Source organism: Triticum aestivum, chromosome 7A (genome assembly GCF_018294505.1).
Source record: "Triticum aestivum cultivar Chinese Spring chromosome 7A, IWGSC CS RefSeq v2.1, whole genome shotgun sequence".
NCBI classification, from domain to species: domain Eukaryota; kingdom Viridiplantae; phylum Streptophyta; class Magnoliopsida; order Poales; family Poaceae; genus Triticum; species Triticum aestivum.
The window spans coordinates 705632228-705703047 of NC_057812.1; the positions used below are offsets into that span (position 1 = coordinate 705632228).

The following is a 70820-nucleotide window of genomic DNA, read 5'->3' on the forward strand; positions in this document are numbered from 1 at the left end:
ATTCACTTGGTTGCTGCAGACTAGCCGCCAGAGACTCTTGTGGTCTTGGGGGGATCCAAGTGCTTGTTCTCTGCTTTGAAGGGAAGGCCGATGGGATCCCCGGCGGCGGGGCGGACTTAGGCGCCGGCGAGACCAGCAGATGCGCCGGCGGCGGGACCAGGAGATGCGCTGGCGGCGGGGTGAGCAGAGGCGCTGGTGGAGGGGCTTCACGAGGTGCCGGCGCGCGCGTCCGTTTGGACTGCTGACCCATCTCCTTGATGTGCGCCGGCGACAGTTCTAGGGTTCGGGAGAGGTGGCGATTTGGGGAAATTTGGAAGGCTTGATTTGGCGCGAGGAAGCTATTTGGGGCGACGGCACGGGCTGATTTTTGCGCGCGAAGGAGGAAGGAGAAGCGCGGGAGGCGGGAGAGGCGCAGGGGATCGAGAGCGCCGGCTCTAGCGCTCGCCACGGGCTGCAAGCGGGCGCAAAGCTCTCGTATCTTGTGCCGCAGCCCGGCGCTTGACGAAGCGCCCGTTCGCTTCTCTCTCCCTCTTTCTCTCCCGTCCAGATGTGATTTGGCTGACGTGGAAGGGCTTATAGCCAGCTGAGTCAGCCTTATTATACTTGCTCTCAAGCGAGGGGTGGGTATTTTCTTGAGGGGCGGGGCCGCGGGGGAACGCGAGAGCGGCGCCAGCGCTAATTAAGAGTGGGTAAAACATGATTGGTGCTAAACATCCAAGGCATGTGAAACGTAGGATTCAATTTTCTGGATGGATGAGATTGTGTGGTTCTCCGCCTTTCGTGTTTTTATAGAGGCAGGCCCGCAACGCCCACGCGCAAAAGAATTTCAGGCGAACAGCCCAATCCCCTTTCCTCACCCCTCGCTAGGTTTCCTCCACGCCGCCGCCGGTCCCTTGTGCGCAGCTCCCTCCGCCGGTGCCTCCTCCTCCGCTGCTCCTCCCGTTGCCGTGACCCGCCCCCGCCCCCGCCCCGGTCTCCAGCAGCAGCAACAGGCCCGCCCGGCACTCTACTCCGGCGGACGCCGCCAAACTCTCTTCTCCAAAATTTCATCTCCCCCCTCCCGATCTAGCCAGACGGTCACGCGCACCGGCACGCCAGGGATGATGGAGCCCGCCTCCCGCAAGCGCCGCGCCTCGTCGCCTCCGCCGTCGGGCCCCGTCACGCTGCCGCCGCCCGGCTTCGTGGCGGACAGGGAGGAGGCGGCGGCCCGCGTGGAGCGGCTTCTCCGGTACCAGTTCAACAACCGCTCCCTGCTCGAGGAGGCGCTCACCCACCAGTCCTTCGCCGGTGGCGCCGCGGCCTCCTACCAGAGGCTCGAGTTCGTCGGGGACGCGGCGCTCGGCCTCGCCTTCTCCACCTTCCTCTACCTCACCAACCCCACCGTCGGCCCCGGCGCGCTCTCCACGCTCCGGGCCGCCAACATCTCCACCGAGAAGCTGGCCCGCGTCGCCGTGCGCCACGACCTCTACCCGCTGCTCCGACGCAACTGCCCTCGCCTCGATCTCTTGGTATGTGCCGCGTAAGCGTCCTGAGTTAGAAGCCATAGATCTGCGGGCTCTGTTTTTATATATAGATGTTGTATTAAATCATCCACTTTTTACTGTCCGCTCGAGCGGTTCGATGGGCTTAATTTGAGTGTAAAACATAGAGCTAAACATCTACCTATAGCAGCTCACGCCACATCTTAGCTTTGATTTAGTGATGCAAGAATAAGTTTAGTACTGTATTTATCAATGCTGAAACTGGAATTGGTAAGTACTCCCGCCGCTCCATTCGGGTTCATAAGGCATAATGCATTTCAATTGTTAAGTGATTGATGTTATCTCTTGGAGATGTGGATATTAGATGAACTGTTTTTGGCTACCATTGTGATGTTACTGGGTACACCTTTCTGCAGGTAGGACAGTTTATCCAGTCAGTGAAACAAGAGTTAGAGGATGACCTTGGCACTACGCCCTATGGTGGCACTGTATTTAAGGCTCCCAAGGTGCTTGCTGATATAGTTGAGGCCATTGCCGCTGCTGTCTATGTGGATTGCAACTTTGATCTTGAGAAGCTCTGGAAGGTGTGTAATCCATCTTTCATGTTATTTCCCATTCATTAATATGTTGATCTGAGGTTTCCAGAAAATAACTTAACTACTAATTCTAGTCATAATACGCTGATAAAAATCTATGTAATTTTCCATGAAGAATCGAATGATTTCATTTTGGTATGACCAATCCAAGATAGCTTTACCAATAATATTTGTGAAAGTTAAAAAAATGGACCTCTGCTCTCTAAAACGACATATTTGTTTACGGAGAGAGTAGTTCACTAGAATAATGGGTGGTGAATAATGATATCACTGTTAATTATGTAGGTAACAAGGTTCCTCTTTGAGCCCATTGTCACGGCAGAAACAATAGACGAGCAACCCGTGTCTACGTTGCATGAACTGTGCCAGAAACATGGGAAAGATATAAAATTCAAGACTTGGCAGAAGGGTGGAACTGCGGTTGTAAATGTATTTGTTGGTGGGGCACTTGTTGGGATGGGCTCCTCAGAGCAGATGGTAATCGCTAAGCTCAATGCCACAAGGGATGCATTAAGCAAGCTTCTTGGTGGAGGCAATCAGCAAGTGTTGACAACCGGAGTTGGCCATGGATTGGGGGTTGAGGTTGGAGAGCTTAGGGAATGCAAGCAGAAGCTTATTGAGCAGTGCAGCAGGAAGCATTGGCCAAAACCCATCTTTAAGTAAGATTCTTGACTACTCTGTTAGTTTTTAGTTTTATATATCCTGTTCACTAGTTAAACTTTTCCTGCAATGCTCCTCAGATGAGGCATCTCTTTCCCACACCTACACTACAATTGTTTGTTGATCATATATTTGTTCTGGGCATCTTTAGAACCGTTTCACTGCTGCACATTTTATTTCGTTTCTTTATTGTAATTTCACCTTTGTTCCCATTTATCTTAGGGTAGTAACTTTTGGTCATTTCTGCTAAACAACCTTACTAGGTAAATAGAACTTTGACCTCAGTAGGTGTGGAACAGACTTGTCAGACCATCACTCAGATGCAGTATGGAAACCACTAGTTTGGTTTGATTGCCAAACACTATAGCATTACCCCCCCCCCCCCCCCCCCACACACACACACACATAGTTCTTAATTCAAAATTTATTTAGTTATATCTTCTCTGTTACCAAAAAAAGGAATTTCTGAATAACAAATTTAAAGAAGTATAAAAGTGGAAAACAAAAGTAACTATTCAGATTAAACTTGTTTTGTTTCTCGTAAGTCCCGATTTGCTGGGAATTCAAGCTTCAGATTGCAAAGAGTAATGCCATACTCCATAAACTAAAAAAACTATCTGCTAATGCCGTTGGGGAAGCTTTCATGTTGATTTAATGCTCAAAGTTACTTTATTGTTTTTTTTTTCAGGTTAGAGAAGACAGATGGGCCGGCACATGATAGGACATTTGTTTACTCGGTTCAGGTAGAAACCCAAGGTGGTATTTGGTTAACTTTAGGTGAACCGATGTCAAGAGTAAAGGATGCGGAGAATTCTGGCGCGCAGAAGATGTTGGAACATCTATTGAAATTGTGAGATCCCTATATTGTCCTTTGCAAAGAACATATTTCTATTTCTATCCCTTTGTGAACCTTAGGCTGAGGTTGTGTCTAGCAAAAATAAAAAGAATACAAAATATATTACATCCCTTGACAAAAATGATGATTCAAATTTTTATATGAATGTTCCTTTGCCGGAGTTAGGGATCCATGCACTTGAATACTGATGCTACATCCTGGTGGCGACTACTAGGAAGGAGATCCTAGAAGCCCGCATTGTGGTGGTGACTATTAGCTTGTAGGTGGGATATGAGCTCAAGAGAATATAAGGAAACAGTGATGAAGGGAGAGCCAAAGAGGTGAATGAGGATGAAGAAGATGCACCGGGATTTTCTGATGCGGGTTCATCCTGCCCACGCCGATGAAATCATATAGTTTGAAAAAGCGCTACCATGAGATTTTCGTCGCAAAAAAAGCAGTGGGACAGAAGTTAGCTTTCCTATTTATCTATTCACTCCGATGGTCGAGATGCAGATGTATACTCATGGTTAATTCGCCATACTTTTTAAAGCCATGCACATCGGCGTAGAATTCAGTGTGAACTGAAAATTTGTTTATAAACTTGAAATAGCATGTCCATCTCGATAGTAACGACACGGGCTTCTTTTACATAAATATCATGTAGAAAATTGTAAGGATGAGACATAAATTTCCACGTACATAAAATAAAAACAGAAAGTAACTATGAATAAATAAGTTGAACTAACAAACTATACATATACTATGATTAGGAGATGGTATAATATTTGCCACAACCATGGGACTGATAGCTATAAAAATTAAATATATTTTTTGGAGAGCTTAGATCGAAAGAACCTCATCCGAACAAATGTTTTTTTACATTGGTATAGATTTGCTTATCTTGTCTGTTTAAGAAATTCTCTGGTTTGTGGTTGTTGAATGGTGGTTTTTCAACAGTTGCTTTATAAACACTCCAGGAAAATGTTAGATGACGGGATTTTCTTCTGTTAACAAACAGCGAAATTGGCAACCCGAGTTATCACAACCCACTCAGGTCATTTTCGATTCAGTGATTCACACAATAACAAGCAAAATCTAGGCCTTGGTTCGTGGTCAATGAACTATGTCGTGACGAGCTATGTTTTTGATATATGGAAACATAGCCACACTTTAGGACAGTAAAACTGAGCAGCTTTCCAACCATGTAATGCCTTGCGCGTTTCTGGCCATCCATTTTTTGTGACTTGGGCAACCTTGAGTCCTTGACCGTTAGTCTGTTGTCTACTCCGGCTTTCACAATTTGAAGCCCTATGGTAAAGTAGGATAGGGATTGGGAGAGGGAGAGGGAGAGGGAGAGGGAGATGTAGGCCGATACCATGGCTGTTCGGCTGAACACAACTGCTCTGCTGGGATTTGAAGAAGCAATCATTCTTCAATTTCTCTACGGGCATTCATGGCAGGTGATGTGGCCATCCTTCCACTGCCTCGGTACATGTACGTGTACTTATGCCCCTACCACTTTTCACTAAATCTTTCCACTCCGGCAACACAACATCCATCAGCATGGTGCTTGGCTAGGTTCCCCTATATTTTTTTCCCCGTTCATGTACAATTCCTTCTTACACCAAACAATTACATTATCCTGATATCCTCTCAATCCCAAATTTTGTGCAGGTGATGTTCATACTGGTTGTGGTCAATTTATTTGGGAGATCTTGGAGGCTGGTACTCCCATTTTCTTACTTCGGAAATTCTTCAACTGATAATTTCGGATGGCCTCTGGACAGGTAATTACTTCAAGTGTACTGCCAGATCTTATCCTTCCTTGTTTTACCATCGATGTTTTTACAGCGCATGATTGCTTAGATTATATATTTTGTTGACCCCTGGATGGGAGACGAATCTGTGTGCTTGTCATTATTTAGTATAATTTCAGATTATAATGAATTTGTCTGTGCTTGGTATTGTCGAAGCAGATTTCTTGGACTTCTCATTAGAAGTACATAATTAGAATTTAAAGTCTTGGATTCAGTCATAGTCAAGTGTGTCTGGTCAACTTGAATGATTCTTGGCATAAGCTATGCTTAGCTAAAGGGGGTGTTTACTGTTTACTTTATGTATTTATTTAGTTCTATTTTACGGAATGGCCACATGAGATATTCCTGGAAATTTATATTGGTGTGAATTGGTTATGTGGTATCTGTATACACAAGTTGTGCATACATGGTGTTGTTTTTGTACTACAAAGGAGAAAGTTGATCACCTATTTTTTTTATGGCGGCAACCTAATATGGCGGTCAATTTTGGAAATAAGAAATACTGCTTCTCTTGAAAAGACATCTTTTATCTTCCTAATCAGTTTTGTGTTCCCTACTTTGCTATAGATTTGTTTTTGGTCCCTATTGCAGAATAGTGGAGGGGGAGCAGGCTCTGGAAGCTCATGTATTTGGTTCGGGTTAAAGTTTTGAGCATCCGAGAGGTTGAGAAGCTGCTACGTACGTGCTAATTAGCTCATGCTGTGTGCTGATTAACCTGATGCGTTTTAGATGTTAAGCTTTTGCTGTGGCCCAAGCTTATCTTTGAGCTTTCTGCTTTTGCATGACTTTAAAATCTTGGTGGAGGCTACTCCTATTGATAAATTAGTGGGAATTTAGGTTTATCTGGCGTTCCAAAAGTATGTCCTCAATGCATAAATTTAATTTTTGAGTGAATGATTGCTATATCGACACACATGCATAATTTTTACTTATGATGACTTCCCTTCTGTCCATGCTTACCCTGTATACAACCTTCTGTCCATGCTTACGCTGTATACAAATACAATTATGTTAACGGCTTAGGTATCCCCATAAATATTGTTTTCTTCTGTCCATAATATTTATTTTCTCATGATTTTATTTCATTGTTGGTATGATCCCTAGCATTTTATATGGCGGTCCTCAATGAATTTTCTTGAGGATATTTTATAACCGAGCTCATTTAACTTTTTTTCTTTTCTGATTTGATGTCTTGTCCTTCTATTCTTCTTCCTTCATGATCAGGTCTATTTGGAAAGCCTGATTACTGATGTATTACTTGAAGGCAAAGAAGTCTTTAAGAATGTAATTCATGTATATATTTGCACTAATAACCTCTCAAACTGTGGAATATAATAATAAATGTCTGAAATTTTGCAGAAATAGTGATTTTTCACTGAGATGGTTAAAACACCATGCACAAATGATAGAGCATAAATGAGCCTCAGGTAAACCTGTCCGGTCTGGCACGTCAAGGACACTTGTATACCAGCTTCCCACCATCGTAGTTATCGCCAACAATATGAAGTGGTAAACTTTCTATCTCATTTATCTGCTTTCCTTAATAGTTTTCGCACAAAATTTTGAATTGTGATAACTCATTATCACAATTCGTCATTCTTGTTTACGCGATTGGGTAGTGGCTATTTTCTTCCTTGTGACAGCTAATCAAGCTCAGGGATATAATTGCGATTCATTATCTTTTTTGTTCCAACCACTTTTACGAAATCTGACATGACAAAATAACCGTGACATTATGCATCACTTGTAATTTTAGGCCCAATAGATGCACAAAAATGGTAGATCGCAGCAATTATTTTCGAGGACTGGTTTTTATGGTCTCTAGGCGATTGAAAAGGAATATAAGTCTACATCCATTTTACTTTTGGAAGAGGCAATTGAAAAGGCATAGTTTGTGCCGTTGTACATCCCAGCCTTTCCTTCCGAAGGCCCGGTCCAATACACGGATATTTCATTGCTAACAAAAGAAACATTGCTTCACAAATTAGGATTACCTGGGAGCTTGCTGCTCGTCTTTAATTCCATGAAGTCCGAAATTACTTCCCATGCTCGCCACCACGCTCGCCCCCGGTGTTTGCTCCTGATCATCCTCTACCGCTGCTTCCCATGCTAACTCTGGGCCACCCAAAGCTTCTTGCTACCTGAAACTATTTCATGCTCGCCACCAAACTCGCACTGGCGTTTGCTCCTGACCATCCTCTGTTGCTTGCTATATGGGCCGCCAAAGCTTCTCGCTGCCTGTGCTCGCTGACTGATTAGATTCTGCTGCCCATGCTCTCCCTGTTGGAGCCGATACTACTTCATCTGGCTGCATTGGGAACCGGACACTATATGAAGCAAATTCTCCAAGCTTGGGGAGCAAATTTTGGCCAGCAATGTCGAATCGAATGCTGATGCAGAAACAAGGAGTTGGGGAAAAATATATGTTTTTGTTTGCAGGTTTGCTATTTTAAGTCGAGCGGCAAATTATTTCAGTTCAGTTGATTCACACTATCAAGTTCATCCATTGATGTACTTACATCTCCACAGATCTGCAACAACAATAATTGAAGTATAATAAAACTGTCTTGATGACTCATTTATAAAGATATCATTATTCATCACATCTTTCCACACAAACGTCAGAGCCTGAAAAGTAATTACCAATCTTCATATTGAAGTAGTCTTTGCTTATTAAGCACCAAACTATTTTTGACACATTTACCACAGTTTAAGTTGCTGCACATGGCCCTGATAGCAGACCCAGTTTTTAATGTGGGTATCACCAATATATACCATTCACACCCGTTATGAAATGCAGCGTCCAGGTAATTAGTGTTGTAAGGCTACCTTTAGGAGAGATATTTTTGGTTGTACTGCTAAAACTAAGCGGCGTGCCATCCAGGTAGAAAAAATATACCTGATGCACACTTGTGGGAATTAATTCATAAAACCTTCAATCAAGATGAGTATCTATTGAATCCCACAGCGAAGCAAAGCGTGGGCATGTGACTAGTTTGTTCCATTTTGCTTGTGAAGTAGTATTGAATCCAACCTGAGCTGAAAGTTCTTCTGTATCATCTGATTATTACCTGTCTTGCTTGCGGAGAGTCGATCGATGGATTAAGAAGCCTCATCCTTGGAACTCCAAGATGAAGAAGGTGGCACTGAAATGTAACAGTTGTGATGAGCATTTGCAAGATTAGGGTGGCGCATGCCTGAGATTAAGAAGCTATTTTGCTGAGACAGTGAGATGGCCCCTAATTATTTTCTTCTTCTTCTTGAGATGATGGCTCCTAATTAGCAGCTAGCTACAGATATGCGCAAAGGAGACAGGGAAAGAAAGGTACATGTTGATGAAGATGCTGCTGAAATTTGACAGTTGTGATGAGCATTTGCTACATATTAAGAATCTTTGTCGCTGTGACGGCATGTTTGTTGATGGACGGATGGATACCATTTCTATATATCGTGTGTGACATTCCCATGTCATTATGAATCCATTATGGTACTTTTATTGTACTGAAATTATAGTCTCTTGAGGTGTGGTTGATCCAAATACATGAGTGAAAAATCTTAGTACATAATTATATATCCGTGTCTACAAGTTTTCTTATATCGGATATAGTTGGCGTGCAAGACAAGTGCACAATAATTGTAGCAGTATGTTCTACATCAAATCAAATACTCCCTTTGCAAACATTTGTAAGATGTTTTAGATCACTAAAGTACTACTGTCTTATAAAGTTTACAGAGGTAGTATGTTACAAGCGTATACTTTTCTGAACTAATACGTATCGATCTTCATAGAATTCCAGGTTAAATTGGAAAACCATTTCCTCGCAAAAATAATAATTTGAAAACCATTGTTTGGGAACTTGAGATAGCGTGCCCATTCTGAGTATAAGTGTATAACACTGAACTTCATTGCATAAATATGACATAAAAAAGAAACTTGGTTAGCAAGGAAAATACAGTTTTCACCTATGACCCTATGAAATTAATTTCGTAAATATATCACGTAAAAAGTATTTTTGTACGCACGGAAAATACAGTTTTCAAACTGGCGCTGTAGTAGTTTTTTCTTTAGAAAAAATAGCACAACGGACAGCCCGTATGGGCCGAAAGATGGCCCGTTACATATTCTTACCTTTCAAGGCCCGTTGTGGCAGCACAAAAGATCTCTCACCTCCACATAACAACATTCCCATCCATCCATCACATCAGATTGAGGGTTTCCGCCGCCGGCCTCCTCTTTTCTTTTTCCAATGGAGAGCAGCAAGAAAATCGAATCGAGTTTGCCGGAGTTCCCCGCCCACCTCTTGGAGCGGATATTCCATTTGGTGGGCGGCTGCGTCTACTGGGTCTTGCCGATGAATAAGACTCCATTGCTGACCTCCCACCTGGAGAATGGAGCCAACAAGATATAGCTATTGTGGATGCAGGGGAAGGCAGGCTTGGGATGTTCCGTGCAGGTTATGAAAATGCAAGTGGTGAATCTTATCTCTGTTATTCCATTTGGCAAAACAAAGGCGAGAGTTCCGGCGACTGGCAGATGGAGAAAATGTCACTAGGTTCTGAGTATCGGTATAATATCGAAGGTGGAACAGAAAACTACTTGATCCTACTAAGGATAGAAGCTCAGAGCATCTCCAGCCGTTGGCCCCCCACGCCTAAAAATCGCCTCCTGAGGGTGAGCCGGCGCAAAAATTGAGTCTGGGAGCGAGTTGGTCCCTAGCCGCCGGTCCCAGGGCTTCCCCCAGGCGCGTTTGAAAATAAAATTTGTATAGCAAAACACGATAAATTTTGGCGAAGTTCGGCGAAACACAATAAACTTCGGCAAATTTGGGCATATATTAGACATGTTCGCCGGTTTTCGTTACATAGCAAAATAGATAATAACTAAACTAAAAGAGAAACTGGCTGAACGTCGAGTAGTCGCCGTCGTTGCCGCCATCGTCGCCGCTGTCGTCGGACTTCTCCTCCTTGACGTAGCCGTCCCTGGTGGACCCCTGACCGGCGTCGCCAACGTGGGCTGGTGGCGGTGGCGCGTCGTCGTCGTCGCTGTCGCAGATGACGACGACCCCGCCTTTGTCGCGGCCGCGTCGGCGCTCCGCGAAGCGGCACAGGGCGGCGCACTGGCGCTCCTTCGCCTTCTCCAGGCGCTCCTTCTCCATCGCTATGGAGTCCCTGCGCGCCCATTCCAGGGCCGCGTCGTCGTCGTCGAGTTCCGTCTTCACCGGCGCGAGCCCCGGCTCCGTCTTTGGCTTGACGAAGCACGGAGGAGGAGCCGACGAGGAGGCGCGCCGGCCGCCCTCGTTGATGACGATACCGGCGCGGCGAGTGCGCCGGCCGAGCGGCGTCTCCGCCGCGGGCTTGGCCTTGACGCCGAGCAGGGCCGGAGCACCGGAGGAGTGAGAGGAAGAGCGCGAGGAGGAAGAAGAGGAGGAGGACCCAAACCTCCTTGGCGCCCATGGCCCGAGGCGTCGGTGGTGCAGCGGGGCGGCCGCCCTCGCCGGGTACGCCAACAGCGGGTTGTTGCCGCCCTCGAGGTGCGTCAGCACGCCCTCGAGTGTGCGGCCGGGGACGCCCCACCACAGGTGGCACCCCTCGCTGTTCTTCTGGCCGCCGACCACCGGCGCGTCGTTGGTGGACGCCAACCGCTGCCGCTGGCGGCGCTCGAAGTACGCCGCCCAAGCCGCGTGGTTGTCAGCGGCGTACTGCGGGAGGGAGAGCTGGGCGTCAGTGAGGGAGGCGCGGACGACCTCGACCTCCTCGGCGAAGTAATTTGGCTTGGCAACGGCGTCGGGCAACGGGGGAACGGGCACTCCCCCGTTGCTGAGCCTCCACCCCGTCGGCTCGGCGCGCATGTCCGGCGGCGCCGGGATGTTCGCCTGGAACAGGAGCCAGGACTCCTATTCGCGCAGCGAACGACGGCCGAAGCCGTTGGCCGCCGCCTCGTCTCCGGGGAAACGTTCTGCCATGGCGACGGGCTCGGGAGAGGTAGAGAGGGAGAGGGAGGGGCTGGGCGGCGGCGCTTGGGAGAGGTAGAGGGAGGGGCTGGGCGGCGGCGAGGGGCGGGGCTGGTGTGGGCACAGACGAGTAAGGCCACCGGCTATATAGCCGCGCCGCGCCCGTGTGAACGCGTGCGAGGGAGGGGAGGCGTCGGCTCGCCGTCCCGTGACGCGCCGCCCGTGAGGAATCAATGGCAAGGCTGACCGGCGGCAGCCTTGCCATTGATTCCCCGCGGGAACCGAGGCCGTTGGGGGAAGACGAGGCGCCGTGTCGCTGACGCGGCTGGTCCGCGGCTTTTTCGCGCCAAAACAGCTCGCCCCGGCGCTCCCGGACGCCCCCAGCGCGTTGGGTTCGGCCTGGGTCCGCCGGCGCTGTTTTCGGCTTAGGCCGGCGAAAATCGGGCTCATGGGACGCGACTGGGCCGTTTTTTTGGCGACGGCGCGAGAAAATCGCCTGGGGAGGCTTTCCTGGGGCGCGGCTGGAGATGCTCTCAGAAGTACTTTTCGTTAATAACCCCACCAATCGTGGAATTTTTCAAACTGGATGTCAAGACAATGCAGGTTGAGAGGATTTGTGCTGAATCTCACGGGTTCTCTGGTTCTAAAGCGTTCATATATACCAACTTTCCACCGTCATTGTTGTCTTTACCGACAGTATGAAGCGGTAAACTATCTATTGCATCCATGTTAGGTCCATCCGTTCATGGTTATCTCCCAGCTTGTCTAATGCCTAATAGTTCAATACTGCACTTGGTTGTTCTTGTTTGCATCATTTAGTAGGGGTTATTTATCTTGTGCTAGGAACATAATTGTGATGCGCTGTCTTGTTTGTTTGTTTGTTTGTTCAAATTGTTGTTTTTAGAGAATCAGATAGGAGAAAAGATCTTTCACATAGCTTATGTTCAACTATTATTTTCAAGCAATATTTCATGGTCAAGGTATAGAAAGATTGATAGATACAGTTTCACCTTTTGAGTATTTCACTCACCTCAGGAAAATTCATTCCATTCAAGCATGGCTACTCTTGTCTCTGTTTCTTGAGAAATAAATAAGCAATGAGGCAGGAAAAGTGTTCTTTTGGTCATGTTCACATATATGATTTTATCTTCATTGTTGTTTCAAAATAAATATGATTAACTTATACAGTCACAAATAAGAGCCCAACTCACTGCTCATGTATCTTGTTCCCAAAAGCTGTTTTATTTGAATCAGCCTCATAAGATCTGTTATAGGCGGGGTGCTGTTTTTCCTTTCCTTTTAAAGATAGTTGGAACATTTCACCCGCCTCTTCATGAGTCTCTCATGCCAATGCATGCCAAATATAAGCATTAATCTCTGTGTTGTGCGGTCAGTTAACATGCCAAAAAATCCCTGCAGCCGACAGTTGGGGGCCCTGCCACGAACTTACCAGTAAAACGATGATGTCTCATTATCTTCTCCCATCTCCACAACAATTGCAGCCTCCGTTTTATCTCTCCCATATCCACCCCAATAATCAGAGCCAGCGCTAAATCGGGCAACGAGGCCTGCGACGCAGGAGGCCGGCAACGCCACAGCCTGCTGTGGCCGAGACTGGGCCATGTCGGAGATGACACGGGTGGCGGTGAGGCGCGGGCAAAAAGAGACGTAAGGGTGGGTTAGGAGGCGATGCTGCCACATGTGATTGCGTGAAGCCCCTCCCCCTAGATACAAACCCGGGAGGTCTTAGAGGGACGGCCGGGGCAGCGGTAGTTGAGGCAGCGTGAGGCGGCGTGCCAGCGACGCTGCCCGCAGGGTGAGAAATGACAAAATGAATCCCCTTTTGCAAAGTTTAGCCAAAAATGACACACCTCCCAAACTTATACCTAATCTAACCCTTTTAGTTAATGCCAAGCTCAAATGCATTGAACTTGCCTATGTGGCTATATGTCAGTGCCATGTATCTCAGCATTGAAGAAAAATTAGTGTTTTCCGATCGAAATGGGTGTCACGAGAATAACGCCATGGTCTGTGGCATGGAGCTTTTAGAGCTCAACGGCATAGTCCATGGAGTTGACCCTCTCTCAAAATTGCACCATCATTTTTGCCACTCTCATGGGGTCAACGCCATGGACTGTGTCGTTGACCTCTAATAGCTCAAATGCCATGGTTTCTGGCGTTGACATTTGAATCTTGACGCTAAGTATTTTCCAACACGGAGGTGTGTGGTGCTGACATAGCCAAGGTCAACACGAAGAAAAGGGTTAGGTTTGGTTGAAGTTTTGGAGGTGGTTCGTGTTTTGCTGGACTTCAAGAAAAGGGACAATTTTGTTAATTCTCATGGCCGTGGGCAGCTGAAGACTGTGGTTGTTCCAAGGCTGGCCGGCTTGTCATCGACGGTGGGCACGGCGGCAGTCTTGGTGAGTGGAGTCGAGTGGTGGCGGTGGCCCCCCTTTCTTCCTCATGCATGTTCAGGCCGCAAGTTGACTGATGAACATGACTGGTGCAAATCAACCATTGGGGAGCTCTGCTGCGGCCGACCGTGAACTAGCTGTTCTCTAATCTCTCTAGGACAGTAGAAGGCACACAGTTTGTTGATTGTGGCTGCCAAGACCCCCTTAATTATTTTTCCTTGTGTGGCGTAAGTTTGAAGTTTTCTCTTTGGAGACTGAAAACTACGATTGAAGTTCGTTCAGCTCATTTGTTTATGTTTAGTTGCATCTGCCTGACTGTTATTACAGCTTGTGTTTCAAGTTACGGCGCTAAACAGATAAAAGTGAGTGTTTGTAGTTCGTTACATGTGTCAGATTCAGCTAGGAACAATATTGCCAGTGGGACACAAATGCTATTCTGCTTTTGCCTGTAATACTATATGCTGTAGCTCCCTGTAAAAAGAATGTTTGCAGTTAGTTACACATATCAAATTCAGTTCAGAGCAACATTGCTAGTGGGACAAATGAGCATTTACAGATAGTAGTTGCATACTTCAAATTCAGTTGAGAAACAATATTACCGGTGGTACACCAATGCTGTTCTGCTTCTGCCTGTTCAATACTATAAACCCCTATAATCTGTTCCAAATTCAGTTGAGAAACAATATTGTCGGTGGTACACTAATTCTGTTCTACTTCTGCATGTGTTTTTTTTTCTGTGTGTATACTATGCCCCCTATGATTTTGTCCATTTTGCTCATACGTAAACTATTGAATCTGCAAAATCTGAGCTGAAAGTCCTTCTGTATCGGCTGATTAATTCTTGTCTTGCTTGCACAGAGTCAATTGATGGAGCCATAGCCAGTCATATGAACATCATTGTCCTCACAACTCCGGGCGGTTGCTATTTCGGTTGCTCATACTTCTATTTCGGCAGCATCGTCTTGCCTGCAAGAGGACACGTTTTAATCTACAGTGCACTCACAGCCCAGTGCGTGTGGCTCATTACTAGGTTGTTCTTCCTGTGTGTATGTAACATCGATCGTGTGGCTACTGGAATTCAATCAACAGCTTTGGTCAGCGTTTGCGAGATCAGGGTGCCAGCATGGCTACTTACAGTTTAAGAAGCTTTGTTTGCAATGACAGTGAGAGGTTTCTATTTTTTTTCTTTTCTTTCCCTGGCTGTTTCTACTTTTTTGTTCTCCCCTCATGCCAGCGTGACTCACAAAAATGAGACGAGGCTTGGTGTTCGCCGGTTTACTGTCTGTTTGTAGTTTGGTTGTTGTTGTTCAGTTCAGTTTATGAAGCTTTGCTCGCAACCACAGTGAGAGGGGTTTCCGTTTTTCTTTTCTGTGGCTGTTTCTGTTTCTTTTGGTAGTTTGGTTGTTGTAGTTCAGTTCTGTGGTAGCCAACAGGTTGTGTTGCAGCCAAACCCAAACCCTGGCCTGGATGTTGCCCAGGATCATACATTCGTCTTGTTTGTTTCAGCAACTTCAGAAATGGATTTGAAAGCGATGCTCCTTTTATCAAAAAAGAAAGAAATGAAATGACAGTTGGTGGGTTGTGAGTTGTTACAGGGGTCGCTGGTGCCTAGTTAACCGGCCTTATCTCTGTTCTGTATTTCCTGTAGCATTGTTGTACACATGGACATGGTGCTGACGACTTGAGGTGGGGCACCAAGAAAGTGCAGGTTAACCAATGTGATTACTCCCAAGGTGCCGGAATTAAAGCAAGATTTTTCTTTAACCTCAAAAATGACCTCTTTATTCATTAGATAATAATGTTACATCGTTCACCATGATAGGTACCGGAACTTCAACTCGCGCCTGACGCCCCCGCCGGTGGTCGCCATCGCCTGAACTGAATCGTAGTAGCAACTAGCAACCGCTTTTTTCTTACTTCTGTAGGTTCTGTCTCTCTGATTTTGTAAGCAAGGTACCATACTAGTAGTAAGTAGTAGCATAGGTAGTTTGTGAGTATTTGACAAAAAACTATCATATTAGGGGTTGTCGTCTCACAAAACTACCATATTCAAAAAAGTGACTGATAACTATTTAAATTTTATAATTAAAAACTACCACTTTTGAAAAATGGTCAGTTTTAACGATTTAAACGCGTTTATGACAGATGGGGCCCACCCGTCAGGGCTGATGTGGCGACAAAGTCAACTCCATTTGTTTTGACCGTCAAGTTGGCCGTTATGACAAGTGGGGCCCACACGTCATCGTCAACCTTCCTCCTCCTCCTCCCCCCGTCTCTCTCAGGCATTTCAACAAGCACCTTCTGTGCATCTAAGGGAAGGAGAAGACGGAGGCGAGGTCACGTTGGAGGTGGCGAGCGTGCTCACCTTCCCGCTGTTGGACGTGAGGAGCTGCAGCGAGTAGTAGTCTGACACGGCGTGGTACAGCAGGATGGCCGTTCGCCCGACCGCCCCTTGGCCGTCAGGTTCTTGACGTGCTCAACGCCATCGTGCGCGAGCTGTAGGCGTGCGACGGCGGCGTGCTGCCGCTGGCCGAGGACCTCCTCCTCGCGCCCCGGTGACGAAAGCAGCATGCAGCGGCGGCGGCCAGATGTTGCAGACGGTAGCTGGCAAGCTTGCACCTGCTCCGAGCGCCCGCGGTCATGAATGTCCGCGCCGCTGGCCAGCGGCGAGGCGCTCGGCCATGAGGACGGAGGGGTTCGTGGAGGCGGAGGCGCTAGACGGAGGAAAGAACGTGTGCGCCGGTGCGCTGCAGCAGGAGGACCAAAGCAGGGGCAGCCGCGAAGAAGCCGGCATGCGGCGGAAGCAACTTGAGGGCTCGCCGGAGTTTCTGTCGAGGCAGGGGCGCCATGGCTGCACAAGCTCGTCTCGCGTGCGAGCAAGGGAGAGGACGGGCGACTCGGGCCCTCCGGCGGTGCGTGGTTTTGGCGCGCGCCTGCGCTGTAGAGGGGGCGGTGTGGCTTGGTCCTGGGGTTAGGGACGGCAGCTGGATGAGCATGCTCGTGTCCGTCGTTGGCCGGAGTTCACATGCTTTCCTCCATACACATAAGATGTTTGTTGAAATACCAAAGAAAGAGAGGAGGAGGAGGAGGAGGAAGAAGGTTGATGTGGGCCCCACTTGTCATAACGGTCAACACTAATGGTCAAAACAAACTTAGTTGACTTTGCCGCCACATCAGCCCTGACGAGTGAGTCCTGCATGTCATAAATGTATTTAAATCGTCTAAACTTGTCATTTTTTAAAAGTGGTAGTTTTTAGTCACAAAATTAATTTTTTTTGATAATTATCAGTCACTTTTTTGAAAATGATAGTTCTGTGGGACGGCAATCCCTAATGTGGTAGCTTTTTGTCAAATACTCGGTAGTTCGTATATGATTCTTTTTCCAGTTTACCAGTCAATGTCCTGGTTGTTCCCCATGTAGCCCAAGTGCATATACAAGAAGAAGAAGCAATTGAACAAACGGTTGTCTTGTAGGAGTACTGGAGTAGTAGATGAACTGTGAACGAAATTTTTCTCCCTAGTCCCTTCCTTTTTTTCTCTCTGAGAGTCTCTATTCCTAATGGAGCAGTTGGTAGTCTCGCTTCCAGGTTTTTTTTCGTCCCACATTCCATGGTTTTTTTTGGTACATCCTCCCACCTTTGACTTATCCACTAGAAACCGAAAAAACCTCCTCCTGAGGCCCCAACCCGCACCCATCCACGTACAAAAAAATAGATCTACGAAGGTTAACCAACGAAGAAAGACCTACGAAGGTTAACCAGCGACGAAAAAACCTAAACCTATCGCCCGCTCCCTCGCGCCCCTGTTGCTCCCTCCTCGATCCCGATCTGGATCGAGGGGACGAGGAGCTCCTGCCTCCCCGACGGCCGGCCTCCTCCTCGCCCCGCCGCTGCATCCGCGCCGCCACGGGCTCTGGAGCCAGGGAAGCCATGGCCTGAGCTCGGCCTCGAGGTCCCCCCGCCGTCTCCTGCAGCTTCTGCCCCGCCGCCTCAACGCCCGAGCTCGCCATCGCACCAACCTCGGCGCCGCGCCGCCGCCGGCTCTGGTCGCCTCCACCTCCGCTCCAGGCAACCCTCGGTCGCCGGCTCGCTGGAGCACGACGGCAGACGATGGATGCCCTGGTTGTGTGCGACGGATGCAGTTCTTACGCGCAAGCTAGGGTTGGAGCCGCCAGCTCTTCATCCTGCCCGCCGGCGGCGAGTCTTCCCGTCCCGCACTGCCGCCTCCCCGTTATCACAGGTATCTCCACCCCTTCCTCTTTCCCCCTCTTCTCTCCTCTCCCTTCTCCCTCCTCCTTCTCTGTTCCCTTCCTCCTCCCACCCCGTTATCTGTTCATGTTGTTGGCACCTGAAGAAGTTGGTGGCATGGTGAAGCCCCTGAGCAAAAAGTTGCAGGAGTCTTTGAAGGAGTTGGAGAAGTCTTCCTTGACAAGATTAGATTAATTTCCCCACTCTGTGATTTGGATTGATTTCTTGAATTTAGCCAAACACCTTTGCTTGTGCTCCTAATTTCCCATCACTCTTTTTGTCACAGCATGGTCAAAACAATGGTGCCTTCACCCTTGCTCGTGCCTCAACCCACATGGTCATCTTTGAGACGTGGTATTCAGTCACATGACAGAGTTCTCTTTGTAAGTGATTAGATGATTTGGAACTCGCTCACTTGATGCACGTTCTGGAAGCTGCATCCACCACTGATTCTTGATATCACTCGTGTGGGACTCTCTGTCATTTACTGATTTGAGTATATGTTGTGGGTTGATGTGTTGCAGATCCTTGAGGTCAGATGCGGCAACTAGCGACATGTGCTGGAACTTCTGGCATCGCTGGCGACGGCATCACCTGCATCGACCTCTCCCTGGTCGCCTTCGAGAGTGTGTGCGGCCGACCATCAAGCTTGTTATGACGCACTTTGAATTTCCGAGCAAGTCGCAGCCTTTTCAGATTCATCAACACAGGTTACATCAGTAGTCAATATGGTTCAGATGCATAATAGTACGTACTTCATTTCCTTTTTGTTGTGTACGGTGACCTACAACATGGATCATATATATCGGTTATCTTTCAGGTTCAGTTTGCTGTGGCGAATTCTTCTTGAATTTGTTGCAGCAAACTTGTGGTCATGTATGGTTTTTAGTTTTGTAAGCATGCATAGTTTAGAAGTTAGAAAGCTCGTTCATGTATTGTTCTAAACTGAAAGTTTAAGTGGCTTTTCCACCCATGGTATTGTGGTGGTCATAATAGCACACCTCACAATTATTATGGCCAGATCTACAAGCACTAAGCGTTGTGTTTTTTAGCCCCCTCTATTTCTCCTGGGCATCAATCTATGCGCAACAAGCTCTTCAGTGCTTGATGACAAATAAAGGTTGGATGTTAGATATTTGCTTGATTTGAATGAGCCATTTTGCTGTCAGCTAAACTGTTAAAAGTCAGATGTAAGATTATGTTTCTTGGCACATGAGTTATTTTTCAGTCAACGCGTGGCGAGTCCACTTCGAACTGATATATGCACTTTTTATTTGAAACTGAACCACCATGGTTTAATTTTATTTTCATTTGGACAAGTTACCCCAAGTATCATCAGTTCATGATGACTGGTTTGGTGTGATGAATTGATCCTGGTGCTGATTTAAGAGTTTTTTATGACGCTGTCTTGTAAGGGAGTAAGGTATGGTATCTATGTGGTTGTTATTTTAGCTCTTACAGATTCCCATATATGACATGCTAATTGTTTTTAGCTCTTGATATAGTTAAACTTTTTTTTTTTGAAACGGAGGCAAAAGATTTGCCTCATCCATTAAATGGGAGGAGAATAGAGTTAAACTTTGGATGCACCAGTGCCTGATGCATATGTTTGTTTACTTGGTTTGAACTCTGAATGATATGTTGTTATCCTGATTGCATGCCTGATGAGTTGGTTCTGCTGGTATTTTGAGGAGGCAAGCTGTGGTTTTACTCCTGGCCCTGAGAAGGGTGAACTAGGCCATAGCGAGGGCGCCTTCAGGAACATCGAGTCAGGGTGCCTCACTTTCTATTTCAGTCTGCGAGGTAATGAAGGCAAAAAAAAGTTTCTACTCGCCCTGTTCTTGCAACTAAACAGAGAAAAACTGTGTGGTTACTGAAGCATTATGGTCTATAGTTACCGAAGCATTGCATTTGTTGAAAAAGTGTTCCTTATACCATGTAAGTAGGGACAATTACTATTTAACTAGGTACAATTAATATTTAACAAGCCACAGTTGATCAAGCAGTCAATGCTTAAATATGCCCGTACTCTGTCGTATCCAGGATGGAGCTTTGCTAGCTTTTGAGTTGGATTCTTTTGACTGCACCTAAATATGACAAGCCGACAGTAAATGAGCTCATTTTAAAAAACTGCAGTTCAAAGGAAATTATTACAATATGTATATCAATTCCAACATTGCTATCTGAAGGATGATTTCAGGACTATTTGTCTCTGATGGCTTTCCCTGTTTGGCTCCCTTTTCTGTGAGTTGACTCTACAGTTCTAGGATCTTCTCTGTAACCATAAATTCACAGCTTAGCAAAAGTATATATATACTTGCTAGACCTTCTCATTACACTCTTTCACTTTTTTGGACTAATACTATCCTGTATAGACCTAATAACAGAAGACATGGGAAATGCTTTCGTAACATAATGTTTTTTTTTGTTAGATGCTCTGTTTATTTAGTGTTGTTGATCCAAAAACTTGAAAGTGTAGAAATGTTCATGCATGGGACTATAGAACCAAGTATTTCTCGATTTGGTGATGCTTAATTCAGAGTTCTTATGCATCAGATTGGAGTGTTAACACAAACCTGTTATTTATTTCACTTCATGTGAGTTAATGCCAAGGCCTTTTTTGTGTCCCCTCTAATCATTGCATTTGTATCTTGATCATTGTATTACGAGAAGCAAAATATTTCTCATGTTTTGCTCAGTGTGTCTACTTATCTTCTTTATTATATTAACTATTTTTTGATGATATTTCACAAGAATGACATTGTTAGATTTAGATTCGTTAGGTTTCAACACATTTGAATATGACAGTTATATATGCCTATGCCTCTGTGCAAGTTTTACCCAATGGTACATCAGTGTTTCACTATGAATGACTTCACTGATTGTTAGGAATATTTCTTATTTCACACTGAAGTGTTTATCAGTATGTTGGAAGAACATCATAGCCAATCAGAGAATACAGGTGTTAGATGTGCTATAATTACTCATATGTTGGCTGTTGATATATGAGCTTTGATGAACCTAGCTTCAGGAAAGTCGTTCTATGCATTCCAATCCAAAAATAACTTCAGAAAATTGATTTTCATTTCTGAACATCATTCCGTTATCGTGGATATTTCCACTCTGTTTCATGTGTGATCAACATTTTAAGTTTGCTATTTCATTACTAACTCCACATAGACAGATAGACTGGTAGATAGTCACTCAGAGTGTTTGATCCTCCTAATCACATCATATCCGTCTCTACCTGCGGCTTTGGACAAAAACGTCCATGCTCACCACAGCTGGTTCCCCCAAGTTCAGCAGTGACCGTATGATACACTAGTACGCAAAAGATATGTGGGATATCATCCCCGTCATCATGCTCTGAATAATTTAAGCAGTTTAAAGAAACCTTGAGTCTGTGAGGCGCAATCAGTCACAGATTTGCCTCGACTCCTCATTGGGAAGGTGTTGCTGCCCCCAGCTTTATATAGGAACATGCAAGTTCTGACATGGACCTGAGAGCTGAGAGCATGCAGTTTCGTCACTCACTCTCTGATGGTTATATTATATCAAACCAATTTGTGTCAAGCATCTCTATGAACAGGGAACATTTTTTTTGGTAGAAATTCCAGATGAACTTGATAAGAGAGCAACATCAGGATTTTATGTTTGGAACTATTGAAATTATTTTGCCTTCTCTACTGATGGCGCAAAGAACATGAAGAATACGAGATATAATAGATAGAGCAATGCATCTTATCACCAAAAGATTACAGAGGACAGTTATCCCACATTTTGGCATGGTGATGTTACCGGACGGTGTTCTTCCATGCTAACTATAATGCACCCACATTTTGTAGCGACAGAGCTAGGACATACTATAAATCTATGATAGATGCAGAAACGTGTTCTTCTATAAGCATGTGCTTGTAACATGGGCATACTAATAATTCCATCATGCTCCCTTCTCTCTCGCTCTTCTTTTGAAATCCCATTATATGAATAATAACATGAAAAGAATGGGCGTTTTCCAGAGCTTGGCCTAATTTAATATGTTCTTATGGTACTACAAAAATGTTAATATGTTACTACAATGTATTTCCAGAAATCTCATTGTTCAATTACTGAATAATACTAATTGCTATCATTTTATTTTTCAGGATACCTCTAATTATTTTTAACGTGATATGTTTCATTGCAGGGTGATACGTATGAAGGAAAAGAGCCAGAGCGGCGCTTGGATAAAAGTCAGTGATGGAATTTGTTTGGCATATGCGGAAATCTTGGTAAAGGTAAGTTCAGTCTTTCACTCGCTCACCATGTTTTTTTGGTCTGCATTATTTTTGTAATCTACATTTCAGGAGTGGCTATAGTCAATGCTTTCATGTACATGATTGGTATGAACTTCTCATCATAGCTTGGACATATCTCTTTTCACACGCGATCTTATTTATTCAAAAAATAAGTTATATACTCTGGGTAATAATTTGATGGTAGGCCATTTCAATAATTCTATTTGTTTCAGGCATTGGTAGATTGTGTTACAACTGAAGAGTTTCTTGTGCTAATACTTGCAGATCTCGACACACCCTGAACAATGAGCACATGTTACCAGCCACATTCCACACAGGATGTGTTCTTTTCAAAACAAAGATACCCTGATACATGATTATTCCTCTTTCAAGTTCTTGATCCTTGAAGATACTTGCTAGGTTTCTAGCTGGTTTTTTGGTAGTATAAGGCTATAAGCTCGATGTATATGGCCTGAATATGATCTGATTCAGAGTACATTGTGTTCTGAAGCTTTTTACTGTATGGTTCTCTCTTGAAAGAATTCAAGCCATTGTTCAATGGGAGAGAATAGTTGTAATCCTCAAATAACTGTCGTACCTATTCATCAGCTGACACGATTGCCACCGAGATCATTATTTTCCTTTTTTTTTTCAGGTTTTCAACATCACGAATTTCATACTTATGGAGTGGAGCTACCAAAATATCTATTGAGGTAAAATCACTATATACATATTGTTTTCCCCACATTGCATCAGGCGACACACATCCGTTGCAAAGAAATAGGCATCACCTGTATGCTTGCTTTTATTCGCTTCTAGACGGAGGGAGTACTACTAGATAGACACATACTTCTTTATGCAATTCTTAATTTATAGAAGCAGAAGAACTGATTATGTGGATTGAATATATAATCCTATGTGTAGGTGCTATCCAAGTGTTGTGATTATTTAGCACACACAACTTGCAGGGAGATAACTCTATACTATGAAGACTTTAAAATACGAGTGCGTGTCGTTGGTGTTTTTGAAACCATCTTCCATCACGTCTAATATTGTTCTATTTCATAATAGTAATTGTTCAGCCTTTGACTGACATATGGATGATTTTTGTAATATATTTCTTCCTTCCATATTACCAGGAAATATGTCGAAGCACAGAATATATTCCATATGCAGTGGACTAACAGAACGACACAACACATAAAAAGAGGAGTATAAGTGGAAACCTTTCTTTCTCTTTAAATTCTTGAGGATGGTAACATTATGATGAAGGTGGAACCATATAGAGATGTGTATTTTTAATTGAGATATTTTCAGGAGTACCTTTGCAAAGCTGATATATCTTTCTTTTACAAGATATGGTTGCACTTGCTTCATCTACATAGGTCGTCTGGAATGCCATGAGGCTGGGATTTGTGTAGGAAATCTTCAAAGCTATTATATTGGTCTCAAGAAACTTGCAATACATCAATGCATTTTTATTTTTATTTTTTGCTGACACCACAGCTACCACCTCTTCACTAAATGACAGAGGTTCCCAGCAGCTGCACATGGAAAGATTGAATGTTATATTCTGTCTACTAATCAATAAGGAGGGAGATCAAAATTACTGCTCTCAAATATTCGCCTGATCATTTGTATGTTTCTACAATTTTCCTGCTTGTTGGAACATGTTTGATGTACTTACACATTAACAAAAATGATCTGTAACATTCATGAAAATATTTGGGTTTGGTCCTCTGCTTTTTTACTGTTTATTTACTCATGAAGATAGCAGATGTCCCTGTTTTTAAATATAGTTATCTGTGCTTCCAGTTGGTAGAGATCAAAGTATTAACTCGCCGATGTAGGGAAATAGAGCTCTTTTATAGACACTACTAGCAGTGGATACAGGGTGAGCCGTTTTGAAATTGTTTCATAGAATAACTCCCGTATAAGGTCTGGTCTTTTGGGTATACAATCCTTTCTTGAGATGAGCATTGGCAGCTCACATAAGTATACAGTAGTATATTTGACAGATGATGATGATCATTGGCAGCTCACATAAGTATACAGTAGCATATTTGACAGATGTGCATTGGCAACTCTTCTAAATCTGTGTTTTACCATTTAACAATGAACTATGTAATTTAATCAATAGACTCACTTCAGTTGCCATGCTAACTGAAAATCTATATGTCAAATGATGTGACTGTCAAGTGGAAGTTACTTATATTTTCTTATGTCACCTGAGAAGTTTCTTTTTAGCAAGCTTATTTAAGTGCAGCCAAAGTGTACTCTATTTTTTAGACGATCTCCATGTTTTCTATTGAGATCAGAGAGCAGCTGAAGTAGTGATGGGACTATACCATTTTTAGGGTTTGAAGGCAAAGCTTCTTACAGAGTTAGTCACATTTGTCAGTTCTGTGAGTAGAAAAAATCTTGATAGCTTGTTGCTTCTGCTCAATGTGCTTGGTGCATAAATTGATTGCTTGCTGCAAATGTTGTTTAGTGTCCTATTTCATGGTAGCTTCGGATGCTATATATTTGGAGATTTTGTTGCCGGTATTTGGAGTGCTAGGAGAGTTTCTAAACTACTGTCACGGCATCATAGATAGGATAGTGAACCAATGTGACATATGTATAACATTTCATGTGAGATTCTTTGCAGCAAACTGCATGAGTGAGCGGTCCATAAGTATCGTGTGAAAGAGAGAGGGCACCATGGCAAAGATGAGGTGAGCGTTATCCGGTTTTAAAGGAGAAGGCCCCAGCGAGAAATCACCTGCTAAGATGGGAAACTGAGCAGTAAGGCAGGAAAGGGAAGTGTGCGTCGTGGGGTGGGGTTTTCGTGTTGGGACCGCATGTTGGGATAATATATGGGTTGGATTTGGGGGCGTCCGGAGTATCCATACGGTTAAATTTTGGGGAGCTCGCTTAATGTCCTAACATGTTCGGATATATGAGGGAGAAATAAGATTTGACCTTGAATATGACCATTTGTGTGATCTATTTGTATGGATCGTAGCCCGTAGCAACGCACGGGCGTTCTACTAGTTTGTTTGGTAGCGTGGTTGCCGGTTGAAAGGATGGGTGGGATGGATGAGTAGAGGGGGCAGCGCAAACTGAAAATGAATTCCGGCTTTTGCAATTTTTTTTGGCTGCTAGGGAACTTTTGTACTACTCCCATAAACTCTGAAAGTCTGAGGTAAAACGCTGCCCTTACAAAGTAGAAAAAGAAAAAAAAACTCTGAAGCAAGCCACTTTTGACGACAACGATGAGTGCCGTCAGAATTAGTTGACAAAGAAGGATGATATTTTCTTTAAACAGAGGCCAAAGACTTGCGTCATTCAAAGGTGTTTAGAGTACATAAGAGCGGCTCAATATCTAGCTCATCAACAACAACAAAAATCAACCGATTACTCTTGAGGCATGATAGCCCTCAAGTGCCTAGCTCTTGCGATGACCCGAAGCTTGACCTCATCCTTTATGAGCTTTAGAATGTAGAATGATAACTTCTTTATTTCGGAAGACTCTAGCGTTTCTCCATTCCAGATGACCCAGGAGTCAAGCATGGCGAGGAGGGTGGTCATGGCCTCACGGTGAGCTGTGTTGGGCCTCAACATGTTAGTCCCTCAATTCTTGACAGAATGCTCATTTGCACGTTGATCCATCGGCAAGGTCGCTAAACTGGCCCGTTGCTCCACCATCCTCAACCTCAACACACGTAACTGAAGTGAAATTTGTAGAAAATATATGTTCACACAATTAGGCCATCCCCGCATTTGCAACTGGGGCGCCGTCCAATGCCTTTTTGCAGTGCTAGCCAGATGAGTCCAAGATGTTGTACCGACTATAACAGATGCTACTAGTGGCGACGCCGTGAGTTACAACACCACACTGAGGATGCTGAAATCAGCGACCGTGTATGCTACAATCGGTTGCTGCTGGGCAGAGATATTGGTACCGCCGAGCAGAGGTCATCGGCCAAGACGTCGGAACAGGCAGCTCATGGTGCTGGGACCAACGGCGTCGGATGTTCTGACCATGGCATTTGGGCACCACCAAATTTCCTGGAGCCGAGATCGGCATGTGCTACAACCGTGGTCTGCGGTTGTTGTGACCAGCTACGACACCGTCCTGATGGCAACAGACGACACCCTCATCGTCCCGGCAACCACTCGTGGGTACCAAGGATGCTGGGATCGGCCACATCAGATGCTACGATCGCTAGAGAGGGGATGTTGCGGTGGGCCGCACTATGATGGCGATGAAGTTGTTCTTGATCGCTGGAAGCAGCGACAACGGGCGCTGCAAGCGATAACGAGCCAACGACGAGCATCTAGTAGTGATGCGAGTTGCGGGTGGGTACTGCGTCTCGTTGTCTCGGGGCAGCCGGCGTTCCGATGTCGAAGACCAACGCTCACTTGTGATGCGGGCCGACGATCCCCCTTTTCTTTTCTCAACATGGAGCGCACATGCAACAGAGAGGCCCAGTCATGCGTGTGAAGGGGTTGACTTGATCCAACGACTATAATTGCCCGAATCCAAGGGCTCCGGAGGTGACCGATCCAGAATCTAGACGGTCGACCGACGCCGAGTGCCGCTTATCTGAAAAAGAAAATCCGGACCCAACGGGCAAGGCGCGAACGGACGGGGCTGGCGCCACGCCTGAGCCCACCACCACCACACCCCTCTTCCGGTCTCCCCTCCCCTGTTTCTCCTCTGCCCGAGCTTGCCAAAGATCATTTCTTTCCTTCCCTTCGCCGGCCGGCGCGTCTCCAGGCTCCAGGCTGCAGTCAGCGTACCACTGCAGTTGCTCTGCAGCTCCGCGTCGGCGTCGCCCATGGAGCTCGCGGTCAGAGCCGCAGCGGCTTCGTGCTCCTCCTCCCCGTCGCTCCATCCCCCGCGCGTCCCCTGCCGCCTTGGCCGCAGCCCAGGCCTGCCGCTGCCGGCTCGCCGGGTGGCCGTCGCAGCGGCGGCCATCGCCCTCGACCCGGTACGTACCGAGGCCACAAGCTGATTCTCATCTCAGGAGAAGCAAGATAACGCGCTGTGTGTGCTAGAAAAAGGGTGAACGATTGTCGCACACCAAGTGTTCGGTGTTAGGCCCAGGCGGGGCTTTGGCAGGAACCAAGCTTTGTATTTGCTTGAAGAGTAATCACCTGAATCGAGATAGGCGTAGGTTTAGCAGATCTTTTCAGTTTGGGGAGGTGATGTGTTTCATGGCGTGCACTGCTGGTATTTGGCAACGAGAGGGAAAGACTGAACCTCCCATGGATTTCTGTTGATATACCTGCTGATATCTGGATTTCTGTTGCCTTACATGTATAGGATGCCTGGCCTCTGCAATCTAGCTTGTACTTTTTAATACTAGAGAGCTAATCTTGTTAACAGCAGTCATGTATGGTTCAGAAATAAGCAGCCTGTTTAATAGCATAGTTTACAGTCTCGTTAAGGGCAAGCCAAGGTGAATGTTTTGCATACAAGGTGTTTGATGTTATGCCGAGGTAGGACTTTAATCATACCGTGTGAAACTGACGCTTACTATGCGAAAAGTTTCAGGAGATCAAAACTGAGCTGAATGACGCTTCAAAAACAGAGGTGTTCGCATGCCCTGTTTGCTATGAACCGCTGATAAGGACAGGGCCGCCAGGCATGAACCTGTACGTCTAAAGTCCATGAATTATCTTCATCTCTCATGGTTGCTGGATTAGGATTTATGTTGTTTCTGCTTCTACGCGTGTCCCAGGCCAGCGATTTATAGGTCTGGATTCAAGTGTTCAAAATGCAACAAGTCATTCACCAGCAAAGATGTCTTCTTGGATCTCACTATCACCTCAGGAATGAAAGAATACAGTGAACTCAAGCCTGCTAGAACTGAGCTGTTCAGGAGCCCGCTCGTCTCCTTTCTTTACGAGAGGGGGTGGCGTCAGAACTTCAATCGGAGTGGCTTCCCTGGCCGCGATGAAGAGGTACATTTCTTGTCCGTCTCATTCTTTCAATTCCATAGCCTTAAGCTGTTACTGCTCAGTGAGAAACTATTTATAGTAAGATGTATATCTGTCAGAGCCATGTATTTGGTGCTGCAACAAAACGCTGTCTCCAGTTTTCATGACAAGAAAATATTCATATTAATATGCATATAATTCTAGTCTTCTGTTGACTTTATCAGTTCCAAATGGCTCAAGATTATTTCCAATCAGTCGCTGGTGGTATACTCGTTGATGTCAGCTGTGGCAGTGGCTTGTTTTCAAGGAAGTTTGCAAGCTCTGGGGCATATTCAGCTGTGATTGCTTTGGACTTTTCTGAGAATATGCTCCGCCAATGCTATGACTACATCAAACAAGAAGAAACCCCTATGAACACGTGAGCCTTCCTTCGTGTTTATTTCGAGCTTTTCCTGTAAGACTTGAATAGTCTCATGCAAGATGCAACATCCAACTGTAACAAACCGTCAAGTAAAAAACTAGGCCATCACTATTTTTTGTGGGAACTAGTGCTTTATTTTAGTTTAATAGCAAAAAAGACTACACTATGTGTTCAGCATCTAATTGAACAAAATGTGATAATCTACTCTCTTGTTTCAATCTATTACTACTTCCGAACGTTCTTTTTGTTCTAAAGTACAGTACAGTAATTATGAACATTCATCAGCAGTATTCATCTGCAGAAACCTCGCACTTGTAAGGGCTGATATTTCAAGGCTCCCCTTTGCTTCATGTTCAATTGATGCCATTCATGCTGGAGCCGCTATCCACTGTTGGCCATCCCCTTCAAATGCGGTATAGTACCTGTCTCATTTGCACTTCTGATTAATATTGTACATAGTTGATAACCTAATAATTGATATAGTAAAACTGGTGTCTTCGGAATTGCGATTTTATTCATCAGAGTCCACTGAACAATTAGTTAATCCAGAAAGTTTAAACCCGGCATTACATGGGAAATAATGCTCTGCATTTCTGTTAATTATTGACTGCTGAACGTGTCTGTAAGTCAACCACGATAGTTTAGTGCTTAGTTAGTATGCTTTGGACAGCTTTGTGTAGGAACAGGGCGTCATGCGATGACCTGTGTACCTTTCTTTTCATATGAACTTATTCATCACCATGACATCCCCTTCTGCTGTTTGAAAACCAGATAGCTGAAATCAGCCGTGTGCTGAAGCCCGGCGGTGTCTTTGTGGCGACAACCTTCTTATCCACCCCCACGAACAGTGGCCCGCTCTCTATTGATGCACTAAGGCCACTGAGACAGGTAAAAGAAGTCATCGATCGTCTAGCTCTACTACTTATTTTCTGCATGGGACAGGTTACCTAGCCTGTTGTACCTTGTCTGCTATGTGCTGCAGATTGTTGGGCCAGTGAACAGCAGCTACAACTTCTTCACGGAAGGAGAGCTGGAAGACCTGTGCAGATCCTGTGGCCTGATCAACTACAGCAGCAAGGTGCAGAGGTCATTCATCATGTTCTCCGGGCAAAAGCCGTAGCTGGGTATCACATCCAGACTTTCTTTGTATAGCCAGCCACAGTGTATATATAGTATAGCTGTGCTTTTTTTTAACGCATGTATATATATAGCTGTTACGGTTAAATCAGGTGGTGGAAATGTAACTCAAACACACGTTAGGCAATTGAACCAAAATGCATGGTCTCCGACTCTGATGAACAATAGTAGCATTTGTTCAAGTTCAGGCATTGAGCAAAAGTTTTACACCTGAACAATTGTGTTGTTTATGCAAAATAAATAAAATTTAAAGTAACTGCTGAACTATAAGCCTTTTATCGATAACGACCTGAACGTCTATTAAAATCTTCAAGGGTACAGATTCAATTCCTTTCTAGAGAAGATCAAGAGGGACGTATCCTGGTTCCAATTTTTTAGTTTTTTTTACAGAATGAATGAAATCGAAGAATATCAGCGCAAGCAATCAGACCGGCTGAGTGAGTGACAGGATATTGTCATCAACCAAAATTATTCCCAGGATCAACAACAAACCGCACCATACAGCAGCAAGAAAGAAACTACCCTAGCTACTACTCAGCCTGCTGGCTGGCCTTAAGGTACAAGCAGCCATTCCGGCACCTCACGATCGCTCAAGGCACTAGCAGAGTGGTGAAGAAACCTGTTGCTTGGAGGCAGCGGCACCAAGCTTCTTCAGGTCGAGGCGTGTCACAGGTGCTCGATTCGAGCTATCAACTGCATTATTCCTCGAGCGGAGTGAGTGAGACTGCTTGACGCAGTGTGTGTAAAATTACAGCACACTGTGCCATGGTGTTAAATGAAAGGTCAAGCTAATTACATCAATGTAGCAGAACTGGCAAGCCAACAGGTCGGAGGAGTGAGTGTTACTGTTATTCCCATTCACAGGGTGGTTAGGCAGGAGACAGAAGCTGTTCCATCCAGATGGTTCAATCTACTCTCTACTCTCGACACACTTAATATGACAGCCTATGCTTCACAGTTCTAGAAAAATAACATAACTCTTGTTTTTTTTGCGGGGTCACTGCTACACCGAAAGTACTGTACGATGTTCCGTGTAGCATTCACGAGTGCAACTTCATTTTTTAGGGTAATCAGCTGCTAGCCTCTTGATCTTTTCGACGCAATCCTTATCTAGACGAGGCGAGATCCTTCTTTTCACATTTCCCTGGAATTCAAGAACTGTAAGAGATGAAAAATCGGTGGTGCTCCATGATGAGTTTGATAAAGTTATGATATAAAATCTCATTTTTAGATGTGGGCCTGACCGTGCAGGCTTTCACTAGGTTTCTCCACTTATCCTGAAAGATTAAACACATAAAAATTAACATCTTTTACAATAAAATATATGTAGATAAATAAAAGATGAATAGAGAAAAAGTGTGAAATACAACAAAACAATGAGCAGAAAGAGCATGCAATGCTTGTTCTTTAGTGCAATTAATCACCAATTGACTATGCCTTAAGGTGGACCGCTGTTCGAACTGATATTGAAAACCTTTCGTTCTTCAACTTAGTCCATGGTCCAACCCCATGTACAAATACACCATCCACTAGCTCTTTCACCTCTTCAGATGTCCAATGGTCATTGTTTCTTCTGCACCCATGTTTTTGGCCTTCACTTGCAGAGCGCAAGTCCCGGGAGCATGGTTCTATGTTTATCGACCATGTTCCTCTCTCACGTGCACTTCTCACACGACTTCCATGCCTCCAACCACTTTTTGGTATGTAATCCGAATCACATAGCATATGTGTTTAACTACTTGAGGCAATGACAAAATGGTACATTGCAACAAATGGAGCCTTCATAATTCATACCTAGTAGATCGCCGGTCCCCTCCTCCGGCGGTGTCACGGTGGCCGCAAGCCTCCTGCTTCTCCGGTGACAAGGCGGCGGGTACATGCCCCCTCCCTCTCTCATCTCCGCCTCTTTTCCTCCTCCGCCGTTGAGAGTCGTGGTGGCAGGGGCCTCCTCTTTCTCAAGCAACGCCTCCGGTGGAGCGGGCATAGGTGTTTGCATTTTCATGCCATGACCACTAGTTGGTTCAATCTGCAATGATGAAACAAATTTTCAATGCCATTTGCCACGTTCAATTGTTTTGCAAGTTTGTACTTTTGGATGTGCGGAAATCTTGCCTCGTGAGTTAAATTTGCCTCCTTTATATAAGTAGGAATGAATGCACCTGCAAGGAATCATACATTATTTGATTTCAAGATCGAACCATGGATAAATTGCTTGTTTGTCTAACGAAGTTTGGAATAGACCGCAATAAGCATCGTACCTTTCAGCCATCTATCCAAATCATGGGGTCCTTCTAAGAGTGCTTGAAAGTCAATGGTGCCATAATCCACATATGTTGAGTGAACTTTAATCTCCGGCTGTCATCAAGAACAATGAAATATATGTTGTTATTGTGTCGGGATTTCGACGAGCCTGTTGCGAACTCTATATCCAAGTCAGATTTGATAAGATCTAAAGAGTGGGGATCATATATGAACTATGATTGTCGACATACATTACATCCAGTTAAAATGAATCTTGAATAAACCATGGAGGGCCAGTTCTTTTCGGCGATTCTCCCAGAATCGCCCCCCTCCCCAGCTTTTCTCAGAATTGCCACTCCATATTTTTTTTTAGAATTCTATCTAGTTAAGGTCTAGTTAGTTAGGATTGTAAAAAATATATGAAGTGGTGATTCTGGGAGAAGCTGGGGAGGGGAGCGATTCTAGTAGAATCGCCCAAAAGAACTGGCCCGGAGTATGCTTCAATATTTTTTATTGACCATTTTGGTTGTGCTTATACTTTTCTCCAAAAGAACTGGCCCGGAGTATGCTTCAATATTTTTTATTGACCATTTTGGTTGTGCTTATACTTTTCCATCAGATAACTTACGATTTTTTTAGTTTAGACATATAGGCTGGCTCCACTTTTATATTGAAATAAAACCAAACATCCAACTAGTCATCGTCTCTAAAATAGATATGTGATCTGATCAACAAAGTGAATACCTGTTGACTTGGAAGAGGATCGGCCAAGATGGGCGCCCAAATGTCAACTTGTTCCATTGTGTCAGTGAGCAGCTACCACACTTCACTTGTCCAATATAGGAAACTGAAATGATGGCTGGAGTTAATGTGTTTATTTAATAGTACTACATACCGTAAATGGATTGATTAAAAAAAACTTGTTCCATCAAATAATATATATTGTACATGCATGCATGATAAATCCAGATATATATACTTCATGTGTGTATTTAAATTTTTTATACTTATTTTTTTTTGGTACCGCTGACCAAAAGTAATAATAGATGCATGTGCATGCACTGCACAGTCAATCATCTCACCTAGCAGGATGGTACACTGCAATGCAAACTATTCTCTTTTTTTTGACAGCATGCAAACTATTCTACTGTTCTCATTCGGGTGTATTCTATTGCCATGGAGCATTAGATATTAGTCGCAGATACTTTCATGTATATTTTGATTTTGGATTGAAAAAAGATTGACCCCCTCTTAGTTGCTCATCACGCTCCGCCACTGCATGCATGTATGCGTGCAACAAATTAACTGCCAAGCTAATTAAGCTTACATAAAATCCTATCCAGTTAGCTAGCAATCAGATCAACCAGTACAAAATGTAAATGAAGAAGTTCCTGTCTGATCTGCAGCTAGTACGTATACAGTACTAATTAACTCTGGACAGAGGCCGGATGAATAACGTACCTGTGTGCAACCGCGCGCGCAGGGCCTCCGGTGCGCCGTGCCGGCGGCTGACAGATGTCGGACCTCGTTCCTCGACTCTGCTCTCCTGGAGCTAGCTACGGTTACGGTGTGAGAGAGTGGCCGGCCGGGCGGTGGCGGCGTTTATATGCATTGCCAAGCTAGCAACTTCCGGGAAGCTGCCCGGCCCCCGATTAAGCTCACACTAAGCTCGATCGAGCTATAGATGACATGATGCGATGTGAGTTTGGACTCGCAACTTCCACGAAGCTTCCTCCTCCCCGAATATGAACCGGCATGGCACAATCCCCTGTTCAATTCTAGCACTACTCTAGCTAGCTACGCGCCATTGATGCGGGTACAGGTCACGGGCTCACATCCATGGCAGGCGTGAAGTGATGATGGACCGTCCCTTTTCACTAGTTTGTGCAAACGACTAGTGCTGTGCCTTTAGCTTAAAATGGTGACTGGCAAGCTTCACGATAATGCATTATAGCCCACCGATCGATCGCTTTCGCCCGAACAAGGGCACATACTCGTAGCTGGGCCTTTAGCTTAAATGTATGTCACTGGTAGAAAAAGGGCCTATAGTCCCGGTTCGTAAGGGCCTTTAGTCCCGGTTCCGGAACCGGGACTAAAGTGTCGGTACTAATACCCCCCCTTTAGTCCCGGTTCAATCCAGAACCGGGACTAAAGGCCCTCCACGTGGGCAGTGCGCAGAGCCCAGTCAGGAAACCCTTTGGTTCCGGTTGGTGGCACCAACCGGGACCAATAGGCATCCACGCGTCAGCACTTCTGTGGCTGGGGTTTTTGTTTTTTTTGAAGGGGGGGGGGGGTTGGGGGTTTTGGGGGTTAATTTAGGTGTTTCATATATTGTGTTAGCTAGTTATAATTAATAGAGAGAAGTGTCCTCTGTTATGTCCGTACTTGGTCGACGCTACGTACTATACATACGTATATAGAGAGGACTAGACACGCTAGCTAGCTACTAAGCAAACGAAGGAAACAGAAGATCATCATGAACATATATGCATATATACAGAGAGAAGTGATATCGACCACCTCTCCTTCTCCGAGAGATTGGTCGAACAACAAGTTCTCGTATATCTATCTGACACTACCGGCTACATATATACAATAATTATCTCTTACAAATATAATCATACGGACTCAGGGTCCACATAGAATTCTCCGTCTTCAGGGATCACGTGGTCAAGAAAGAATGCCGCCAATTCCTCTTGAATTGCTCGCATGCGAGCTGGTGCTAGAAGTTCATCCCGCTTCCGAAACATCTAATTTGAAGAAGGGGGTCAATACATATATATATATATATATATATATATATATATATATAAATGAATGAAACTCAACACAAATGATGGTAATAAAATAAAATTGTGAATGTTGTTATTTACGTACTTCATATTGTTCGTTAGAGTACCCGCCCCGCTCACAGGTCGTGTGGCGGATGGACTCGCAGATGTAGTATCCACAGAAATCATTCCTTGTTCCTGCCACAACCACTTTACAAGAAATAGAGGTCAATCAAACTGATAAGCAAGAATGCTAAATGGTATTGATGAAACTAGCGCTTGAATCACTAGGAGATGCGCGGAACATGCTACTATAGTACTTACTTTCGGGTGTCTAAATTCCAGCTCCTTCGGCAGTCCCGGAACTGTTTTGGTGAATTTTCTCCAAACCCTGCCGGACAAAGAAAACAATTACTTGATATCAGGAAATGAACAAAGTTGCTGATATGGTGGATAATGATCGATTTAACTTACTTCTTGAGGATTTCAGTCATGTCCGCATACTCCTTGGGATCTTTTCGTTTAGAGTCCAAGACGGTTACTACTCCCTGCTCAAGCTTAATCTCTAGGAGAATAAAGTGGAAACTGCACACACATGCATAACTCATGAATTACATTACTATAACCTTGACTAATATATAAGGGAAACCGAATACGCACAAGACAGTAACACTCACCTGAAGTTGTAAGGAAAGAGTATTATATCTTTGTTTTGATTTATTACGAACGATCGTAGCAAGCTGGCCTCGGTAGCTGCGGCATGAAGTTTAACCTGAGTTGCATCTATGAGATATGTGTTAATGAACCCAATATCACCGACTTGTCTTTTCTTCAATTCGGCGATCTTCAATCTGCATAATATAGTGAGGATGATTATAAATACATGCAATGAAAGAGCTAAGCTATATAGAGAAACTTAATGACAGAAGTAGTACTACTTACAGACAGTAGCAGGCGACCGTTGTTTTATCGAGGGCCAATTGATTGAAAAACTGATAGAACTCCTCAAATGGAACAGGCAACAGATCAATTCCAACGAGGTCATGCTCCTTTTTAACTTTCACATACAAAGTACTCCTCCCCCCAGAGTCTCTGCAGATTTTCAAGTACCAATCATGCAATCTTCGCATCATCGTTGATAGAGATCTTTCATCTTTGACGAGAGGCTTCCCGTACTCGTATCTTTGTATCTGCACCTCCATGGGTTCATAATGTACTTCGTCGGGCAGGTAATCTGCAAGATTGCTATAACCGGGCACCATCCTCGGATCATTATCGACGTTGTGGCTAGGCACCTTGAGCGGGGGGCACGATTGCTTCGCTTGTTCGCCGAGCTGGGCAATTTGTTTCCCAGCTCGTCGTTCTTTCAGCCTTTGATCACTGACAGTACTTCCCGACCGCTCCGCTTCGGCAAATTCCTTTCCAATAATGCGGTCATAGTTTCCTTTCGGCGGATCAGACTTCGGTGGTTTTGTCAGGGCAGCCAGAGTGCGCTTCACTTTCACCCGATCTACCTTCTCCCCCGGAGGTGGATGTTTCTTTGCTTTCACCCCTTCAAAGAATTTCTTCACTTCTTCTCGCGCGATCTCGGCGTTCTCCTCCTGGGTCCTCTCGTATGGTAACTTCTCTGGAGTCTTCAGAGAAGGACCGAATCTGTATGTCCTCCCGCCTCTGGTTGTACTGCTAGACGCCGACCGAGCAGACGTAGCGGTTGTCTTCTTTACTTGCTTAAGAGGCGGAGGAGAAGGACTACGACGCGCCGGAGCAGCTGGAGCGGCGGCAGGTCTCTTCCGCCCTTGCTGACGAGGCGGAGAAGGAGGAGGCTGGCTGCTCGGGCGCGTCGGCGCAGGCGGAGAAGGAGGCGGAGTGCCGCCACGCGCCGGAGAAGGAGCCGGCCGAGGGCCCTGATCGTCACTCGCCGGAGGAGGAGGCGGTGGAGGCGGAGTGCCCTGACTCGCCGGAGGAGGAGGAGGAGGCGGTGGCGTCCAGTTCGGAAGGTTGATGAGCTCCTTCCGCCATAGGCATGGAGTCTTCAGAGCAGACCCCAGCCGAGTCTCCCCTTCACCGGTAGGGTGGTCAAGCTGGAGGTCCTCAAATCCCTCCGTTATCTCATCCACCATCACCCTAGCATATCCTTCTGGAATCGGCCGGCAGTGAAAAGTTGCGCCGGGTTCAGTAGGAAAAACAGAGCCAACAGCCGCCTTGACCTTCAAATTCATCCATTGCGTCATAAGGTGGCAATTTTGAGACTCCGTTATAGCATCCACGGGATAGCTGGCAGGAGCCGTCAAGGCATGCTCCGGCTGAAGCAGCTCGGTGGAAGCCACGCTGCTTCTGCGCTGAGATGGCGGGGTAGCTTCGGGGGAGGCTTCGGCAGTACGTTTGCTGCGATTTGCTTCTCGTTCCTCTATCGCGTCTACCCTTGCTTGCAGCGCCTACATTTGGGTCTGCTGCACTTTTTTCCTCCTCTCATGGGATTTGTAACCGCCTGCGTCCGGAAACCCAACCTTCCACGGAATGGAGCCTGGCGTGCCTCGTGTCCGTCCAGGGTGCTCAGGATTCCCGAGGGCCATTGTGAGCTCGTCGTTCTCTCTGTCTGGAAAGAACGTCCCTTCATGCGCTGCTTCGATATACTGCTTAAGCTTACTGACTGGTATGTCCATTTGATCGTTCGTCCAAATGCACTTCCCTGTTACAGGGTCCAGTGTTCCGCCAGCCCCGAAGAACCAAGTCCGGCAACGGTCTGGCCAGTTAATTGTCTCTGGTTCGATCCCTTTATGAACCAGATCATTCTCAGTCTTGGACCACTTAGGCCGGGCTACGAGGTAGCCACCTGACCCCGTGCGATGGTGAAGCTTCTTCTTCGCAGCATTTTGCTTGTTTGTCGCCGACATCTTCTTACTCTTTTCCGATGTCTTATGGGCCACAAATGCGGGCCAGTGATCTCTGATATTCTCATATCTGCCCTTGAATTCTGGTGTCTCATTATTTTCGACAAACTTATTCAGCTCTTTCTTCCACCTCCTGAATAGTTCTGCCATCCTCTTCAGAGCAAAAGACTTGATTAATTTCTCTTTAACTGGGTTCTCTGGATTATCCTCAGGCGGTAGGGTGAAATTTGACTTCAGCTCAGTCCAAAGATCATTTTTCTGCATATCATTGACATAAGAGACCTCAGGGTCTTCTGTAGCCGGCTTAAACCATTGCTGGATGCTTATCGGGATCTTGTCCCTAACCAGAACCCCGCACTGAGCAACAAATGCGCTCTTTGTCCGGAGGGGTTCAATAGGTTGGCCGTCGGGCGCGATTGCTATGATCTCAAACTTTTCATCCGAGCTCAACTTTTTCTTCGGGCCTCGTCTCTTTACCGAAGTTGTGCTCGATCCGGAGGGCTAGAAAAAAGAACAAAGACTTAATTAATATGTGTACATACCAAAACAATGAATGCATCAATCAGCTAGTCAGCATAGGCTTAACTAATATATATACCTGGCCGGACTCGGTTCGGTCACCGGAGCCGTCATCACGGTCTCCTTCTTGCACCGGCATTGGGTCACCGGAGCCGTTCTCATGTTCTTCTTCTTGCACCGGCATTAGGTCACCGTAGCCAGCTTGTTCACCCTCTCCTTCCAGACCATCGGTTTCGTTGAGAAACAACGAGATGGCATCACTTCCTTCTGCGATTATGTCCCTCAACAACGCTTCTTTTGTTACTTCGTCTAGGGCGGTGTCCATAGTTTCTACAAATATTTACAACATGGCAATTATTATTCAAACATGACAGATGATGGATATATTAGTGCCAAACGTAGAACTAGCTACCTAATCATAGTAAGCTATCGGGAGGGCGTATATATCGACAATGACGACACTACATCTCTGTCCCTCGACGACCCTCGTTCCTGATAAAAAAAAGAGGAAGAAGAAGAAAAATAAGAGGAGAAGAAAGAATAGAGGAGAAGATCTCCTCTATTCTTTCTTCTCCTCTTTTTTTTCTTCTTCCTCTTCTTTTTTTATCCTCTTCTTCCTCTCATGTTCGATAGGATCGCCGAGGGGTCGGGAGGTTGCCTAGTGTCAAGGGATTCAACAAAACCATGTCTTCATCATTAGGCGAAAGTAACATGTGCATGATGGTACGAAGCTCTTCAAAGTCGTTCTGGAACGGAGTCCCAGATAGGATAATTCGCATTTTGGTACAAAGTTCAGCAAGAGCCTTCCGACTAATAAGAATAAGAAGAAGAAGAAGAATAAGAAGAAGAATAAGAAGAAAAGAAGAAAAAAAGAGGAGAAGAAGAAAGGAATAGTGGAGAAAAGAGAAAATAGAATATATTCTATTTTCTCTTCTTCTCCACTATTCCTTTCTTCTTCTCCTCTTCTTTTTCTTCTTTTTTCTTCTTCTTATTTATTTCTCCTCTTCTTTTCGGTAGAGGAAACCCTAAATAGCTAGCAAGTATCGTGGGTGTGAGATACATGTGGCCTTCGGTGTCGGACACTACATCCACGTCCCACAAGTGACGTGGGCGTCGAAGCCCGCGCCACTTGTAGGATGTGGGTGTAGTGTCCGACACCGATGGTACATGTATCTCACACCGACAATACTTCCTATTTAGGGTTTCTCCTCTACCGCTCAGCGACCCTCTCGACGACCCTCGTTCCCGATAAAATAAAGAGGAAGAAGAAGAAGAAAAAAGAATAGAGGAGAAGACTTCCTCTTCTTCCTCTCCCCTTCTTCTCCCTCTTATTCCCCTTCTTCTTCGCCTCTCTCATGAATGTCCGACATTCTCGACCCCCCCCACGTGTCGAAGAAAAAAAAGAAGAAGAAATAGGAGAAAAAGAAAGGAATAGAGGAGAAGAAGAGAAAAATAGAATATATATTCTATTTTTCTCTTCTTCTCCTCTATTCCTTTCTTCTTCTCCTCTTCTTTTTCTTCTTTTTTCTTCTTCTTATTTATTTCTCCCCGTCTTCCTCTCCCCTCTCGGCGACCCTAGACCCCCTCTCGACCCTCGACCCCTAGGCGACCGTCGACCCCTCTCTTTTTTTCTTCCTCTTCTTTTTTATCCTCTTCTTCCTCTACCGCTCGGTGACCCTCGACGACCCTCGTTCCCGATAAAAGAAAGAGGAAGAAGAAGAAAAAAAAGAGGAGAAGAAAGAATAGAGGAGATCTTCTCCTCTATTCTTCTCCTCTTTTTTCTTTTCTTATTCCTCTTCTTTTTTTATCCTCTTCCTCCTCTCATGTTCGACGACCCTCGACCCCTCGGCGACCCTAGACCCCCTCTCGACCCCCTCTTCTTCTACCTCTTCTTCCCCTTCGTCCCCGCCTAAAATGACCTAAAATGAAAATAACCTAAAATTCACTAAAGTTATCGATGACCCTCTCGACACACCCACGAATAAGAAAATATATCATCTTCTTCATCTCCTCTTCTTTGCATATTCACATAGCCACATACACATACATAGCCACATACATATAGAACTTTTCTGAACATATATATATATATATATATATATATATATAGCCACATTCATATAGAACTTTTCTGAACATATATAGATGATTTTCTAAAAAAGTAACTTTTGCATATATGAACAGAGAGCAGCGGCGGCAATGGGTGGCATCGTCGGCGACGGGGATGGGAAAGGGGGGAGCTCACTGGGGGCGGGCGGCGATGGGGAGAGGAGGCCAGCGACGGGAAATGAGCTACGGCGGGCTCGGGGATGCCGGCGACGGGGACGGCGTGCGCGGGGCGATGGGAGACGGGGACGGTCGCGGGCTCGGGGCGGCACACGGCGACGGGGACGATCGAGGAGGCGGGGCTCGGGGCAGGGCGGACGGCAGCGAGCTCGGGGCGGGGTGGCACACGACGACGGGGACGGCCGCGGGCTCGGGGCGGCACACGGCGGCGACGGGGACGATCGAGGAGGCGGGGCTCGAGGCAGGGCGGACGACGGCGACGAGGAGGACGATCGAGGAGGCGGGGCTCGGGGCGCGGCGACGGCGACGGCGACGACGATGGGGCAGGGCGCAGCGACGGCGATGAGGAGGACGAGTAGCCTGGCGGCGTCGGCGATGGGGAATGGAGCAGTTGGCGAAAATTTCGAATATATAGCCAGAGCAATGGTCCCGGTTTGTGGCACAAACCGTGACCAATGCACCCCTTTGGTCCCGGTTGGTGCCACCAACCGGGACCAAAGGCCAATTTTCAGCAGCCCAAAGGGCGGGAAGCGGCGGCCTTTGGTCCCGGTTGGTGGCACCAACCGGGACTAAAGGGGGCATTGGTCACGGTTCGTGCCACGAACCGTGACCAATGCCCCCTTTAGTCCCGGTTGGTGCCACCAACCGGGACCAATGCCCTTGTGCTGCCAGCGCCCAAAAGTTTAGTCCCACATCGCTAGCTGAAGGGCGCCGGCACTGGTTTATAAGCCCTACTGTGCCTCCCCATTCAAGCTCCTCTCTAATGCAGGCTTTCGGGTCTAAACTTGCTACTGCCTATGGGCCTATTGGGCCTCTGCGGGCCTGAATCCTGGCCCATGTAGGGTTTCTAGTCGTATTCAGGCCATGGAGGCCCAGTAGGAGGCATTTTTTTTGGTTTTTTCTTTTTTATTTCTACATTTTTTTGGTTTTTTATTTTTTATTTCTACTTAAAACTAAATACTTATAGTATTTTAGTGATTTCTTTTTGCTTTTAGGTCACAAAAATTATAAACTTTCTGTTAGTGCCATTAGTTTTAAATTTTGAATAGTTTAAATTTGAATTTTTAAAAATTTGTGTGAATCACTAGTTTATGAATAACTTTACTATAAAAATAGAATTTTTTTTCTATTTATTTTTTATTTATACTTACAACTAAATACTTATAGTTTTTTAGCGATTTCTTTTTGCTTTTAGGTCACAAAAATTGTAAACTTTCTGTTAGTGCCATTAGTTTTAAAATTTTGAATAGTTTAAATTGGAATTTTATAAAATTTATGTGAATCACTAGTTTATGAATAACTTTACTATAAAAATAGAATTTTTTTTCTTCTTTGCTATTTATTTTTTATTTATACTTACAATTAAATACTTATAGTTTGATTTTAGGTCACAAAAATTATATTCTTTTTGCTATTGAAGAATATTATAGTTTTATTTTAGTTGATCATAACATAATATTTTAATTGATTGTTTTTATTTTCATAAAAGTTTTGTAGTTCATTCTGTTTGCTATTAATTCATTCTTTGAGCTAAATGACTCTGAAATTGGAAAGCATTTCAAAATGAACTCTGAAAAGGTTGAAAGTTGGCATGGTATCATCATTTCACCCACATAGCATGTTCCAAAAAGTAGAGAGGGTTACGACAAAAACTTGATGTACTTCGTGTACAAAATGGACAATCACTTTCGAAGTATCAAAGTTTCGAACCATAAGACATGAAAGCATTTCAAATGAACTCTGAAAAAGTTGAAAGTTGGGATGGTATCATAATTTCACCCACATAGCATTTGCTTATTGCGGGAGAAAGTCTTCACTTTTTCTCCGCTTGTGTCATTTGCTTATTGCGCCGTAACCATGGATAATGTTCATTGTTTATCAGGATGCTTGGGTCAGCCTTGACATTGAAGGGAGGAATTTCATGGAACTTTTCATAATCTTCAGACATGTCTGTCTTGCCGTCCACTCCCAGGATGTCCCTTTTTCCTGAAAGAACTATGTGGCGCTTTGGCTCATCGTATGATGTATTCGCTTCTTTATCTTTTCTTTTTCTCGGTTTGGTAGACATGTCCTTCACATAGATAACCTGTGCCACATCATTGGCTAGGACGAACGGTTCGTCAGTGTAACCAAGATTTTTCAGATCCACTGTTGTCATTCCGTACTGTGGGTCTACCTGTACCCCGCCGCCTAACAGATTGACCCATTTGCACTTAAACAAAGGGACCTTAAAATCAGGTCCGTAGTCAAGTTCCCATATGTCCACTATGTAACCATAATATGTGTCCTTTCCGCTCTCGGTTGCTACATCAAAGCGGACGCCGCTGTTTTGGTTGGTGCTCTTTTGATCTTGGGCGATCGTGTAAAATGTATTCCCATTTATCTCGTATCCTTTGTAAGTCAATACAGTCAAAGATGGTCCCCTGGACAACAAGTACAACTCATCACAAACAGTGTTGTCACCTCTGAGACGTGTTTCCAACCAACTGCTGAAAGTTGTGATGTGTTCACATGTAATCCAGTCGTCGCACTGCTCCGGGTGTTTGGAGCGCAGACTGTTCTTGTGTTCATCGACATACGGGGTCACCAAGGTAGAGTTTTGTAGAACTGTGTAGTGTGCTTGAGACCAAGAATATCCGTCACTGCATATTATTGAGTCTCTTCCAAGAGTGCCTTTTCCAGTCAGTGTCCCCTCATACCGCGATTTAGGGAGACCTATCTTGTTAAGGCCAGGAATGAAGTCAACACAAAACCCGATAACATCCTCTGTTTGATGGCCCATGGAGATGCTTCCTTCTGGCCTAGCGCGGTTACGGACATATTTCTTTAGGACTCCCATGAACCTCTCAAAGGGGAACATATTGTGTAGAAATACGGGCCCCAGGATGACAATCTCGTCGACTAGATGAACTAGGACGTGCGTCATGATATTGAAGAAGGATGGTGGGAACACCAGCTCGAAACTGACAAGACATTGCGCCATATCACTCCTTAGCCTTGGTACGATTTCTGGATCGATCACCTTCTGAGAGATTGCATTGAGGAATGCACATAGCTTCACAATGGCTAATCGGACGTTTTTCGGTAGAAGCCCCCTCAATGCAACCGGAAGCAGTTGCGTCATAATCACGTGGCAGTCATGAGACTTTAGGTTCTGAAACTTTTTCTCTGGCATATTTATTATTCCCCTTATTCGACGAGAAGCCAGTCGTGACCTTCATACTGAGCAAGCATTCAAAGAAGATTTCTTTCTCTTCTTTCGTAAGAGCGTAGCTGGCAGGACCTTTATACTGCTTCGGAGGCATGCCGTCTTTTTCGTGCAAACGTTGTAGGTCCTCTCGTGCCTCAGGTGTATCTTTTGTCTTCCCATACACGCCCAAGAAGCCTAGCAGGTTCACGCAAAGGTTCTTCGTCACGTGCATCACGTCGATTGAGGAGCGGACCTCGAGGTCTTTCCAGTAGGGTAGGTCCTAAAATATAGATTTCTTCTTCCACATGGGTGCGTGTCCCTCAACGTCATTCGGAACAGCTAGTCCACCGGGACCCTTGCCAAAGATTACGTAGTGTAAATCATTGACCATAGCAAGCACGTGATCACCGGTGCGCATGGCGGGCTTCTTCCGGTGATCTGCCTCGCCTTTGAAATGCTTGCCTTTCTTTCGACATTGATGGTTGGTCGGAAGAAATCGACGATGGCCCAGGTACATATTCTTCCTGCATTTGTCCAGGTATATACTTTCAGTGTCATTTAAACAGTGCGTGCATGCGTGGTATCCTTTGTTTGTCTGTCCTGAAATGTTACTGAGAGCGGGCCAATCGTTGATGGTCACGAACAGCAACGCCTTAAGGTTAAATTCCTCCTGTCTGTGCTCATCCCACGTACGTACACCATTTCCATTCCACAGCTGTAAAAGTTCTTCAACTAATGGCCTTAGGTACACATCAATTTCGTTGCCGGGTTGCTTAGGGCCTTGGATGAGAACTGGCATCATAATGAACTTCCGCTTCATGCACATCCAAGGAGGAAAGTTATACATACATAGAGTCACGGGCCAGGTGCTGTGATTGCTGCTCTGCTCCCCGAAAGGATTAATCCCATCCGCGCTTAAAGCAAACCATACATTCCTTGGATCCTTTGCAAACTCATCCCAGTACTTTCTCTCGATTTTTCTCCACTGCGACCCGTCAGCGGGTGCTCTCAACTTCCCATCTTTCTTTCGGTTCTCACTGTGCCATTGCATCAACTTGGCATGCTCTTCGTTTCTGAACAGACGTTTCAACCGTGGTATTATAGGAGCATACCACATCACCTTCGCAGGAACCCTCTTCCCGAGGGGCTCGCCATCAACATCACCAGGGTCATCTCGTCTGATCTTATACCGCAACGCACCGCATACCGGACATGCGTTCAGATCCTTGTATGCACCGCGGTAGAGGATGCAGTCATTAGGGCATGCATGTATCTTCTCCACCTCCAATCCTAGAGGGCATACGACCTTCTTTGCTGCGTATATACTGTCGGGCAATTCGTTATCCTTTGGAAGCTTCTTCTTCAATATTTTCAGTAGCTTCTCAAATCCTTTGTCAGCCACAGCATTCTCTGCCTTCCACTGCAGCAATTCCAGTACGGTACCGAGCTTTGTGTTGCCATCTTCGCAATTGGGGTATAACCCTTTTTTGTGATCCTCTAACATGAGATCGAACTTCAGCTTCTCCTTTTGACTAATGCATTGCGTCCTTGCATCGACAATGACCCGGCGGAGATCATCATCATCGGGCACATCGTCTGGTTCCTCTTGATCTTCAGCAGCTTCACCCGTGGCAGCATCATTGGGCACATCATCTGGTTCCTCTTGATCTTCACCAGCTCCCCCCGTTGCAGCATCACCGTATTCAGGGGGCACATAGTTGTCATCGTACTCTTCTTCTTCGCCGTCTTCCATCATAACCCCTATTTCTCCGTGCCTCGTCCAAACATTATAGTGTGACATGAAACCCTTGTAAAGCAGGTGGGAGTGAAGGATTTTCCGGTTAGAGTAAGACCTCGTATTCCCACATTCAGTGCATGGACAACACATAAAACCATTCTGCTTGTTTGCCTCAGCCGCATCGAGAAACTCATGCACGCCCTTAATGTATTCGCGGGTGTGTCTGTCACCGTACATCCATTGCCGGTTTATCTGCGTGCATTATATATAATTAAGTGTCCAAATTAATAGAAATTCATCATCACATTAAAACCAAAGTGCATACATAGTTCTCATCTAACAACATATAGCTCTCTAGAGCATCTAATTAATTAAACCATACATTGAAACTATGTAAAACATTTCAATGCGAAAACAAATGTGATCATAATCGCAACCAAGGTAACAATTGATCCAACGGAATAATGATACCAAGCCTCGGTATGAATGGCATATTTTCTAATCTTTCTAATCTTCAAGCGCATTGCATCCATCTTGATCTTGTGATCATCGACGACATCCGCAACATGCAACTCCAATATCATCTTCTCCTCCTCAATTTTTTTTATTTTTCCTTCAACAAATTGTTTTCTTCTTCAACTAAATTTAACCTCTCGACAATAGGGTCGGTTGGCATTTTCGATTCACATACATCCTAGATAAATAAAATCTATGTCACGTTGGTCGGCATAATTTTGATAAACAATAAATGAAGCAATAGTTATAAAGATAATATACATAACAAAGTCTTTTTGGAAAGTCTTTTTGTAGATTGCACTTGTCGGCTATTATCTGTCTTTTTCCTTTCTAAGAAACGTTTTGAACTGCAACCTCAAACTAGAGCCATTAACCATATTATTTGCATCGATGAGCCGATTCGCGAGAGCCTACCTTTTAATTGGGAAACTTTTACCAAACAACCAGATATACTGGATAATGTTGTTCTTAGTTATATCCAGCCAAAGGACAGTCATATTAAAACATGCAAAGTGCAAAATAACCATGAGAATGAACACAAATGACCAGAGCTTTGGGTGATGTGGGTATATATTATCAGGAAGGAACACGCGTGTGTAGTTCAGGCGTGATGATGGACCAGTCGAACATGTCCATTTCACTATGCCTCTTCGATTCACGAGATTGCAAAAGCACAAGAATAAGAAAACATAAGAATGAGATAGGATTGCATGTGCAAAACAGAGGATGGTGAAAACACATGAATTTGCCGAATTCTGTGTTTGATTTGCAAGAATAGGAAAACATGGGAATCCTAAAAGGCATAGTCAAATTAAGGTTAAAACATTTGAAAATTTCAGATTAAGTTAATACACTATGTTAGTTATGGCATTTGCCTTGGTCTTTGTGCATATTATGCTTGTAAAAGAGAGGTTAGGGTGGATCGTAAAATTTCTTTGTTTGTCTTAGAACCAAAGAAAAATCTTTGCATTTTCCCTATGGTACATTCTTTTGAATTATAAGCAATGTAACCATTGAAAAAACTTTCTATTCATGCATTCTTCCTTCACTTATCCTACGTATTAAAGAGGGCCCTAATTTGTGCAAATGGATGATAACTCATTCATTGTACCCTTCGCTTAAAATGGTTACTAGGAAACTTCAACGTAACACATTAAACCCATCACTTTCACCCTTTTTGCAAACAAGGGTAAATACTCATGGCTAGGCCTTTAGCTTAAAATGTCCATCCAATTATCATGGTTGTATTTTTTTATCCCAAGGACTCTTGCTAGTGCAACCCATGTGACATGAATCAGCGCAAGACAAGCTAGTCCACTTTTTTGCAGACAAAGATGGACGGCCATGTTTTAGAATTGGTTGTGATTTTTGGGGAATTTTTTTACTGCAAGTGTGGTACGATCGCAGAATATTTTTTTAGGGTAACATAGTAATGGTAAGGCACAATTCCATGTATCTTCACATGATGAAATACATCCCCCAACTTTCTCAAGCCACACTTCATCCGTGCACAATCAAGTTTCAAAAGACAAAAAGAAAACACAGCTCAATTAACACAAATTACAACAAAAAATTGGCATGGCAAAATAATATGTACGGTAAGCGTGTTAAAGTAGTGTTACAAAGCAACGGATACATTTGATGCATTAGAACTCGGCTCAATTTCGTAAAGGTTACCAGGTATTCAATTAATCAGGAAATCCAAGCCAATTACTACCCCTGTTCAAGAATTCATCCGATTAACCAGTTAACTTGCCGATTAATCCCTACTCCTAGGGTCACCGAGTAGCCGATAAACCGATAAATCATCCGATTAATTGATTAAATGGCCGATTAACTTGCCGATTAGCCTATTAATCCCCTACTCGCCAACCAACCGAGCAGCTACCAGTTAACGATTTCCTCAACAATGATTACTACTAGTACCTCTTTTTGGGTGTTCCTAGCTAGAGAACAAGCGAAGCAGGCCATGCAAAATAGTCACCGCATCTCGTCTCCCTTGGCGGCTCGAGGAGCAACCCTAAGCCGCTGCCACCACCTCCCGTCAGCCCTTCCTTTTCTCGCCGCCACCGGTCCTCCGGTCCTCTACCGCTCCCTCTAGACCACCGTGTTGGGCACATGCAGCTCTCTCAGTGGCAACTACTTGTTAGGATTGGGGTTGGTCGCTTCCTTTATGGCTTGTGGTCACGTCCGATCAAATAAGCGAACGGTTTTGTCAGTGTTGGATTTGGAAGGATTTCTCCTTCAGATCTGGCCTTGGCGACACGGTAGGCTACTCGATCCGCAGATTGCGGTGGACATCGAAGTCTTCGTTGGGGTCATCTCTTCACATCCAGTGGCTACTACCGGCGACACGTATGTGGGAGGGAGCCAAAGGCTCCACTTTTGGTTTTGACGGCTCTCGCTCTAGCTAGTTTTCCTTTGATTGTGAGATGCAATTTATGGGCGGCGGCTTGATGTAGAGGGTATGGTTCTGTTGCGGGGGCGGTGGGAGTTCTAGCCTAGCGCATGTAGTTGTTGGGATCACGGAAAAGTGGTAGTGACAACACATGATTGAATTCGATTTGGCGCTTCTCGAGTGCCTGGTCTCGAGCTCCAGGGTGAAAACCCAAGGTATGACCTGAGTTTGTTAGACCTAGAAATGGCGATGTTTTTGTGTCATTACCTTGTTGAAGGCATTAATTGCTTGGATATGCTCAGACTTGTTCTTCAGAGCGAAAACTAGAACCAGGCCTTTAGTTGTTGGATCCGGTGTGGTGATGCTTGAGCATCATTCCATTCATGAAGGGATTGTCATTCAAAAACTTTTCCCGTTGTCCTTGTGGTGTCAACAGATAATTGGTACAAATATGGTTGTTGCTGTAGTTTATTGATCGCTATGGAATTTGTCTTTCCTTTTCTTTGCTAAGGCATATAGTTTTTGTCTTATATGACTGTGCTCTTTGCCGGCATGTTTATTTGTGTGTGTGCATTGATTTTGACTGTGTGAACTCTATTAATGCAGAGGACGGGTGTGTGCTCATTGTGTTTGTATCCACTTGATGCTTCATTTTAAGTCAATAAAATCCAACTTGGTCGAAAAAAAGAAATACAACAGAGTATACAGTGCAATGAAGGAAACACTATTAGAGAAGATGATAATGACAGAAAGTTGATAAGTTTACTCTGCGGGTATATGCTTTCTCAGCTCATTGGTCAATTTTTCATATTCATCGAGATTCGAAATAACCAACAGTGTGGTTTTCACTTCTGATGGATGAGCATGAGAGCGAGCCCGGGAGTGAGCCGTGGAAACTGATAATTCTACTAGTGCCAGTATGTGACAATGCATCGACCGCCAGCCTCGACATCAAGATTGGTGTGGTGAGTCCGGGTACTGAAATGTTTTGCTGAAGGTATGCATACAAACAAAAGGCATGCAGTTTAGTTTGGTGGTGAAACTTTGAATTGCTGATAACTTCTGAACCAAAATTTGATTTTAAAACTTTTATAGATTTGAATTCACGTCAATATGACCTTTAAAACAAGAATAATGTTGGATGCATTTTGAATAGTTTGAATTTATTATTTAATTCATATTTCAATTCCACTTATGTGACAAACTAGTTTCACTTGTTAAAAAAAACTAATTTCACTCATTTTAAATAACTGATTTCACTAAATTCAAAAAATATATTCATTTCACCCGATTTCACTTATTTCATACTCATTATATTCCAGCATATAAAAAATATTTACGATGTTCACTACTTCAGAAAAGTGATTTTGATTGTTTCAAAAGACTCAACTTAATTATTTCACTCATATAGTTTTTTTCACTCGATTCAAAAAATGATTTCTCTCATTTCAAAAAACTAATTTCACTCATTAAGAGAACAAATTTCACTATTTAAAAGAAACTAATTGCATTCATTTCCAAAACTGATTTCACTCATTTAAAAGAAGTGGATTTCACCCATTTCGAAAAAGCATATTTGCAATTTTTTATGTAACTCCTTTGATTTCACTCCTTCATTCTTTTATGAAATATGAAAAATTAAAATAAATGACATAAGCCTAGTATCAAAATGTGAAAATGTTATTCACTCACTTGAAAAAGTGATTTTGCTCATTTCAAAAAGTGATTTCACGCATTTCAGAAAACCTTAGTTCACTCAATTCTGGAACACCATTTTCAGTTAGTTCGGAAAATTAGTTTTCTCTGATTTTGAAGCAACTTCACATATTTTGATTGATTTAAAAAATATTTTTCAGTTATATTTCACAAATATCAGATTCACACACTTAAGTAACCTGCTTCGCAAATAAACATTTTTACAAAAAAAGGTGAGTGAAATAAGTGGATCGAAATTTAAATGTGTTTGAAATGTAGCATCAAAGGTTTCAAATATATAAAAAATCAAAAATGAAATTACATTTTAAAATATATGAACGGTTGAAACTTTTTTTATGGGAAATGAATGATTACTGACAAACAGAAAATAAAAAAATGGGTTCGTAGAGAGGGCAAGCAGAGAGAGTGAATATGCCATATCTGTACTTGAGTTCGAAAAAAAAGAGAGATGGAGACCATGCATATGCATCGTTTCATAAGAAAAATACCAACGTGCAAAATTAGGAAAGGAATCAAATATAACAGAGGGATACTTAACGAGGTGTCGTCCACTCATTGGCTTGTGGGTGCCGCTAGAAATGTTTTTTTTGAGCATCAGTACAGACACAAGCGCTCATATACACGCGCATACGTTCACCCCTATGAACGCACACACGCACACCCTACCCCTATGAGCACCTCCGAGAAACTGAGCCGGCATATCATCTTGAGATTTACGAAGTCACCGTAGGCACCTCGTCGTCGACGGGAACGTCTCCTCCCACTGAAAGCGTATCGCCGGAAATCCTGAAATAAATCCGGAAATAATGCGAGCATCAGGATTTGAACCCTGATGGATTGAGGATACCACTGTCCACCTAACCAAGTCAACCACAGGTTGATTCGCGCCGCTAGAAATGTTTGCAGTGAGGCGTAACTGAATGATGTGCCGAAATGGGGGAGTGAGACGGACACGGGCCCACGAATCAGGCCCGTGTACATTGGAAATGATGAGTACTATGGGATTATAAGTTGTAAGTCTTTTTGTAAATTACTCTTGTCCACTATTATCTGCCTTTTTCCTTTCCTATAAACTTTTTGAATTGCTACCTCAAACTAGAGCCATGAACCACAACATTTGCATGGATGAGCCAATTCGCAAGAGCCAACCTTTTAATTGGGAACCTTTTACCAAACAACCACATTGATTGGATAATGTTGTTATTAGTTATATCCAGCCAAATGATAGTTAGATAAAAACATGCACAGTGTGAAATAATCGTGAAAGTGCATACAAATGACCAGAGCTTGGGTGACGCAGGCACCGGCGGAGCTATGTTGGGGCCGGGGGGGCATCCCCCCCCCCCCCCCCCCCCCCGCTTTGGTCAAAAGTCTGAAGGAAAATTTATTTTAAGGGCTTAGATGAAGGAAAAACTAGCCTTTTGCCCCCCAGATCTTTGTCATTTATGTCCCCCCTAATGGTTTCTGTCTAGCTTCGCCACTGGATCCAGGTACATGCCAGCAGAAAGGAAAGCCCGTGTGTAGGTCAGGCGTGACGATGGACCAGTCCAACGTGTCCATTTCACTAGGCCTCTTCGATTCACGAGAATTCAAAAACACAAAAAATAAGAAAACATAGGAACACATGAATTTGCATAATTGTGTGTTTGATTTGCAAATAGAAAAAAATACCGGAATCCAAAAAGGCATAGCCTAATTAAGGTTAAAACATATGCAAATTTCATATTAAGTTAATACACTATGTTAGTTACGGCATTTGCCTTGGTCTTTTGCATATTACGAATGTAAAAGAGAGGTTAGAGTGGATCATAAAATTCCTTTGTTTTTCGTAAAACCAAAGAAAAATCTCTATGTTTTCCCTACAGTACATTCTTTTGAATCAAATATATAAACAGTGTAACCATTGTAAAATGTGAAAATGTTATCCACTCAATACAGGAACACCGATTTCAGTTAGTTCATAAAATTAATTTTCTCTAATTTTGAACCAACTTCACACACTTAAGTTACCAGCTTCGCAAATAAACAGTTTTACAAAAAAGGTGAGTGAAATAAGTGGATTGAACGTCAAAATTTAAATGTGTTTGAAATGTATCATCAAAGATTTCAAATATATAAAAAAATCAAAAATGAAATTACATTCTAAAAGATATGAAGTATTGAAACTGACAAAGAGAAAATAAAAATATGGGTGTTTGGATAGATGGAATATAAAAAATGCAGTTTTTATAAATTAGAAAAACCGTCCAACCGAATAAAATCTTGTTTGGCTGTTCTAACTAATCCATGGATATAGAAAACGTGGTTCACGGAAACCCTGAATTTTGAGGTTATGAAAAAACAAGAATTAGTGGTTTTTCCAAAAACACGTTTTGCAAATCCTGGATCCTAACTGATTGCCGCACGCCGTGCTCTTTTCTCAGGCTGCTTGTAATGGGTAGTATCATAAGTTAGTATCATACATATGATACTAGTGTGTGATACTATCTCCCTAATGCATAGTATCATGTACTAGTATCATAGATGACTTTATTTATTGCCATGCATGACACATAGTAGCATTGCATTTATTATGATACGGTATCATGATATGATACTCAACCATCTCTTTCTTCATTTAATGCTATGCCACATTATCAAAATTGCCTACTTAGTATGCATGATACTACCTATGATACTCCCATTACGACCAACCTCATGGTCCGCTCTTCCTAAAATCATGGGAGCGATCAATATCCAAACAAGAAACTCGGCAGGCCAGCTTTAACTTTTCTAACTCCAAACACAATTGCTCATATACTGATTATTCATAAGAAAACTGCTAAAACTAATTTTACTAAAAATCGGCTAAAAGCTAGTTTTCTATAAACTCAGCACTAATTACCACTATCCAAACAACCAGGGTGGGCAAGCAGAGAGAGTGAATGTGTCATATTCTGTACTTGAGTTGGAAAGAAAGAGAGAGATGGGGACCATGCATGCATCCTTTCATAAGAAAAAATACCAACGTGCAAAATTAGGAAAGGAATCAAATACCACGTGCAAAAATACCAACATGCATCCTTTCATAAGGATTCTTCACGAGGTGTCATCCACCCATTGGCTCATGGGTGCCGCTAGAAATGTTGGCGGTGTGCAGTGACTGAATTGCTACGTCAGTGGGCCGAAATGGGCGCACGAATCAGGCCCAGTTCCTCTCGGAGAAGAAAAATGATGATGCGCCACGTTGGTTCGCTACGTCGGTAAGTCCAAAACGAATCCGATGGGTGCACCAACACGACTACGTCGGTATATCTTCCAACCTCTCGTCGTCTCTTCTCTCCGACCAAACCCTATGGAGCCGCCGCGCCGCACCAAGCGCCCCGCCGGAGACGGCGAGGACGACGACGCCAAGGCCGCCTCCAAAGCACCACGCTACGACGGCGCCGCGGCCTAGGACTTCCTCGACGATGACGATCTTGATGGCGTGTCCTCGCACGGCACCCGCGGCGACATCGGGTTCCTGGACGAGAGGGACAGCTTCGTGGAGCGCGCGGCGCGGGGCGGCACCAAGAACAAGGAGGAGCCCTGGCTGGGCGCCACCGACGTCGACGGCGAGTCCCCCGGCCCCGCCGCCACGAAGCGCGCTAGGAAGGCCATGCAGAGGCAGGAGGAGGACGAGCGGATCCTGGAGGGCGTCGTCGGCTCCCGCGCCGTCTTCGACATCAAGAAGCGGATCGCGGGCCTCCTCCAGCCCGGCGAGACGGTCCCGCATGCGCTGCGGAGACTCAAGGGAGACAAACGTGGAGGGGGGAAGGGGATGGACGAGGACGAGGCGGCGCGGTGCACGTTCGACGAGCTGATGGACGCCTCCGCGGAGCTCGTGCGGCGCGGCGACCTCGACGCGTACACGGACGACCGCGAGGCCTTCGAGCGCGGCGCCTGGGACTACGAGCACGCGCGTCGCCGTCGCCGCCTGGCGCGTGAGGCTCCAGAAGACGACGAAGCTGACCAACAGACCGCCGCCGCGACCCGTGACTACTACGTGGACATGTTCGGAGACGACGCAGTCGGCGCCGGCTCGAAGACCGCAGCGGAATCGTCCAGTGGACACGCAGCTAATCCTGAACCGCCTGCAGCGCAGCCTGATGCTTCGGGTGCGACGACGGAGGAGGAAGCCGGCGGCGTGGTGGGCTGGGACTACGTGTACGACCCGTCGTCGGCCTACTACTACAGCGGCAGCACGGGGCACTACTACGACGCCGCGTCCGGGTGCTATTGGTCCGCGTCCGCGGGCACATGGTTCTCCTAGGACGTCGACGGCGAGGCGAGCACTACTCCGGTACTCCGGCAGGAACGTCGGAATGTAGGGGCGAAGCGCTGCAAATGTTTGGCTGATCGTGTAGCGATTTTGACGTCTACTGAGTTGATGTGATTGTGTATCAAGAGGACTTTAGCTGCCGATTAAATCGTCGCTTATTTTGTTTCTCAAAGGAAACATAATTTTGCATGTTATTGCTAAGCATGTTTCATTTTATTCCAATCTTGTTCAAGAAACGTTTCACAATTCATAAAGTTCAAGTGCATTTATCTTTACATATGTTTCATTTTATTTGGTCTTGTTTCAGTAACGTCCCAATTGCATTTGAACAAACTTTTCATAAAAAATTAAATACGTTCATTTTCAGGCATTTTCATTTTTTTAGTCTTGTTTCAATGAATTTCAGAGACAATCAAGAGATTTTAACACAATTTTCATGATATAAATATCAGTCATGATTTAATGTATTTTAGAAACATTTGAAATGCCCAGTTGACAAAGTTTCAAATGCATTTATTTCCGGCAATCTTTTGTTTTATTTCAGTATTGATTCAACAAAGGGAGTGTCTAATTTTCAGTCATCCGCTTTTCAATTTGGTTTACGTCGTTTTTCTTGTCCACATAGTTCTTGACACGTGTCTAGTAATTTCAGTCAGCACCAAAAAAGATTGTGTTCTTTTCGGTTTCAGGTCGTTTTCTCCCTCCCGCTCTTCAACCTTCAAACACATTTATTTTTCTTTTCTTTTCTTGCGGATGTACCTTCAAACACATGTTGGCCCTAGCTTGTCCCTAATGGCTCACTTGCAAACCCGTTATCGATTTCATAACTTGACATTTTGTGTTTGGACATGGACTAAATGGGAGTGACACACTAGTAGAAAACAGGGCTTTGGTCACAGCTCAATATACACATTAGTCCCGGTTGCATTATGAACCGGGAATAATGTGAGCATTAGTCCCAGTTTGAGCGGCTAAAGGCATTAGTCCCGGTTCAAATGGGACCTTTAGTCCTGGTTTGAGACATGAACCGGGACTAAAGGGTACCCGGTTTGAGACATGAACCGGGACTAAAGGGTGCGATGCCTTCAGTCCCGGTTCATGTCTCAAACCGGGACTAAAGGGTGCGATGCCTTCAGACCCGGTTCATGTCTCAAACCGGGACTAAAGGGGTCCCTCCCGGTGTATCGCCATTTCAGTTTTGAAAAAAAAGAAAATGATAAAAACTTCAAAAAATAAAATCCTGAGAGATGTAGTTATATTACTACATCTACTAGTTAGGAAAATTAATAAACTTAAATTTGGGCATGTTTTGCAAAAAAGTGTTACGAAAAAGTAAAACGGCTATAATTTTTACATATGATGTCGGAAAAAACATATAATATATCAAAATGTTTTTGCACAGTCCAAAATATTTAACCTTTTTGCCTAAAAATTTACTGGTAGCATTTGGATGTGACTATGAAAACATAATTTTTTTGGATTTTTTTTGTTATTTTAAATTATTTCAGTGCGCAGGAGCATGTGCTCCCGGGATCCAAATTCCATTTCCGGATACATAGACCACAACTTTTATTTAAAGATGTATTTCCTATATACATATATGCACACACGCGCGCGCACACACACATAGATATATGGGGCCTAGTATGTTTTTTGGTAGCCTTTAACCATTGGTAAAATTATTAGTATATGAGATGTATGATATAAAAATTATACCATTAGAAACTCCCTTTCATATACAAATTTCATGGTATGCATTGTGTAACATGCACATAATATATTATTGGTCTAACACATGGTTAAAGGTAATCTCAAAAACGTATTAGACCCTATATATTTGAACAGAGGGAGTACATCAAATGCTAATTGCTAGTGGACATGTGACTTGGCAATTGACAAGGGCTCCACCAACATGCATGTCAATAACTTCATGCATGTGAGCATTAACATTTTCTAAAATACGTCAAACTTGTGTACATGCATATCAACAGACAAGGATCTCATCATGCATATCAATAATAGCCATTTTGCCGATGAGATCATGAGATATATGGTACATTTTGTTAGTACAATGAAAAATCCAGGAATTTGAGTGTGAATTCTTTGATTTTTAACAAGAGTACCACTTTCCTTGGAATTGGTACAATGAATTTTCTTGGAATTGCTACTTATCCAATAAATTATTGAATTTCAGAATAAGTAATTGTTGTTGAAATATTCTTTGGAATTGAGGCCATGAAAACCTGAGTTTTCTTAAGATAAATGATACCAGTGACTTGCACAATTAAAATTACATGAATTTTTATATGGAATTCTCAAATATCCATGCCAAGTGTTAAGTTTAAAACTTTATGAATTTTCATGGGAATCAATTATCTCAAAAGGTAGCACTCTAAAAATTGCACTAAGAGTTTCTCTCATACAAAATTACACTAAGAGAGAACATTATCATTATTATAGTGAAACCATTGTATTTGCATTGTAGTTCAGCCAACAAATGTCACTCCAATAACCCAAAAACAAGGTTTACAAATTCAAAATGACGGTAGAAAAATCACATTGTGTAATGTAACTAGAGCGTGTAAAAGGGCATTAACAAGCTGCATGTATCAATCATTCCAGGCGCATTAACTAGCTGCATGTGCATGTAGTATGCAATAATTTAGTGTATTATCGCAGGAGTAGTTACATGTGTCTGCACTACAAAAGTGCACTTGATTATTGCCATCTCATACTAGTAATCAATAGCGGTATGCACCCTGGAGCCAAACGCCCTCATCGGTTTATGGGGCTATTAAATTGATGTTGGTGATTGCCACGTGCCTTCAATGCATTATATTTTGACGACGATATTCATTGGGCTATTCTAGGTTAAAATTTTGGCATAATATCTTCATTTCTATCAAAGTAAGGATAAAATTCTAAATTCGGATGACGTGGTTTTATTCACATTTTCATGGTAAAAAAATTAGCAATAAGCAAATAGATAATTAAAAGGAGAGCATGTTGTGTGTCCCGTATGATAATTAGAAAAGTTGGTGATATTACCATGAAAACTTATATGGTTTCTTTTCCTATATTCAATAAAGTGATAGTAGATTTTGACCGCACATGGATAGTTGGAGTCCTCTTTATACGTTGACTACATTGTTGATCTATGCAGATGCCGTTGGAAAGGATTGCACTCAATCACCCTTGGTTCCTCTACTTTTGTGCCACACCGGTTGGAGGTGTGTTTCTACTTTCTTCTTTTCCAGTAAATATGAAGAATTCAAATCCACTATTTATACTCCCTCTGTTCATTTTTGTAAGACGTTTTAGACAACTGAAATTGAACTGTTTTAGGTCTTATCTTAAATGTCTAAAACGTCTTACAAAAATAAACAGAGGGAGTATTATTTTTCTAGAATAAATGCCTTTTTCAATTCGTCTGCCATTCTGTTAGCCTATTTCACCTATGGTCTCACATGTAATCTGAACATCTAGAGTGTAATCAGATTTGGCATTTCTGCATTTTGTTTTTGCTGATTTATTAAGGGCACATAGAAAATATTGAAATATGTATGTTGATAATATAAAAAGATCTATGTAAAAAAACTGCCATTTCTGATGTCAAATTCTCTCCCTTCGCTATTGCTGGCTTAGATTTGATTACTCACCTGATCACTGACCTTAATCATTTCAATTATGATTTTATGACACAAGTAATTTTAGATCCTCCCACTTCTTTTCCCTTAGGACAATTTTAAAATTGCTTCCATCTTTACAATATGTAATAATAATATCTCAAAGAACAAAGTATTATTCTATATTTAAATGTAAAATACGCATATAGCAATCGATACAACATAAATCAAGAAACAACTTCAGCCACCATGCTTCTTATTCAGTTACCTTAGGGAGCAACTAGCGAGCCTCCTCTTTAGTCACCGTGGCTCTTCCGATGCAAGGAAACCATGCCAGCCACTACCGCGAGAGCTCGATCCTGAGCAATCTCGGCCTCATCCCGGAGGTGATCGGCCTTTTTCCGCGCCATGGCGCCCTTCTCCCCTTCCATAAGCTCTCCCACCAGCGCCGCCACCTCCTCTCGCGGGACAATTGCTCCGTCTTTACCGAGGGGAGGCCTCTCCCACAAAGCCAGGCCCACCCGATCCGACGACAGCATCACCGCGTTCATCCTCTGCTCGGCGTACAGCGGCCACGCCACCATCGGCACGCCCGCCGCCACGCTCTCCAGCGTGGAGTTCCATCCGCCATGAGACATGAACCCTCCCACGGCGACATGGTTAAGGATCTCCACCTGCGGCGCCCACAGTGGCACAAGGAGCCCTGTGCCTTTCGTTCTCTCGACGAACCCTTCGGGCAGGTAGCTCAGCGGGTCGTCGTCGGTGGTGGCAGTACCGAGGTAGCCAGCGCTGCTGTCCTTGTCGTTGGGGTGGTGGACCACCCAGAGGAACCTCTGCTCGCTCGCCTCGAGCCCAGCCGCCAGCTCGGCCGTCTGCTCTGTGGACAGCGCGCCGCCGCTGCCGAAGGACACGTACAAGACCGAGCCGTCCGGCTGGTTGTCCAGCCACCGTAGGCAGCTGTGCTTGACCTCGTCCGAGTCGGGGCACCGCCGCCGGGTGAATGGACCCACGGCGTATGCCGGAGGGTACACGCCTTTGTCAGAAAGCTCTTGGAACGCCACCAGCGTCTCGTGCTCCAAAGCGTCCATGGTGTTGACGATGAAGCCTTCCGCGAGGAGGTAGTTGAGACCGAGGTCGACCATGAGCTCGTACACGGGGTCGGAGCGGTTCTGGACGGGTTCGACGAGATCGGCGCCGTGCAGCGGCACGCACCCCGGGAGCATCACGGGCTCCGGGAGGTCGCGGCACTCGCAGGTGGTGGTCCTGGAGAGCTCCGGCGTGTAGAGCAACGATAACAGCGACATGAGGCTGGAGGTGTAGAAGACGTACCCAGGCAGACCCATCTCCTTGCTGACGGCGAGCGCCGCGGGGCAGAGCATGTCGGTCATGAAGGCAGTGATCCCCGCCGGGAGGCCGAGGAGGGAGCGTAGTAAGTCGCGTAGTTGTGGCAGGGCGCGGTTGATGACGGTGAGGATGCGGGTCACCAAGTGCGCGTCGGCTGGGAGGTCGCTGATGGACACCTCCGGGAGCGCGGCGACGGAGACGCCCGGCGGGAGGGAGGCGAGCGGCGAGGAGTGGCCGGGCGTGGACAGGCTGGCGTAAGTGACGATAGTGACGGTGAAGCCGTGGCGCACGGCGAGGCGCTTCGCCAGCTCGGACACCGGGAGGACGTGGCCGGCACCGGAGCTCGTGAGCATGACGACGTGCGCCGCTTGTGCCATGAGACCGTGTTAGCTAGTGTGTCCCCTTGCGTTTATTCGATCGGCAGCTAAACACGCATGCATACTGCTTATAAACAGACGGATAGTAGGAGCAACAGGAAAGAAAAGCGTGAGGTAAACGATTCCAGTCACACTCGTGTCGGCCACCACACTCGGTCTGACACGTACTACGTGCCCCATGCATGGGGCCTCACCCATCCCAGCATCTAGAAACATCATCACCACCGGCCCATAACTCCTCCGGCAATCCCATCGTCTAGATCTGCAATCTAGGTGTTCACCCTGCCATTATTGAGTGAGGAGCGGAGATGCTTGCAGTGGAGGAGGCCCCGCTGTTGCAAAGCACATAATGTACGCGCATGCTGCAAACTGAATGAGGTGCACATCCACCCTCTCACGTTATATCTACTCAAGACACTAGACGACGACAAATGTTATTTTGCACACGCTTCCTTCCACTAATTTTTCGCATATAAATCGTTCGTTTCTTTGCGAAGAACAACATTATCATTTTCTTTTATTTCCACATCCTCTCGTGTACTATCTACTCAGGACTTAATGAATTGACATGGATGGCGCACCACGGAGCTCTTCTATCTTTAGCTTTTCAAGACTTAATGGAGATAACAACGATGATTACCATTCTACACACGCTTCCTCACACATTTTCGATACATATCATAAATTGACAAGTGATATAGGAGTGAGTATTTCCGGTAGTACTATGGATTTCTTCACCCTGTTTGTATGGGTGTGAAGGCTTGCAAGTAATTAAACCCCAACCTTAATTAATTCAGTTGTCACGAGAGATGGAAAATTTATAGTTTAGCTATACTAGCAAAAGTGCCTGTGCGTTGCAACAGAAAAAAAAATCACATGATCCTTCAAGATTTCATAGGTCCAAGTCTTCTATTTCATACATTAGGTAAACTATGGTTTCTAGTTCAAGCATCACTGACTTATGGCATGTTCAACAGCATTCCAGCACTGGCTCCGCTCTCATGACCTCTAGCACATCCTCACGTTGCCGTCCCGAGGTCATCCGCGCTTCAATTTGAAGTCGAAAGCATGTCCAGTTGTACACGGCAAAGGAAATATCCTTATTAGGGACCCCCCTATCCGAGATCTGTCGAATTAAATCCCGGCAGTTGTCGTCATGTCTATGGTGTTCTTGTTTTCATGCTATGTCTACCTTGGGTTGCTGTAACATGGATGTGGCTGCTCCCTGCCTATGAATGTGACGGTGAAAGTAACTGTTTCACTCAATTGACAACTGTGGGTAAAGCTAGCTTCTCTATATTTACAAGCCACATGTTTTTCTTAACTATTATAGTTTGTTATAATAACAAGTGAAATATGAGAAATGGCAAGACTACTGTAATAGCATATAGTACAGGTCTCAAGCAAGGTAAGAGTACACAATGATTTGGGATGGCCTGTGCATGGCTGATAGTGATTTGTTTATGCGGAGATGCAGAAACAAATGGCACTAAGCCATCGCCAGTTCCAGGGCAACGGTCTATATTAGTCGTGTTATTGGTTTTTCCTTTCCTCTTTTCATTCATTTGTTCGTCATGCAATGCTCAAGTAATTATATGAATGCAAGTTTACTCGCTGTTTTTGGCGAACAATGCATATTTTCTTTTCGTCTGAGCAGAAAGCAAATATATAGGCAGAGAAAACAAGTCCTAAAATCTACATGGCCTAGAGCTTTACTAGCAACCACTGAATGATTTTGTGTTCTTTTGCTACCATTTCTTCTGTGTCTGCCACCTTGCGCTGGCTCCCATGCGCCCTGGCCTGCTGATCTGACCGTCTTGCTTGCTAGGGAGAAAGAAAATATAGTCTTCGCCTTTGCAACTGTCTTTTGTGCGGTAAATGATTGAACTTTGTGGAACGTAGCGTGCAATTTTAAAAAATTTCTTACGCTCATGCAAGATCTATCTAGGAGATGCATAGAAACGAGAGGGGGAGAGTGTGTTCATGTACCCTCATAGACCGAAAGTGGAAGCGTTTGACAACGCGGTTGATATAGTCGAACTTCTTCTCGTTCCGACCGATCAAGCACCGAACATACGGCACCTCCGAGTTCTGCACACGTTCAGCTCGATGACGTCCCTCAAACTCTTGATCCAGCAAAGTGTCAAGGGAGAGTTTTGTCAGCACGACGGCGTGGTGACAGTGATGATGAAGTGATCCGCGGAGGGCTTCGCCTAAGCACTACGACAATATGACCGGAGGAGTAAACTATGGAGGGGAGATACCTCTCCAACGTATCTACTTTTTCTCACACTTTTTCTCTTGTTTTGGACTCTAATTTGCATGATTTGAATGAAACTAACCCCGGACTGACGCTGTTTTCAGCAGAACTACTATGGTGTAGTTTTTGTGCAGAAATAAAAGTTCTCGGAATGGAACAAAACTTTTTGAGGATTTTTTATACCAATAATAAGAAATTCTGGAGCCAAGACCCATCGGAGAGGGGCCCCTAGGTGGGCAAAACCCACTAGGGCACGTCCCCCTCTCCTGGCGTGCCGAGGTGGGTTGTACCCACGTGGTGGCCCCGCTGATGACCCCCCTAATACTATAAATTCACATTATTTCAGGAAAAAATCAGGGAGAAAGAATTATCGCGATCCACAGGATGGAGCCGCCGCCAAGCCCTGTTCTTCCTCGGGAGGGCAGATCTGGAGTCCGTTTGGGGCTCCGAAGAGGGGGATCTTCGTTCTTCGTCATCACCAACCCTTCTCCATCGCCAATTCCATGATGCTCCCCACCGGGAGTGAGTAATTCCTTCGTAGGCTCGCTGGTCGGTGAGGAGTTGGATGAGATTCATCATGTAATCAAGTTAGTTTTATTAGGGCCTGATCCCTAGTATCCACTATGTTCTTAGATTGATGTTGCTATGACTTTGCCATGCTTAATGCTTGTCACTTTGGGCCCGGGTGCCATGATTTCAGATCTGAACCGTTTATGAATTCATCATTATATCCATGTTTTAGATTCGATCTTGCAAGTTATAGTCACCTATGACGTTTTATGATCTGGCAACCCCGGAGTGACAACAACCGGGCCCACTCCCGGTGATGACCGTAGTTTGAGGAGTTCATGTATTCACTATGTGTTAATGCTTTGTTCCGGTTCTCTATTAAAAGGAGGCCTTAATATCCCTTAGTTTCGAATATGGACCCCGCTGCCACGGGAGGGTAGGACAAAAGATGTCATGCAAGTTCTTTTAATAAAGCACATATGACTATTTACGGAATACATGCCTACATTATATCGATGAACTGGAGCTAGTGTCGTATCGCCCTAGGTTATAACCGTCTCATGATGAATATCATCCAACAAGTCACCGATCCAATGCCTACGAATTTATCCTTATTGTTTCTGCTAAGTTACTACTGCTATCATCACTGTTACACTTGTTACAAACTACTGCTATCACTGTTACTGTTACCGTTGCTATTGTCACTACTATCAAAACTATCAAACTACTTTACTACTGATCACTTTGCTGCAGATAATTAATCTCCAAGTATGCTTTAATTGAAAACTCAGCTGCTAATACCTTCAAATATTCTTTGGGTCCCCTTGTGTCGAATCTATAAATTTGGGTTGAATACTCTACCCTCGAAAACTGTTGCGATCCCCTATACTTGTGGGTTATCAAGACCTTTTTCTGGCGCCGTTGTCGGGGAGCATAGCTATATTTGTTGAGTCACTTGGGATTATTACCATATTATCACTATGAAGAATCTGAAGGATCCAAAGACTAAGATTTATCCCTCTAAGACGAGGGGAGGTAAGGAACTGCCATCCAGTTCTACTTTAGATTCACCTTCTGTTATGAGTAAACTTGCAACACTACCACATGCTATTAATTCTGATATGTCGCAAGTTATTGATGATGCTACTTCTACTATGAATGATGCTTATGATGATGCTATTACCTTGCTTTATAATGATGATGTGCCACTTGGTGAATTTCTTGATAAACAAATTGCTAGAGTTGTACAACAGGATGTTGTTGAATCTGATGATGAGCTTGAAACCGAGCCTCCTGAAACACCTGCTAGAACTAGCCTTCCTAGATATGAATTGGCTAAGATACCGGAAGGTTATGTTATGAGTGAATAAGAAACTAGAGATATTCTTTCTTGCAATGATAGATATGATCTAGAGAAATTTCTACAAAAGTATAAAGAAAAAAATCTCTGAATGCTAGAATGAAATGTGATCCTAAGTTTGCTACTTCACCTATCTTTATTGACGATAAGGATTATGAATTCTCTGTTGACCCAGAGCTGATTACTCTGGTTGAATCTAATCCTTTCCATGATTATGAATCTGAAACTATTGTGGCATATCTTACTAAGTGTTGGGGAACGAGTATTTCAAATTTTTTACCTATGATCACGCAAGATCTATCTAGGAGATGCATAGCAACGAGAGGGGAGAGTGTGTCTACGTACCCTCATAGACCGAAAGCGGAAGCGTCAAGTAACGCGGTTGATGTAGTCGAACGTCTTCGCGATCCAACCGATCAAGCACCGAATGCACGGCACCTCCGCTATCTGCACACGTACAGCTCGATGACGTCCCTCGTACTGTTGATTCAGCTGAGGCCGAGGGAGAGTTTCATCAGCACGATGATACGTCTCCAACGTATCTATAATTTTTGATTGTTCCATGATATTATATTATCTATTTTGGATGTTAATGGGCTTATTTTTACACTTTTATATTATTTTTGGGACTAACCTATTAACCGGAGGCCCAGCCCAAATTGCTGTTTTTTTGCCTATTTTAGTGTTTCACCGAAAAGGAATATCAAACGGAGTCCAAACGGAATGAAACCTTCGGGAGCGTTATTTTTGGAACAAACGTGATCAAGGAGACTTGGAGTGGACGTCAAGAAACAATCGAGGAGGCCACGAGGCAGGGGGGCGCGCCCACCCCCCTGGGCACGCCCTCCACCCTCGTGGCCCCTCCTTGCTCCATCAACCTACTTCTTCCTCTTTTATATATATATATATATATATATATATATATATATATATCCATATACCCCGCAAACATCCAGGAGCACCACAAAACCCTATTTCCACCGCCGCAACCTTCTGTACCCAAGAGATCCCATCTTGGGGCCTTTTCCGGAGCTCCGCCGGAGGGGGCATTGATCACAGAGGGCCTCTACAACAACTCCATGGCCTCTCTCATGATGCGTGAGTAGTTTACCTTAGACCTACGGGTCCATAGCTAGTAGCTAGATGGCTTCTTCTCCCTCTTTGGATCTCAATACAAAGTTCTCCTAGATTCTCTTGGAGATCTATTCGATGTAATCTTCTTTTGCGGTGTGTTTGTCGAGATCCGATGAATTGTAGGTTTATGATCAAGTTTATCTATGAACAATATTTGAATCTTCTCTGAATTCTTTTATGTATGATTGGTTTATCTTTGCAAGTCTCTTCGAATTATCAGTTTGGTTTGGCCTACTAGATTGATCTTTCTTGCAATGGGAGAAGTGCTTAGCTTTGGGTTCAATCTTGCGGTGCTCGATCCCAGTGACAAAAAGGGAAATGACACATATTGTATTGTTGCCTTCGAGGATAAAAAGATGGGGTTTACATCATATTGCATGAGTTTATCCCTCTACATCATGCCATCTTGCTTAAGGCGTTACTCTGTTTGTATGAACTCAATACTCTATATGCATGCTGGATAGCAGTCGATGTGTGGAGTAATAGTATTAGATGCAGGCAGGAGTCGGTCTACTTGTCACGGACGTGATGCCTATATACATGATCATGCCTAGATATTCTCATAATTATTCGCTTTTCTATTAATTGCTCGACAGTAATTTTTTCACCCACCGTAATACTTATGCTATCTTGAGAGAAGCCACTAGTGAAACCTATGGCCCCCGGGTCTATTTTCCATCATACAAGTTTCCAATCTATTTTATTTTGCTATCTTTTACTTTCAATCTATATCATAAAATTACCAAAAATATTTATCTTATTATTATCATCTCTATCATATCTCACTCTTGCAAGTGGCCGTAAAGGGATTGACAACCCCTTTATCGCGTTGGTTGCGAGGTTCTTATTTGTGTGTGTAGGTACGAGGTGACTCGCGCGTGGTCTCCTACTGGATTGATACCTTGGTTCTCAAAAACTGAGGGAAATACTTACGCTGCTTTACTGCATCACCCTTTCTTCTTCAAGGGAAAACCAACGCAGTGCTCAAGAGGTAGCAAGAAGGATTTCTGGCGCCGTTGCCGGGGAGATCTACGCCAAGTCAAGACATACCAAGTACCCATCACAACTCTTACCCTTTGCATTACATTATTTGCTATTTGCCTTTCGTTTTCCTCTCCCCCACTTCACCCTTGCCATTTTATTCGCCCTCTTTTCCATTTGCTTTGATGTTTTACTTGGCTCGTTTGCTCATTTGGTTGGTAGTTGTTTATTTATTGCTAAATAGAGAACCTAAGATCTATGGATCCTCATCCGCTTGCTAATCTTTTTAAGAGATCCAATTATGATGAACCTATTGCTAGTGAGTTTTGTGCACTAGATTATCTTTATGATGTTTTGCTTGAAATCCGTGATCTGAAAATTGTGATGAAGTACTTTATGGAGTGATTCATGATGGATCTTTGAATAGAAAGCATGATTGCAATGATGATAGTACAAATTCTATCAATATCAATTGTGCTTATAATATGAATAACCCTAAGCTTGGGGATGCTAGTTTTGCTATGTCTACTACTTGTTGCAATGATCATGATTGGGGTGATTCTTCTTATGATCTTGAAAATTTATTTAAGCCCATGATGAATATGAGATTGATAATAGTGTTTTCAATATTATTGAAAGTGGGTTTGGAAGAGTGTCAACTTTAGATCCCACATATTTGGAGAACATTCAATCTCATGAAATTTTTGATAAAAGTGGGTTTGGAGAGGTCATGACTTTAGTTAATGTTAATCCCACTATTTTGGAAGAGTGTCAACTTTGCATGCATGTGGATCGTGTTGAAAATATTTTATGTGATAGCTATTTTGTTGAATTTTCTTATCATCCTACATGTAATTATTATGAGAGAGGAAAATATGGTGGTAGAAATTTTCATGTTACTAAATTACCTCTCGTTATGTTGAGATTGCTATTGTTTCTTTCCGCTTCCTTGCATATGCTAGTTTTTGCTTACCTTGATAATTTGTTTGCCTATAAGATTCCTATGCATAGGAAGTATGTTAGACTTAGATGTGTTTGTCACGTGTTTTATGATGCTCTCTTTGTGCTTCAATTCTTGTCTTTCATGTGACCATCGTTGAAATCTTATGCCTAGCTAGGGCCGTTAAACGATAGCACTTGTTGGGAGGCAACCCAATTTTATTTTTATTCCTTGCTTTTTGCTCCTGTTTAGTAATAAATAATTTATCTAGCCTCTGTTTTGGTTGTGTTTTTTGTGTTTAATTAGTGTTTGTGCCAAGTAGAACTGTTGGGAAGACTTGGGGAAACTCTTTTTGATCTTGCTGTAAAAAACAGAAACTTTAGCGCTCACGAGAATTGCTGCCATTTTTTTATTGGAGAGTGATATTTAGTTAATTATTTTTGCATATGATTAATAGATAAATTCCTCATGTCCATAAATTTATTTTAGAATTTTTGTGGTTCCAGAAGTTTGCGTTAGTTACAGATTACTACAGACTATTCTGTCTTTGACAGATTCTGTTTTTCGTGTGTTGTTTGCTTATTTTGATGAATCTATGGCTAGTAAAAGAGTTTATAAACCATAGAGAAATTGGAATACAGTAGGTTTAACACCAATATAAATAAAGAATGAGTTCATTACAGTACCTTGAAGTGGTGTTTGGTTTTCTTTCGCTAACGGAGCTCACGAGATTTCCTTGTTAAGTTTTGTGTTGTGAAGTTTTGAAGTTTTGGGTAAAGATTTGATGGATTATGGAACAAGGAGTGGCAAGAGCCTTAGCTTGGGGATGCCCATGGAACCCCAAGGTAAAATACACGGACACCAAAAAGACTAAGATTGGGGATGCCCCGGAAGGCATCCCCTCTTTTGTCTTCGTTCATCGGTAACTTTACTTGGAGCTACATTTTTATTCGCCACATGATATGTGTTTTGCTTGGAGCGTCTTGTATGATTTGAGTCTTTGCTTTTTAGTTTACCACAATCATCCTTTCTGTACACACCTTTTGAGAGAGACACACATGAATTGGAATTTATTAGAATACTCTATGTGGTTCACTTATATCTTTTGAGCTATATAGTTTCTGCTCTAGTGCTTCACTTATATCTTTTAGAGCATGGAGGTGGTTCTATTTTATAGAAATAACTGATCTCTCATGCTTCACTTATATTATTTTGAGAGTCCTTTAGAACAACATGGCAATTTTCTTTTAGGAATAATAAGAACTTTCATATAAGTGCATTGAATACTAAGAGAAGTTTGATACTTGATAATTGTTTTGAGATATGGAGATGGTGATATTAGAGTCATGCTAGTTGAGTAGTTGTGAATTTGAGAAATACTTGTGTTGAAGTTTGTGATTCCCGTAGCATGCACGTATGGTGAACCGTTATGTGATGAAGTCGGAGCATGATTTATTTATTGATTGCCTTCTTTATGAGTGGCGGTCGGGGGCGAGCGATGGTCTTTTACTACCAATCTATCCCCCTAGGAGCATGCGCGTAGTACTTTTTTTTGATAAATAATAAATTTTTGCAATAAGTATGTGAGTTCTTTATGACTAATGTTGAGTCCATGGATTATACGCACCCTCACCCTTCCACGTTTGCTAGCCTCTCTAGTACCGCACAACTTTCGCCGGTACCATAAACCCACCATATACCTTCCTCAAACAGCCACCATACCTACCTATTATGGCATTTCCATAGCCATTCCGAGATATATTGCCATACAACTTTCCACCGTTCTGTCTGTTAATCATTGTCATATTGCTTTGCATGATCATGTAGTTGACATCGTATTTGTGGCAAAGCCACCGTTCATAATTTTTTCATACATATCACTCTTGATTCATTGCATATCCCGGTACACCGCCGGAGGCATTCACATAGAGTCATATTTTGTTCTAAGTATTGAGTTGTAATTCTTGAGTTGTAAGTAAAAGGAAGTGTGATGATCATAATTATTAGAGCATTGTCCCAGTGAGGAAATGATGATGGAGACTATGATTCCTCCACAAGTCGGGATGAGACTCCGGACGAAAAAAAAGAAAAAAAGAGGCCAAGAAAAGAAGAAGGCCCAAATAAAAAAAATAAAAAATGAAATGAGAGAAAAAGAGAGAAGGGACAATGTTACTATCCTTTTCCACACTTGTGCTTCAAAGTAGCACCATGATCTTCATGATAGAGAGTCTCCTATGTTGTCACTTTCATAAACTACTGGGAATTTTACATTATAGAACTTGGCTTGTATATTCCAATGATGGGCTTCCTCAAATTTCCCTAGGTCTTCGTGAGCAAGCAAGTTGGATGCACACCCACTTAGTTTCTTTTGTTGAGCTTTCATACACTTATAGCTCTAGTGCATCCGTTGCATGGCAATCCCTACTCACACACATTAATATCTATTGATGGGCATCTCCATAGCCCATTGATAAGCCTAGTTGATGTGAGACTATCTTCTCCTTTTTTGTCTTCTCCACAACCACCATTCTATTCCACCATAGTGTTATATCCATGGCTCACGCTCATATATTGCGTGAAGGTTGAAAACGTTTAATAACATCAAAAGTATGAAACAATTGCTTGGCTTGTCATCGGGGTTGTGCATGATTTAATATTTTGTGTGATGAAGATAGAGCATAGCCAGACTATATGATTTTGTAGGGATAACTTTCTTTGGCCATGTTATTTTGAGAAGACATGATTGCTTAGTTAGTATGCTTGAAGTATTATTATTTCTATGTCAATATTAAACTTTTATCTTGAATATTTCGGATCTGAACATTCATGCCACAATAAAGAAAAATTACATTGAGAAATATGTTAGGAAGCATTTCACATCAAAAATTCTGTTTTTATCATTTACCTACTCTAGGACGAGTAGGAATTAATCTTGGGGATGCTTGATACGTCTCCAATGTATCTATAATTTTTTATTGTTCCATGCTATTATATTATCTATTTTGGATGTTAATGGGCTTATTTTTACACTTATATATTATTTTTGGGACTAACCTATTAATCGGAGGCCCAGCCCAAATTGCTGTTTTTTTGCCTATTTTAGTGTTTCGCCGAAAAGGAATATCAAGCGGAGTCCAAACGGAATGAAACCTTCGGGAGCATTATTTTATGAACAAACGTGATCTAGGAGACTTGGAGTGGACGTCAAGAAACAATCGAGGAGGCCACGAGGCAGGGGGGTGCACCCACCGCCCTGGGCACGCCCTCCACCCTCGTGGCCCCTCGTTGCTCCATCAACCTACTTCTTCCTCCTATATATATATCCATATACCCCGCAAACATCCAGGAGCACCACGAAACCCTATTTCCACCGCCGCAATCTTCTGTACCCAAGAGATCCCATCTTGGGGCCTTTTACGGAGCTCCACCGGAGGGGGCATTGATCACGGAGGGCCTCTACAACAACTCCATGGCCTCTTTGATGATGTGTGAGTAGTTTACCTCAGACCTACGGGTCCATAGCTAGTAGCTAGATGGCTAGCTTCTTCACTCTCTTTGGATCTCAATACAAAGTTCTCAATTCTCTTGGAGATCTATTCGATGTGATCTTATTTTGTGGTGTGTTTGTCGAGATCCGATGAATTGTGGGTTTATGATCAAGTTTATCTATGAACAATATTTGAATCTTCTCTAAATTCTTTTATGTATGTGTTGACACCTGATTTTGGCAAGATACAGATTGCAATGAAGATGGTCTCGAGTGAACGGGTTTTCAGCATGAAAAGATTCACGTCGCCGAGTGGAACCACTTTGATGTTTCGGTTATATTCATTCGACTTTATCTTACGGACCGAAACTATACTCCGAGTGGCATAATTCAATGTTCCAAGTGGTTTTTGGCCAATCACGTCTTCAAGATGACCTCGGATGAAGAAGCACTCTTAAGGTATTG

General features: G+C 44.0%; 4 protein-coding genes and 1 long non-coding RNA gene across 22 annotated transcripts; 3 read left to right on the plus strand and 2 right to left on the minus strand.

Annotated features, from left to right (window-relative positions):
* Positions 1–711: 711 nt before the first annotated feature.
* LOC123149517 (ribonuclease 3-like protein 2) lies at positions 712–7070 on the plus strand. 7 transcript variants are annotated; one of them, XR_006474730.1, is made up of 8 exons: positions 712–1508; positions 1898–2065; positions 2363–2736; positions 3426–3587; positions 5250–5362; positions 5960–6070; positions 6617–6676; positions 6752–7070. XR_006474730.1 is itself a non-coding variant. In XM_044569183.1 (5 exons), the coding sequence occupies exons 1-5, from the start codon at positions 750–752 to the stop codon at positions 3772–3774; spliced, it is 1479 nt and encodes a 492-aa protein (XP_044425118.1). In that variant the 5' UTR covers positions 712–749; the 3' UTR covers positions 3775–4273. The 7 variants fall into 7 exon arrangements, 2 of the variants coding, with proteins under 2 accessions (XP_044425118.1, XP_044425119.1); XR_006474728.1 differs by having other exon boundaries at positions 5984–6070; XR_006474731.1 differs by lacking the exon at positions 6617–6676.
* Positions 7071–17477: 10407 nt separating this feature from the next.
* On the plus strand, positions 17478–24024 carry LOC123149519 (uncharacterized). Of its 11 annotated transcripts, XR_006474739.1 has the most exons (8): positions 17482–17996; positions 18291–18387; positions 18529–19807; positions 22191–22281; positions 22567–22701; positions 22937–22994; positions 23206–23286; positions 23421–23636. XR_006474739.1 is itself a non-coding variant. In XM_044569187.1 (6 exons), exons 2-6 carry the CDS (start codon positions 18371–18373, stop codon positions 23463–23465), a joined length of 387 nt encoding a protein of 128 aa, XP_044425122.1. In that variant the 5' UTR covers positions 17478–17996; positions 18291–18370; the 3' UTR covers positions 23466–23636. The 11 variants fall into 11 exon arrangements, 2 of the variants coding, with proteins under 2 accessions (XP_044425122.1, XP_044425123.1); XR_006474736.1 differs by lacking the exon at positions 23206–23286; XR_006474737.1 differs by lacking the exon at positions 22567–22701 and having other exon boundaries at positions 17483–17996.
* A 2904-nt stretch (positions 24025–26928) lies between these two features.
* On the plus strand, positions 26929–29979 carry LOC123149518 (uncharacterized methyltransferase At2g41040, chloroplastic). 2 transcript variants are annotated; one of them, XM_044569186.1, is made up of 7 exons: positions 26929–27260; positions 27827–27927; positions 28014–28236; positions 28437–28630; positions 28935–29046; positions 29405–29521; positions 29616–29979. In XM_044569186.1, the coding sequence occupies exons 1-7, from the start codon at positions 27108–27110 to the stop codon at positions 29751–29753; spliced, it is 1038 nt and encodes a 345-aa protein (XP_044425121.1). In that variant the 5' UTR covers positions 26929–27107; the 3' UTR covers positions 29754–29979. The 2 variants fall into 2 exon arrangements, with proteins under 2 accessions (XP_044425121.1, XP_044425120.1); XM_044569185.1 differs by having other exon boundaries at positions 26931–27260; positions 27821–27927.
* Positions 29980–30722: 743 nt separating this feature from the next.
* LOC123149520 (uncharacterized) lies at positions 30723–33568 on the minus strand. The gene is made up of 5 exons (XR_006474742.1): positions 33473–33568; positions 32756–32858; positions 32029–32125; positions 31565–31929; positions 30723–31047 (listed from the first exon to the last, which is right to left on the minus strand). It is a non-coding gene; the product is annotated as an uncharacterized lncRNA (long non-coding RNA).
* Positions 33569–58120: 24552 nt separating this feature from the next.
* On the minus strand, positions 58121–59756 carry LOC123149521 (hydroquinone glucosyltransferase). Its single transcript, XM_044569190.1, has one exon. It carries the CDS (start codon positions 59681–59683, stop codon positions 58259–58261), a length of 1425 nt encoding a protein of 474 aa, XP_044425125.1. The 5' UTR covers positions 59684–59756; the 3' UTR covers positions 58121–58258.
* Between the last annotated feature and the right edge of the window lie 11064 nt (positions 59757–70820).

What these genes read in the sequence shown, in the direction of transcription:
- LOC123149519 (XM_044569187.1), top strand. An exon ending in TTTCAGATTCATCAACACAG is followed by an intron (nt 18,715 to 22,936) that starts GTTACATCAGTA and finishes TTTTTTTTTCAG; the next exon opens with GTTTTCAACATCACGAATTT. An exon ending in CTACCAAAATATCTATTGAG is followed by an intron (nt 22,995 to 23,205) that starts GTAAAATCACTA and finishes TCCTATGTGTAG; the next exon opens with GTGCTATCCAAGTGTTGTGA.
- LOC123149518 (XM_044569185.1), top strand. Translation starts at nt 27,108, where the DNA reads ATGGAGCTCGCGGTCAGAGCCGCAGCGGCTTCGTGCTCCTCCTCCCCG. An exon ending in GAAGAAACCCCTATGAACAC is followed by an intron (nt 28,631 to 28,934) that starts GTGAGCCTTCCT and finishes ATTCATCTGCAG; the next exon opens with AAACCTCGCACTTGTAAGGG. An exon ending in CACTAAGGCCACTGAGACAG is followed by an intron (nt 29,522 to 29,615) that starts GTAAAAGAAGTC and finishes TATGTGCTGCAG; the next exon opens with ATTGTTGGGCCAGTGAACAG.
- LOC123149517 (XM_044569183.1), top strand. Translation starts at nt 750, where the DNA reads ATGGATGAGATTGTGTGGTTCTCCGCCTTTCGTGTTTTTATAGAGGCA. An exon ending in GCCCTCGCCTCGATCTCTTG is followed by an intron (nt 1,509 to 1,897) that starts GTATGTGCCGCG and finishes ACCTTTCTGCAG; the next exon opens with GTAGGACAGTTTATCCAGTC. An exon ending in TGGCCAAAACCCATCTTTAA is followed by an intron (nt 2,737 to 3,425) that starts GTAAGATTCTTG and finishes TTTTTTTTTCAG; the next exon opens with GTTAGAGAAGACAGATGGGC.
- LOC123149521 (XM_044569190.1), bottom strand. Translation starts at nt 59,683, where the DNA reads ATGGCACAAGCGGCGCACGTCGTCATGCTCACGAGCTCCGGTGCCGGC.